Source organism: Ochlerotatus camptorhynchus, unplaced genomic scaffold, assembly GCF_037179485.1.
Source record: "Ochlerotatus camptorhynchus isolate MF236.1 unplaced genomic scaffold, CSIRO-AGI_Acam_v1.1 ptg000290l, whole genome shotgun sequence".
In the NCBI taxonomy this organism is placed as follows: Eukaryota; Metazoa; Arthropoda; class Insecta; order Diptera; family Culicidae; genus Ochlerotatus; species Ochlerotatus camptorhynchus.
The window spans coordinates 581,723-653,811 of NW_027040779.1; the positions used below are offsets into that span (position 1 = coordinate 581,723).

Below are 72,089 nucleotides of genomic sequence, written 5' to 3' on the forward strand. Positions count from 1 at the left end.
TGTTGACAGCAATCTCTTATGGTGCGATAACATTAGCAACATCGATAGAGAGTGAGAGCCTGGCAGAAGGATTGGGTGCTTGAAGTCTTCGTGTTGTGTTGATTGCCCAAGATGACCGATGATCCGGATGATTTTGTCATTGGCAGAAAGCATTAGATGGAACCATTTAAGGCGAGAGCTTTCCGAAACTGGCTGTCCGAACTCCAACCGTTTCCATTCGTCTGGAAAGCATTGTTGCTGCAGTCGAATAAGCGCATGTTCAGCAGTTTTGAGATCATCGGTCGTGAGGAAGGTGAATCGACGATCTCCCTTTGGAACGAGAAGAAGCGACGCCAGTAAGCAGTAGTTTGTACCACCTTCGTGTAGTTGAAGAATTCGGCTACATAATTGTCGATGAATGAAGGTGTGGTGGTAAATAGCAGTAGCAGAAACTGTCGCAATCTTCCGTGGTTCCGCAGTGCTGTTCAGGAACAGGCCAATATTCCTTCTCCTTCTGCAACCATTCTGGTCCTCTCCACCAGAGTTTACTATGGATGAGACCCGATGCCAAACAACCGCGAGTGATGACGTCAGCTGGGTTCTCCAGACCTGCGATGGGGTTCCAAACACTATGGCTGACTCGCATGCGGAATCCTGGAAACCCTGTTGGCAACAAACGTAGTCCAAGTAGATGGAGTAGCCTTGAGCCAATTGATGACTGTTGTGGAATCAGCCCAGAAGAACGTTTCGTTGGTACCATTCGGTGGAGAGTAGAGCACCAAACAGTTCGTGCCTAGGAGTTCTTTGCTTCTTCAGCGGGGCGATTCTGGACTTGGACGTTAGAAGAGAAATTTTGATTTGTCCACGGTTGTCGATTGACGAATATCGGATGCATCCGAGAACAGGTGAAGTTCAGTCTGGACCGAGTTCGGGAGAAGAACGATGCGATCTATCCTCAATTCGTTTAGCGAAGGAAGATTGGAGTGGTAGTTGATCCATTGATCTCGTAGGCTGGTTGGAAGTTCCCAAACCGTTCCGTTCTCGTCCCGGAGAGTCCAGAGAGTTTGCATGAACGCCTTGGCCGTAACGAAGACTGGACCGACAAGCCCCAACGGATCGAAGAGCTGGGAAATGTACGACAGCGTTAGACGTTTCGTGAGTACGGCGTTTGGTGGTAGAAGTAGATCGATTGTGTACTCGAGACGATCGGATGCTGGTTCCCAGTGCAACCCGAGCGTTTTAATCATTTGATCACGATCGATATCGATGGAATGCTGAAGAGCGCGGTTTTCAGGCAAGATGCCCTCTAGAACGGCCTCACAGTTTGATGCCCACTTTCTAAGCTGGAAGCCTCCCCTGGAAAGCATGGCGTCGAGTTGCCACCAAAGCTTGATAGCCTCTGCTACGGTTGTTGCTCCTGGAAATAAGTAATCGACGTAAGAATGCTTTTCGACGACCTTCGCTGCTGCTGGAAAATTATCGGCCACGTCACTCGCTAGCTGCTTTTTGGACCCGTGTCGCCAAATAAGGAGCCGATGCAGTCCCATACGTGACGGTCTTGAGAACGAACGTTTGTAGTGATTGGTCCGGAGAGATGATCGCCAGAAGATGCAAAGGTATGCATAGTCGTCGATGAAGTGTAGTACTTGGCGATACATTTTTCGTGGGAACGCATAGCGATCGATCGCAAATCGTCCTGTACGATTGGACCGACAAGAATTCCTGAGCTCGTCTTGCTAGACGCATCGCCAACGACGCGTAGCTTCGTAGTTGGACTGCTTTCTTTAATCACTGGATGATGTGGTAGATAGTACTTCAAATGGAACTCTTCTTCGAAGTCACTGAGTGGTGCCATGTAGCGCAGTTGCACATACTCATCCATGAAGTCCTGATACTGCTAAGCGATCGAAGCCTTACGAGACAGCCGATTCTCCAACAAGCGAAAACGTTGAATTCAATTGACTTGAAAAGTTGAGCCTGGTTCAACTTTTTTCAATTCAAGTGAGTTGATCAAGTCAGTTGAATAGCATGGTTTACACGTTCAATTCGCGTTCAAGCCAGTTGAATTCAACTGACTTGATCAATTGACTTGCCCTGTCTAAACCCAGCTTTCCAGTTTCCTTGAAAGGAAGTTTTATCATGTATCGACCCGACAAATCACGTGCAACAGTACGCTGAAAGATTTCATCGCAGGCAGTTTTGTCCGGGGAGTAATTCGTAGCAGATGGATCTACCTCAATTTTCCAGAACTTTTCCATGCCATTGGGTAGTTCGGCTACCGTTGCAACGTTGCAGCGAACGTATGATTCCGGGTAACCCTGAGTAGTTTTTCCTGATACCACCCACCCAAAGACCGAGTTGGTGAGCGACGGAAGTGAATCTTCAAGCGAAATGCGTCCTGGAACGGAGATCAGGTCGAAGAATATTTTTGCCCCCAACACGATATCGATAGCTCTCTATTTGAAAAAGGCAGGATCGGCAAGATCGGCAAGAATGCTCCAATGATCGATGTTCAAGTTGATGGCAGATGGCAGAGGACCTTCCGATTCCAGCTATCGGCACATCGACTCTCGTTCGTGTCATCGTCTGAGACAACTGTGTGGTGGTGAAGCAACATTCGCTCCCAGAATCCAGTAGAGCTCGTGCGAAATGTTCCTTCCCAGCACCGTCAACAATAACCACCACGGCAGTGGCTACAGGAAACTTGGATCTCGCAGACAGTTGTGAGTTACGACGAGGATGACGCTTGCGGATCTGGGGGCAGTAGCGGCAGGGTTTGGTGTTGCTGATGTATCGTTTGATAACCTCCCAGCGTTCGATGTGATGGTGCACAGTTGAGTGTGGTGACGGGATCTGTACTAAGGTTTGTACTCGAAAAAAATGCACCATTTTTATCCGTGGGTAAAATTTGATGAAAATCTGGGTATAACTAGTTTGGAGTGAATTGTTTACATGTGCAAAATTTCATAACAATCGGTTCAGTGGTTATTGAGATGTCATCGAAACAAGAAGAAAATCGCCGGAGAATTTTGCGCGTCGTCATGGAAAATCCGACTGCGACCATGAGATGGATCGGAAGACAACTGGGAATCACCCATACAACTGTGTCTCGGGTGGTAAAATCGTTTAAGGAGTACCAGACGATCGAGCGGCGGACTGAAAGTGGAAGAAAATCGAATGCAGCTGACCCTGTGAAGGCCCGGAAGGTGTTGGATTATTTCAAGCGTAATCCGAACCTTTCGATTCGCGACGCGGCTCTGAAGGCAAAGTGTTCCGCCTGCTTCGTTCAGCCAACCATGAAACGAGCTGGGCCTCGTGTATTCAAGGTCCGGAAGGCACCGAACCGGCGGGATCAACAAAACAAGGCGGCCAAATCCCGCGCAAGGAAGTGGTTAACGAAACCGATGTGTGTGGTTATGGATGACGAAACCTACATCAAGGCAGACGCAAAGCAAATGTCGGGGCTGGAGTTCTTCGTTGCCAAATCACGGTTTGATATTCCGGAAGACATAAGGAAGCAGAAAGTGGACAAATTCGCCAAAAAATACTTGCTCTGGCAGGCCATATGCCAATGCGGTAAACTGAGTAAACCGTACATCACAATGGGAACCATCAACAGCGAAATTTACCGCACCGAGTGCCTCCAGAAGCGTCTGTTGCCCTTCCTGCGGTCCCACGGAGGCGAGACATTATTTTGGCCACTACGCGCGATCGACGTTGGATTGGTACAGAGACAATAACGTTGTTTTTGTACCAAAAACCGCCAACCCCCCAAATTCACCAGAGATTCATCCGGTGGAAAGATTTTGGGCCATAATGAAGGCCAAAGTTCGAAAATCGTCCAAGGTGCTTAAGAACGAGCTGGAGTTGCAGTAAGAATGGATGAAAGTGACCAAAAAGGTCGGCTCCACTATTGCACAAAATGTAATGAGGGGTCTTAAGGGAAAGGTGCGGGCTTTCAGCGATGGAAAGGAAATTGAATAAAGTAATTATGCCGAAACATATGTATTAGTTCATTCCATGAAAGTTTCAAGAAAATCCGACTTAAAATAAATTTTTGGCGAACATTTTTGTCTGGTGCATTTTTTTCGAGTACAGGCCTTATCTGCAACAATTCCTAATATCGCTTGATGAGTTTCTCCTTTGCCTCAATCGGCATGCGACTACAAATGTTGCACTGGTAGATTGGATGTTCTTCCGGGCAGAAGTAGCACTTTCGTCGATTCTACTGGAAGGCTCCCTGGCTATCAACACGAGGGTTCGGTGGTTTGCGAAGTGGCTGAGTTTGTGAAGGATCAGCTTGTTTGGAGCACACTTGAAGCATGCCACATAGTCTCTAGGTTGGAGAGTCCGTGAGATCCTCGAAGGCAACGTTTTCACTAGTGACATAATATTCTTCCCAATCACGTCGAGTCACATGATCAAGTCGGCTTGCGATGAAAAAATGTTTGGATTACTCATAGAAACTTCCATATCGTTTGTGCCAAGTCAGTTTCGTACCAAAAGAGTTCAAATTTTGGGAGAATAATCAGGACCAGATTTGGAACCGTTTGAGCACTGTGGAGCGAAAATTTCAAAATTGGCATCGGTGTCATGGGCATCAGTACTAGACATCTGGCAGATTACCGAGTTGGAGGAATTTTGAAACGTTTAACCGCACATTGTCCAACTGAAGTACGTGTCGATACCTAGAATGGGTTTCCTACCGGTGTGTTGAGCCCAATACGCTTCACCATCGACGACTAAGTCAATGTTGTTGGGAATGTCAAACTCAGGATCACCTACTTGTACATTCGGGAGGATCCACGATGAAAAATGCACGTACATGGTGGGTAGATCCGCAGCCGGATGATGGATCACAAGGAATTGGAACTTAGTACGGAACGATTCGACTATGGATCAAAGCTAGTAAATATCACGGCCGTCATGGGACAATGAGAAAACAGGTCCTCTCACTATCAGTAGACGAAACTACATATAATTAGCATTCTTGTCATTTTCCAATGATCAAACACTCATGAGAATAATTCTTATGCGGTTTTGACATCAAAATATCTAACTGATTTAGATGAATTTAAGCAAGCAACCATATGGAATCGATTGAGTGAATATATTATTAAGATTTCCGCGGTATAAGTAACTTTAATAAAGGGTGTCCACGATGAAATTGCCACACTATGAAATTGCTCTAACTTTTTAACCGTTGGGTAGAATTTAATGAAAATTTGGGTGGATTTAGTTCATAGTGCATTATTTACATCCTGCAAGTTTTAAAGTCCTGTGAACAAAACTCGCGGAAATGGAGTCGAAAGAACAGCTCGTGCGTGATAAAATCTTGCGCATTCATCACGAGAACAAGGATCTCTCGCATCGTTCTATCGCTAAAACGTTGGGAATCGCGAATTCCACGGTGTTGCGAGTGATTAAGCGGTTCGAGGAACGGTTGACCACCGATCGGAAGCCCAGAAGTGAAGGAAAAAGTATTCCGTACAACACCAAAAATCACAACCGCGTAGTTGGGGCCTTCAACCGAAATCCGAACGCCTCCGTTAGGGATGTGGCTAAGAAGCTGCACCTAAGCCGAAGTTTTGTCCAGAAGGCCAAAACTAAGGCTGGACTTCGAACGTTCAAGGTACAAAAGGCCCCTAATCGCGACGAGAAGCAGAACAAGTCCGCCAAAACCCGTGCCAGGAAGTTGTACCTCAACATGCTGACGAAAGTTGAATGCTGCATCATGGACGACGAAACATATGTGAAGGCCGACTTCAAACAGATCCCCGGCAACCTGTTTTTCACGGCCAAGGATAAGTTCAGCGTTCCGGAGCATGTCCGCACTCAGAAGATGTCCAAATTTGCGAAGAAATTCCTGGTTTGGCAAGCCATCTGCACGTGCGGGAAGCGGAGTGCACCTTTCGTGACCCATGACACGATGAACGGACAGGTGTACATAAAAGAGTGCCTCCAGAAGCGACTGCTTCCTCTCCTGAAGGCCCACAACGTCCCAACAATCTTCTGGCCGGATTTGGCCTCATGCCACTACTCCAAGGACGTGCTGAAGTGGTATGCGGACAATAAGATCAATTTCGTGCCGAAAATGTTCAACCCTCCCAACAATCCGGAGCTCCGCCCCATCGAGAAGTACTGGGCGATTATGAAGCAGCACCTTCTTAAACGACCTAAGGTAGTGAAGACAGTCGAGGAACTGAAGAAAGTATGGGTTTACATGCAAAAAACGGTTGATTCACAGGTTGTGCAGAATCTTATGGCCGGGGTTAAGGCCAAGGTGCGGGCATTTGCGTATGGACTGTAAATAAAATACGAGTAAAATGGTAAAATGAAGTTTAATAGTTATTTCTCAATCCCTGAAAATTTGATGGCAATCGGATGAAAACTCGAATTTTGCGAATCAATTTTGTGTGTGGCAATTTCATCGTGGACACCCTTTAGCAATAAATCATCTAGTAATAACGATGATCACAACACTGTTACGTTCTGTCATGACAAAAAAATTGATGAGATTTTGAAGAAAATCTCCATCATTGTTTTCTCATCCGATGATAGTGACAGAAGTATCTCTGTAAATATCGCGTGAGATCTTTCATTGAAAATGACATTTGCCAGCCCTGCTCTGGATTGTATTGTGGCGGTTACGGAACGCTTTAATTTTCCGTGGGGATTTTTCGATTCCAGCTACGAACACATCAACCTTAGATCGGGAGCTGGACTGCAGATCTTTTGACATGAAATGTGACATCGGAGAGTGTATAGATCGGGCTTGGAAGACATTTCCGTGATAGTCAATGACTCGGAAAACGACTGGGATCATACTTCATGTTGTATCACAATATTGTATCTAGCAATGTTTGATTATCAACAAAATATGAGAACGCAACACAACTGCTATGAATCCCAACTTCTACTAGACCTAAAGCTTGCTTCAGATAGAATTGGAACAAAAACAATTGCCTGTATTTCAGTTATTTATTATTGAATTCAAGATCTTTTTTTTCATACAAATGTAGCGTTTTCTTCATACTTTTAAGAAGAAAATACGGATAAAATTATTCGTCACGGTTTCGCAGAAATTCTCGAATTTTCCTATAACACGGCTCATTCGGCGGCGCACACCTTCTTCGTCCATTGTTTTCTATCTTATTCCACCAGGTCTTCATCTGATTGATGTCTTTGACAACCTTTCCCTTTGCCTTGAGTCTCCTCTTCATGATTGCCCAGTATTTCTCAATAGGGCGGAACTGGGGGCAGTTGGGTGGGTTAAGGTTTTTCGGAACAAACTGGACCCCTTTCTCTGCATACCATTCTTGAACGACTTTGCTGTAATGACAGCTTGCCAAATCTGGCCAAAACATTACGGGATGGTCGTGGGATCGAATGAACGGCAAAATTCGTTTTTGGAGACACTCTTTTTGGTATAGTTCCGACGTCATTGTCTTATTTGTAACGAAAACTCGGCAAAAACAAATTTAAATTTGGCTGGAACATCCCCCCGAGCCGTTGCCAAGTAAAATTTTTGACCTGGGATTTGCCCGAAGTCAGCCTTGACATAGGTTTCATCGTCCATCAGAAGACACCCGTCGAACTTGGTCAGCACCTGGTCGTATAGCTTCCGCGCACGGATTTTGGCCACACTATTCTGTTGATTCCTTCCCGGAGTTGAGTTCTCCTCACGGTACTATGGGCAGCACCGAAATTTCTGGCCAAATCACGGTCCGACAGATTGGGATTCCTCTTAATCGTCTTCAAAATCTTACCACGCAGTTTCCGGTCGACAGTTCCACTCCGACGATTGGCTTGAGGCTTCCGAATCGTCGTCAATGTTTCCTTATACCGTTTGATAACGCGCCATACGGTATTTCTGGGCAATTTCAGCTGTTTAGCTAGCCTAGATGCAGACCACAATGGATTTTCCAAATAACTGTGCACAATTTTTTCCCTTCTTTCGGCTTCTATGGTGATTGTTTTCAAAATACAGTCGATTTGCGGAATGTCAAAAATACATACGTGAAGCTGACAAAATTCCCGACACGTGGGCGCCAAGAACTTCCAAATCCGTCCACCAGGAGCACCACAATATGAGCAAAAGTTTGTTCCAATTCTAAATGAAGCAAGCTTTAGAATTAAGTGAATTTTGGAACACACAAACACCCAGTTAGCTCCGTAAAGCTAACCCGATTGAGCATGCCAAATAAACGAACTAGATAAAAACAAACTAATATGATTATCTTTAGCACAATTCTGTCCCCTATAGTTTAAAACTTCACATTGACGAGAGATGTGCACATTTTGGCTCTGTCAGAAACAAAATTGACAGCACAAAAAGTCTACATGCTCTATTGATTATATATATAGTATCCTCACTCCAGCACCCGTATTCGACATTGATTGGCGTCCGGCAAGAACGAGCGACCGGACAAGGTCCATTGGCTGCCACAATGGGTGATTTAGTTGCTTGCATTCTCTCCATCCACAATGTTTCATCATCGGAATGGCACCATTTCAAATTACGGAAATCACATTGTAAAAATCTGCTCCCATTCATTCGTGATAAGATCCCCTGACAATGAAAAATCAAAACAGCTTAATTTTGTTCCTCCCTCGTTCTCTCTGTGTGTGTTTTCAGGTACCGCGCACAGTGCAATATCCCATTCGGTTGTGTAATGAAGCGATAAAGGAACGGAAACGTGCTCAATTTTTGAACCGCAGTTGACAGCGCTGCGGCGAATCCCCACCTGTTTTCCCCCACTTAGTGTAAAGCAGCAAACGGCGAGCAATCAAATCGTTTAATTTTAATGACTTGTCTGATAAGAAGTGGCTTCCTCCCACCCATCAGTCGCCTTCCGCAGAGATTTGAAATATTTGAGGCACAGAAGGAAATCAAATAGACAGATAATTTACGCGAAAATGATGGTCTGTGGCGCCCACCGATTTCCCTAACAGGGCCTGACTGACTGTTGGTCACAATTCATTTCGCTGTGCGATTCGGTTATTTGGCTCTCGTTAATGATTTGTTTGCTAGGAACTTTGAAGAACTGTTGATGATCCCTTGGGAAAGATGTCATAAATTTGTGCTGATGGATGATGGCACACACAGTTGGCAATCAAAGATCCTATCCAGGCTATTTTCGTTTCTTTAAAACGGCCTATAATGCTCTTTATCAGCATCTTAGGATTCCCCCGCCTCCAGAAGGAACTCATCTTACCGAAGTAATCCCCACTTAACATACATTAAAGGCGTCATTTACATACGGATCCCATCCCTCCGGAGTTCGTACTGTTGAAAGTCACGTCACATTCCGACTCCATCGTGAAGACAAGGCGCCTCTTATGTATGCTAATACTTTTATCACACCGCTCTGGCTGGTTATCGCTCCACTTGGTTATCCATCCCTCTTCGCTAGTCCTGCCGGCACTCCGCAGATTCTTACGCCTGCTCGCTCTTAGTCATTTTCAAGATCTTCACCTAAATGCTTTCATTACACTCGAGCCGAGAATATGTTCGCCATTCACTTTCACTTTTCATCCGTACTTATGTACTCGTGGCTACATGGAGGGTGCCGGAATTGCCTCCTTTTGTCTCGTCTCCTCGCATATTACGACATCGCTGATGGCACTCTCATTGTCACTCTAGCAATATGGGTATTAGGGTGAGTCAACTTTACAACCCCCATTTGTTCCCCAGTGCTCTTTCAATGCGTTTTGAGATCCCCAACAACTGCGCAACAAATTTTAACGAATTTGGTTATAGTCTCGATTTGCGGGACAATTTATTTGTATGGAAAAACGGAACGTTCCTATTCCAATCCTTACCAAAAATCCAAATATTGCTAAAATATCACCAAATATCGGACTTGGACTAGAGTGCGAATACTATTCAAAACAACTTGAGCAAACCGATTTGATCCTGGTACAGAAAGTTACTAATCTTTAACTTTAGACCGAGTGTTCCGTATCTAAAAGCAAATCTATGCGTCAATTTCCGAGATTTGTTGGCCAATGGATCTAAGATTGGGCCCATCGCTAAAAATCTGCTATTCAAAAATTAACGCGTCATTATTGGGACGGTACTAATGGATATTTTTGGTCGCTATTGAAAATTTAGTCGATTACTGAATTTATGTGTGTGCCCAAATTAGGGGCATTTAGGCCGACATTATATCCATTTCCCCTATTTCAATGTTTTGCGAGCAAATAAATAGGTTTTTTTCGATTCCCATACATTTCCATTACACAAAAGGCAGTCCACGAGACAGTTGCGATCAGCTGACTTTTGACCGATCACAGTAGAACTGGCAGTTAATTCTCATATGAATTTCTGCTTTGTTTATGTTTACATTCAGCACCATTAACACCAGATCTCTCACACTTTCTAGATTTCTGTCAGTTCCACTGAGAAACGTCTCTTGGATCACCTTATTTAAAATTGTGCAAATTCCGATCATAACCAAATTCGTTCAAATTTGACAACATTGTTGGGGTCCACAATACACATTGCAAGAGCAGTGGGGAACAGAGGGATGTGATCCACCATACAAACTTGACCCACCCTAATAGGCATACGCATATTGGGTAATATGCTGTGTCAAGGAAGGTTCAGCCGAATTTTAGACCAAAAGTGATGTTAGAAAAAACATGTAACATGTGACACCTGACGCACAGAAGCTATTCTGGCACTTGTAGAATATTAAACGTAAACGAGGGCTACGTATCAACAAAAACACTTTGCAACTGTTTATTCCGTATCTGCTTTTGTAAACTTAGATTCAAACGACAATTGGTCGAAACTCATAGCTCACCCACGCAAACGAACACCAGCATTACGTTGTGGAAACTTTACGCTGTTGACCAATTGCATTGACCAAATGTTAGGAGAGGAAAGGGGAAGGATGGACCTCGGCTTATTTTTTTAATATCCTTTCTGGCTGAGCACAATCTGGGAGAGAGCGATTCTTGTTTGCAAAATCGTCATTTCTGAGATCCACCACGGATTGGATGATTTTGTGTAAACGGTTGCAATTGGTCTTCAGGTTAAGGTACGTTTAGACTATCTGATTTGTTGGTCTGATTCGAGTTGACTGCTCGATAATTTTATCGGATGCAATGTTCGAATGCGTTCACACTTTTTCGAGATGATGATCAGATTTGACGTTTGATTTGTCAAACGTAATAGCAACAATCAATACGAAACTAACGATTTTAAATTGGCTCACTACCTGACTAGCCTATTGGTCCCAAGCAAACGATTAACGTACCCTATTCTAGTCGAAATTCTACTACTACACAATGTTTGTTTTGATCAAGGGGGAAGGTGGCTGTCAATACGAACAATCGTCGCCTACCTTGCATAACTGGGATAACTGGTTCCAAACGTAAACAAGCCATAAGAAACCTACAGCGTTTGTTTACGTTTCGAACCAGTTTCATACAAGAATGATCAGTAGGCTGATTTGATTCTAGCCGGCGCCGGTGGTGTTGTGGTAAGCGTGACTGCGTTCTAACACCCTAATGGGTCTGGGTTCAATCCCAGCCGAGGTCGGTGGGATTTTTCTGAGGCATAAAAATCTCTGGGCACGTCTTCCTTCGGAAGGGAAGTAAAGCCGTTGGTCCCGGCCCATGTGTGTTTGAATGGGTGCGATATCCTACGCAGGTGTTGAAGCTGCCTTCCTGCACATTCGATTGCCGTCAATGGATGGCAATCGATGTCCGTCGGTGATTGGCACTAGATTGCGGAACAGAGACCGACGTTAAATAAAGGACAATTTTAAGTAGGTTGATTTGACAGCACGTCCCCCCCCCAGGTTTTGATTCGCTATGAAAGTTTGACAGATATAATGAGGGGTTAGTGGATTTGGATATGTTTCGAGGGATGAATCGATTAGATATTAGATATTTCAGGACCTTCTAGTCTTAGAGTTACCTCTATGGTAATAGGTTTGTGTTTAATTTTCATTCGACTCATTCAGCAAAATAGCCGCAAGTGAAATGAAAATATTGATTTTTTTTTTCTAAAATTTCATGGATTTGATTTGTGTTTTTATGGTATCCAGCAGCAAGGTAAACCGATTTCACTATACAATGTGTATAATTTGACTGATTTTTATTTTCTAGTGTGTTTGGCCGTCAACAAAACAGTGTTTATATATTACGAAATATGTAATATATAATAATAGGCATGCCAGACAGCAGATCTGAAAGCCTACTAAGAATTTTTAAGAGCTTCAGAAAGATTTGGAGATCTACTGACTACAGAACTACAAAACTTCAAGAAATTTTACAGAAATAAAAAAAAAATCACAAGAGAACTTTCTAGATCTTAAAAAAAACGAATAATGTTGTTCAAATGAATTTTCAAAACTTCAAGAAAGCTGAACTATTTTCAGGTCAATTTGTAAAACTATAAAGGAAATTTTGGTAAATATTCAGGGAACTTCGCAGAACTTCAGTGAAATGTAAAGAATTTCACAAAAGTTTGGAGATCTACTGAAAAATTATTGAACATCAGTAAAGTTCGTAGATTTTTAGAACAAAGCTACAGAACTTTGGAAAAATCACAAAAATGGTCATAGATCTTCAGATAAATGTTCAGACCTTTAAGAAAGAGTGCAGATTTTCTGATGTATTTTTAGAATGTCAGAAATTATAATGGATCCTCAGTGAAATTTGCAGAACTTCAGGGAAGTTCGGCGGTTGAAAAAAATATTTACGATTTCAGGGAAATTTGTAGATCTTGAGAGAAACATTTAAAACTTCAAGGAAGCTCAACTATTTTCAGATAAATTTTGAGAACTTTAGGTAATTTAGAAGATCTGCAAGGACATTTGCAGATGTTCAGGGTAGCCTGAGAGCCTACGGAGGAATATACAAAACTTCAGACAAGTTTTCAGATCTACTGAGAAATGTATTGAGCCTCAAGGTAATTCGTAGATCTTGAGAATAAAACTACGGAGCTTCAGACAACTTTACAGAACTTTAAAGGTATTTTCACAACTTCAGGAGAGTAGATATTTAGAGAAATCTGTAGAACTGCAACGAATTTTGCAGATCTTCAGAGACATTCAGTGATTCAGTGTTTCGGAAAAGTACTTCAATTTCAAAAACAAATCTCACCGAAGTACAAAAGTTCAAGGTTTGCAGAAATTCAGAACTCCATGGAAGTTGGATATATATAGATCTGAAGAACTTCAGAAAAGTCCGTAGACCCTAAGAGAAGTCTGTAGAACTTCAGGAAATTCGTTCATTTTTAGAAAAAAATTGCAAAACTTCAGCAATACTCACAGAACTTTTGGAAAGTTCGTCGGTCTCTAAATGTATTTACAAAACTTCAGAGAAATTCAAATATTTTCAGATAATTTGTAAAGCTTTCGTTAATTTCAAAGAATGTCTGATAAATCTGCAGAACTTTATGGAAGGCCAAGAATACACAAAGAAATGTACAGAACTTTAAAGAAGATCTACTGAAAAAATTGCAGAATTTTATTGAGGTTCTTGGACTTTAAGTGAAATTTACAGAACTTCTGAAAAGTTCGCTGATCTTTATTGAAATTTGCACAACTTCAGAAAAATTAGTAGAACTTCAGAGAACTTCCTTAAATTTCCGGGAAGCTCAAAAAATTTCTAGATAATTTTTTTATACTTAAGGGAATTGCATAGATTTTGTTTTGTTTTTGTTTTTTTCCTTTGATTTGTTTTCTGTCGATCTTGTTCCGTGCTGAGCACTAATGCTACCGACCCCAGGGAGGCAGCTTCCACACCTGGAGCCTACCTATCGACCCATCAACTCATGAACCGGGGACCAACGGCTTTACTTTCCTTCCGAAGGAAGGCGTGATCAGAGATGTTATGCCTCAGAACAGAATTACGGAGATGTTCAGAGATATTTGCAGATATTAATTGAATCATGATAATCTACAGAGAAAATTGTGTAACTTTCGAGAAGTTCGTTGATTATTAGACATTTAGTGAACATCAGAGATAATTGTTGATATTTAAGGATCTTAAATCTGTATGGATTGTGGAACTTTGTAAATTTTTAGAGGAATTTGCAGAACTTCTAAAGAACACACAAAACTTCTAAGAAATTTGTAGAACTACCGAGAAATTTTCAGGTCTTCAGGAAAGTTTGTTGATCTTCAAAGATATTTTACCAGAGAACAGAAATAAAACTTCAGGTATGTCCGCACGTCTTCAGAGAAATATGCAGAATTGAGATCTTAACAGAAATTTTTCAGAACCGAAGGAATCATGTAGATCTATAGATAACTTTTCCCACTAGCTTGTCGAAAGTTGGTATCGACATCCTGGCGAAGTTTTTAAATCCTTTTTCGTCTTAATATCGCAGTTCTAGGAGGACAAGATGAGCCAGATCCCTGCCGGTGCTCCTCCTGAGCAACCATTTCCTACTCCACAAAGTTCACCTTCTCCTTCTCATTTTATTTAAAATAATAAAAGCAAATACGCCTGCGAAAGCTAGAGCAATTTCCCAGTAATTCATTATGGAAGCATTTACTTTTGATTCCAGAAACAAATGTTGTTTTGAAATCTGAATTGGCAATTCTTTCGACATGTGCAAGCAGTGTAAACACCAGCAAACAGGGGAGTTCGACAAAGTGTGTCAAAAGTAAAATCGAGCAGATTTTGCATTATGGCGGCGGTCTAAACGGTTAGTCAAAACGGACCTTTAGGCAGCCAAGTTCGCTGGCACTCTCTATGAATTGTGCTGCGGAGTCTAATGAGGTCTTTAGTCAAGGGTTAGAGTATTACTCGCCTGTCCGGATACTGGCGCATGTTGCTCCCTTGCTGGAGAAATCGCTTCACCGGTCGATTTCGTCGATAGTTTCCGGCTGGACTTCATAGTCGATACTGGTGTCAACGCAGTGTTGGAACTGCGTCCAATCTACCCGATGGTAGTTTGGCCGCGAGGCTTGGAACCTGTTGACTGAGTAACCAACTTCAGCCACCAGTGGTCCGAGCTGAGTTCCTGATAGACGACAGGTTGTTGTTGCCCATGTTGCTGATGTAGATATCGATGGTGGCGTGAGCACTGGACCTACTCAACCCGGTGGGAGTGTCTGGACTCAAGATGTTGTACTGCACTTCCTGCAGGTCATTGTATAGGACGGTGCCATTTTGATTGCCCCAGGCTTGATGTTTGGCGTTCAGGTCGCCAGCGATGATGAAGCTTTCCCGCCGTCGTGTTAGCTTGATAATATCTCTTCTTAGGCCTGCTGCCGACTCGTACATGATGTTGACTTGTTTGTGGCAGTAAGCCGCAACGGTAATGTTGTGGCCGACAGGAGGCCATGTGGCAGTTTCTCATTCCATGTCCGAACAGCATGCAGTTCACGCATTGGGTGACATCACGGTGGACTGGCTTGTACTGTTCCCACGATGTGGAAAAGGGCCCGAATACTCTGGAGGTCCTTCAAGTATGTTGAATTCCTGACTGACTGTGTGACTGTTTCCATGTCGGGAAGGTCACGCTTGAGCGGCTGAGAGCAATACTCCACGTTTTTCTGCTTCAGCAACGCCTCGACGGCCTTGTAGTTGTTTATCGATGGAACCATCACTTGGTGCACTTGAAATATTTACTAATGTAAAAGTTTTTCCCACAAGCCTTCTGGGAATCCTTTCACGAAGAACCTTCGGTTCATCGTCGTTTACCAGGCTGGCGTAACGATTGTTCGCCAACAGTGGTGGTGTCCGATCGGGACTGTTTCCCGGCCAGAATAGCTGTCGCGTCAACATGCGGCGGTTTCCACATGCTGGGGTCGGGCGATGCTTCACCAAACACCGCGAAAAAAGATGCGGGAACACTATCGCAATGAACTAGCGAACAACTCGAGAGAGCGAGTAAAAACCAAACTGTACTGCTTGACGGTCAAGCGTAAAATCGAAGACAACAAATCAAGAAGACTGGCAACTTTGCCAGAATCCAAGCGACAGATACAGTAGCGCTGCGTTTGAGTGAAGGTGGAAGCAACGCATAGAAAAATGAGCAAATTCACAAACCCTTCGTCTGAGGATGTAATCTTTGCTATCAAATTCGTTCGAAACATTGACCTTTGGGCGGCAGATGACGCGATTTTACCTGTCTCATAGCGTTCGTATGAGAAAATAGAAGAGTTGCCAGTCTTCTTGATTTGTTGTCTTCGGTAAAATCCTGACCACAAGTTGCTGTAGCGTAGATGCGAATTTCATGTTCAGTCTGATCTAGGCTTTTACCAGATGATTCTCCTTAAAAGAACTCTCCAGAGACTCCACTTTCTTAAATCTCATTCACTTCCGGTGCGGTGTCGTCCGGGTTTCCGTCGTATGGGGTTTCTGCTGAACGAATGTATAGTTTGCTACTACTTGCTGCTTCGGAAGATAGCACAGAATCACAAACTAATCCGGTAAGTCGCAAACGATGCCCTGGATAAAACGACGTGCACAAACTAATTATTTTGCATGTTTATTAAAAAGAGTTTTTGTTTCTTTTAGCGGTTCATGTGCTAACAGTTTATCAAGAATTTTACTTACGGAAATTAACTGGAATAGTAAATAGTACTTCCAAGTAATTTTTACTGGTCGTAAACACTTTTGAATCTGGTCGGTTGTTATGGTCAGTACATTAAAAAAGTCCACTCCGCATTCTGTCCAAAAGAGAGAAAAAATCCAAAATACATAATTTTTGCATAATTGTAATTGTCGATAATTGTCAGTATCGGCAGAATGGTGTTCCCAAGGTACGTGATTTTCACGTACCAGGTTAACAAAGTAGATATGAAATGTGTTCCAGATGAAAATCAGATGCTAACAACTAGATTCTACTTGTGTCAGGGAACCTCACAAGAAGCAATATTTTTTTAGATCTGTTAAATATGCATATTATTGAATCAGAAAAACAAAACATTTCGAACCGTTGCATTTTTTATTATATTTTATTTGTTACTGAATAATGTTTATAAAGTGCATTGCATTCTTAAAAAATATTCTTAGTAGGAGAATTTGAAAATAATCTGTGCAATGATGAGATTACAGGAAATTCCAGGTATTTTTATGAAACATAAATTTCCCTGTGAATTCTAGTGTTCGGATCAAAGAAAAACAAAACCGTTTTTTTTTTGTAAATCAACCGTAAATAAAGTTGTTGTTCCTCCTTCAAACAACCTTTCTTCTACCTTGACAGCTCTGAAATGTTCTTTCGCCTATCTGTGAGTCGTCTGCTTGCTGTTCCGTGTTTTGTAACCTCCACTGACCTAAATGTGTCCACAAACTTTCTACAAATTTCCAAAGCACAGAATACTAAAAAACTCACATTTAAGTACTTTCTAAACGATTCTGCACAGAAATTCAAAACAACCCAAAATTAAGTTCTTTTCACTCATCTCCCATGTTCCGTACGATAAGCCAAATTTGGGTAAACCGGCTCAAAGTAGTTTGCATTTAAGGACGGCAAAAAAAATTACCCATCGCTAAGTTATTTTCAATTTTTTCTACCCAAAATTAAGTTCAATTAACTCAAATTTGGGTATATCACATATTACTCAATTTTGGCTTCTCGTACGGAACTAGACGGTTGAGTCGAATCTTTCGTTCTATTTTTGACAACAATAGCGAGAGGAAATGAAACGGGCAGAGGTCAAATAACTCAAATTTGAGTTTAAAAAACCCAAGCGGTGGGTAGTTTTGTTTTTCTGTGTGTACCTTCCGTTCTTTGACAGATTATCTTCTATCTATCTATCTAAAGAGCCTGAATTTAGACTCTTTATATCTATCTATCCTCCTCTCTTCAATCCGTCACTTCATCTGTCATACTTACTACCTCATCGTCCAAATTCACTGCAGCGATGGAGGAGGGCAACGGCCAGTGTTGCCAGAACATCTAGGTTCTCCAGGTTTTTTTTTTCATAAACCAGACACACGGTCATATCACCTAGCAATGAGCTGGATTACCGAGGTGGAGCAATCGGTTAAGTTGTGTGAGTAAAACCCCTGTACGATACAAGCAATTAGTGACGTCACTACTTGCATTTACGCTGATTTTTTGGTTTACTAATACAACAATATTTCACGATCTGCTTCACCTCTCTCTGTACCTCATTGATCACCTAGTACCAGTTGAATTACACTGAACTAACGAGAAACGTAAATTTCACCTGAAAAATCAGGTAACCTTTCAAAAATATAAATCCAATAAGAATTACATGCTGCACATAAATATCAATGGCATGGTCATGAATTCCACTTGATTGACTGATGGAGTTCAAGTGCTATACAGATAAATGTTAAGTGAAGTTCACGTAAATTTTTAGTGACCTCATGATGTGAAAACTGTCTGCGTATTTGTTAGTTCAAAATGGCGGCAGATGAAAATATGCGATTTTTGTTTCTAGGAGATTGGGATTTTTAATGTTTGTGAGCGTAAGTTTGATTAATATCAATATATGAATCCTAATTTTCAATACCCAAAATAAATTGAAGAGTGTAAAATCGGATTGAGCAGTCCTCACAAGCTTAATGGCCGAACTACAGGAGTGCTTACAACAAAAAGACGTCTATTGGAGACATGATGTCCTTTTCGAAGTTATCGGTTGTTGGAGGAAAATAAATGTAAGGATCAAACTTAATGTTTTAAATAAACCAATAACCAACTTTAGCTTTATTCAGGAGCAGCAATTTTTATAGAGCATTATGGAGCAAACAAATTCAAAACAATCAACTTAACAACAACCAGTGCAACAGGATATAGAATTAAGAATACGTTTAATACACATGATATTTACTAAAAAAAACAGTTTTATGTTAATTATAATAAAGTAAAAATTGAACAAATAAGTTAAATTTTATTTAAAAAAATCCGGATGAAATAATGCAATACCACTGTATTAAAACACATGAAACATACCACAAATTCACATAAATATTACTACAAAATCCAGTGACGATTACTAAACAATTCACGTAACTTTTAAGTAAATCTAATTTGACGATCATCGGAACAACCGATAAAATTTACGTGAAAATCACTTGATTTTCATATGAATCACTTGAAACAGCATTTCATTCCCAAAACACGTAATATTCACCTGAAAAGTATGATGGAAAATATCTACGTACCTTGTCAGGTGAATATTACGTGAATTGTATTTGCAGTGTATCAAGCTATGTCACGCATTATACTTTTAGTAATGTACGAAAATAAAACATCAGTTTCTAGAAGCCACGATTTTGATCGAGTTAGCGCCATTTCTATCTTGTATATATGAAGACAAATGAAAAAAAAAAAAAATTTGATTACTTAGCGCGAAAATGACGAAAACAACACTGCGTATATTCGTTATGAATTAGGTAACACCGTAAATTTCCAAAATATATAAATGTTAATAGTATAGAGGCTTAGATAGCTCTCAAATAGAAACTATGGAAGTGCTCAAAGAACACTCCGCCGAGTGCAATAAATTAATCGTTCATGTTTGCTGCGTTGAGATCCGCAAAGTGAGTCTTAATTAATTATCAATGCTACTTCTCGCCGTAGATATTTGAAAATGTCTACACTAACTCAGGCCGCAGTCAGAGTGAAGAGGTACTGACTGATAAGGTCTACCAACCCTATCAGCCTCCCTGAACTGTGACCTACAGGACTCCGGAATACTATCCGCTCTGCCATACCTGGCGATGTCCATCATTCTTAAGCACATCCTGATATCTGGCTGGTTGGCTGCAGATCCACGGCTACCTCAGCAACACCCAGGTCCAGAAGTACTTCACTTGCTTGTATGCATGTTGATCTGGGCTTTGACCTTAAGTCCTGCTCCTACGGTTATCTGTGTTACTCTGGTCGTTGGCTTTGGCAGAGTCGCATGGTGCGATTACCTGCTGAGCCCCTTAGATATTTCTCCGAAAAGTGTAGCTGTTCTGAAGGGGATTACCAACGGATTCGGTACCATCTCCGGAGTCATAATACCCATCGTTACGGGACATAGTACAACCAACAACAGTGAAGACGAGTTGCGACTTGTGTTCTACACATAATGGGAACCTTAGTCTACTGCTTCTGAACCTCCGCTGAACTACGACCCTTGGAATATGAAGTTACAGAGCTGCAAGCCCTACACTGAATCTGGTTTCATCAACAACTGAGTAGAAAATAAATAAGTTTGATATTCATTGACATCGAATTTGTCGGTGTAAACTATTTTAATCAACATTCCAGAAAATTTCAGCACAAATCACACCCTTCACACTCTTGTTCGTTAAACATTGATGTGACTTCCAGCCTCAATGTGATTGATGTTGTCGAAGAAACACGCACATCCCACTGAACTGCCAGCCTTATGACCTTGGGCGATCCGGTTCTCGAAGAACTTGACATCGTCCTCACACTCGTACTTGGAACAGGTTTGCGCTTGACTCAGAATTGACTGACCCTTTCCAGCTAGTCGGACAGATTCTTTTCCGTCGTAAATACTTCGTACTTCCTTCACTCGATTCTTGTGGTGCACATCCCAGCAGAAAATTTTCCTGTTGAGAACATCAATTTCCTCCAATTCCAGATTCCGTTCGATTAATCTTTTGGCGATGATCTTCCAAGCACCGATTTCGATTTTCACCGTTGGATTGGGCTTGATGATCTTGGCTTCATCTGGTGATGTTGTTGGTGACATCCTGAAACAAGAAGAAAAACATTGTAAAATTTTATTCGTTCTGATTTACATCCGGAATCTCATTGAAAATTTTCGGCGAAACTTTTTATTCAAACGTGAAATCTGTGTTGTTAGGTATGCACGTCTTCATCAACCGATGCCTGCGGTGTATAATTTGTATCTTGTGGCCTCTCAACTGGACCACGAAAGATGAGCACCACCGTAGATATATTCAGAAATTCGTGAAAATGGGTCGGCAACACACAACGAAGGGGCGGAAACCACATTTGAACTTGAAACCCGGACGAACATCGCAGCAGAAGCAGACCCACGGCGGAGCCTCATCAAGGAAATAAACGAAGCCGCTAGGAATCTAACCTGGGCCCAGCTGCCGAAGCGCACCAACATCCGGAATGACTACGAATCCATCACATTTTAACCGCTAGGAAATCCGGATTCACCCGCACACTTCTGGCTAAAAAAATCACCTAACTCAGTCGCACAATAAAAACCTCAACCATCCTATCACACTCTGTTGAAAAAATTTCGGTTGTTAATGTGTCGCGAAAAAAAATGACACTTCAATGAAGAAGAAAACACGCACGCCTACGTTGATCCAAAAGTCCGATTTTCACGACTTTCACCCACTGCGCATCATCTTCCAGTCGCTACCATAGCAACACCATCGTAACCAAATTTTCACATGCCGAGAGTCTATATAAGGAAGACTGCTGCTAACAATCGACAAGAGGCTTTTGAGGTAGTTACCAAGCGGACGTCTTTTTGATCGCTCTTCCCTGTTTTTCAAGATTCGACAGATTTTCATCATGTTTGCTAGCAAGGCGAAACACGGTCGCGATGCTCGGAAGACCCGGTCCAGTCGGAATGTTAGACCGGTGTCTTTGCCAGATTTTATGAGAACCGACCCTGATGGCACACTTACGGCCATTTACCAGCGCATAAAGGCGGCTTCTTCAAAGCCGAAGTTGCCAAAAGCGCAGGATCGTTGGGAGGTTCTCAGAAAATTGCCGGTGACCGATGAATACGATGATGTAAGGTCACCGGTCGGAAAGTACATCCGACGGCCGTTTAAGGCTTCTACTAGTAAACAGTTGATTGGTGTGGGAATTGGAAGCGACGTTCCAGATTATCGTCTTGGAACTACCCCGGATGCCTCAAAGGCGGATTGTGGTAAGGATAATTTTGATTTAGAATTAGATATTAATATGAATTTAGGAGATAGGGAGGGTTTTCAAGGTCATTCCCAAATTTTATGTCAGGCATTTAGGTATAACCGAGCCGATGTAGATTCGGTTCTATTAGAAGGTATATCCAAGGTACAGGAATGCGAAACGACATTAGCAGTATTCGAAACATACGCCAAGATACACCATGATATTTTGGAACGAGTGACGTATGTTTCGACCACTGCTGATGTATCTACGCAAACTACTGTCCCAAAATTACAGCGAACACAGCTGAACTATATATATGCTGGATTTTGGGAGAGGTGTACCTTGAGAGAAAATCAAGGTATGCAAACCGAAGATCAAAATTTGACGTCTCCGAAGCAGCCTACTGTGGTGATTCAGAAAGATGCTAGTGGCCCAAATTCTAATTTGATAAAAAATCTTTTTGGTTGGAAATCTGTTGGATTGACCTTTTTTGTTTCGGCCCTGGTCCTCGGTTTGCTGGAAATTCCAAATTACATCTAGCAGATTGGCATTGATTTTTGTTATTTGGATCGAGCTCACTGGTGGTCCAACGAATTTCATCAAAATTAATTAGCTTCTCCGAGGTCTTCTGGCGAGTAAAGATGTTGTAGCCGGGTACAAACGAATACTTCGAGCTACCATCTTTTCTACGAGAATTCCTCGGAACCCATTAACACCGGATAGGGACCTTTTGGTGAAAAAAAAAATCGTTTAGGGACCGTGCTTGGATGGCTAAACCCATTGGGAATGGCTTCCAAGCAAACCAATCGATGTAGCAGAATGCTTCAATCGAAGATCTTTTTGTTTATGAAGTTTGAAGGACCACTATCGTGAGCTCGATCATCGCATTTCAGAGTATTTAGCAGTGTTAGGGTTTAGATGTAGTATTTATGTAGAAAAAGAATTAGGTAGATTGATAGGAGCTAGGGCAGGAGCACATATGTGATTGGCAGGGAATGTGGTGGGAGTTTAAATGTACTGAAAAGTCATCCCTTTTGATAATTTTGATCGAAACTGGTTGAAAATCGGTTTGGATCGAAATTTGGAATAGAGAGGTGACTTTTCAATACATTTAACGGGGCCTATCACATATGTGCTCCTTTTATCTTGTTAGTTAGGTACTTCCAAATTTACAGTTCACTTATAGTAGCTAGTTAGTTAAAAGAGTGGTATCACATTTCCCGGATTTTATTTTCAGAATGAGCTATTTAGTAACGTACTGTTTTCGGCAATATTTTCGTAACCAAATTTGATTGAAATGGGAATATTTCCTTCTTTGAGTGTTCATTACGTTGTTTGATTATTTTTGTTTTTCGTTTTCTTTTCGTTTGATTATTGTTATTTCTGTTATTTGATATTTGAATAAAGAAGGAAACATTCCCATTAGCAAAATTTTGAATATAGAAATAACTTTTTTTTCCGTTTTGATTGCACGTGATTTCCTACTTTCACGTAAATGGTCCATTTTGGAAACGAAACTCCGGGAAATGTGATACCACCCTTAGAAGCGTTTTTAATCAGTTAGGAGCTAGGGCAGGAGCACATATGTGATTGGCAGGGAATGTGGTGGGAGTTTAAGGGTACTGAATTCTTTGTTCAGTACTTTTAACGGGGCTTCTCACATATGTGCTCCTTTATTATTAAAACACAGGATAGAGTCGACTTCAGGTCAGAGAAAGTTGGTAGTTTGAATGAAAGTGTATTATGTAGAAGAGCTAGAGCCGAAACGAGAATTTAATGAACAGGAAATGTAGTCCCACATTTGAAATGATCTGTAATTTTTTTCTTTGTCAATTAAAATTGTAATTGTAGGTTAATATTTTCATCCCATCTTTTGTATGAATTAAAATGTTCAATTCAGTGTATCAATTAAGTGGTGTTGCTTAATTTGGTTCAATTAAGTGTTTAAGGCTTCAAAAGATCCTGTTGACCAATGAATTCTTCAAATAGTATTGCCAAACTAAAGCTAACCAAGACACCATTATGGAATGCTCTTCGGCAGGGGAACTATGCCATTAGCGCGAAGCATTTTTAAACCACTGATGCTGGCGCCAACTAGTATTGTGTTTACTATTTGTTCATCACTTGATTCAATAGGATCAGATCCACCGTTAGGACAAGATGGGTAAGTGTGACAGTTTTTGATCTTAGTGTTCCTCTAATTGACCCTGTCTTGTTGAGGAGGTACGTTTGGTTCATTGTTTGATCTCATGCTTGCAGGATAAAATTATAAACATGGTTTGCAGCTATATCTCGTGCAGGTTTTATACCAATCTGATGCTTTACATTAGTTTTAGACAATCCAAGAAATTTGAATGTTTATTTCAAGTTATAAAAATAAAATTCAGATGAGGACCTTTCGTTTGAGCTTATTGTCAAAACTGTCAACCCAATAACAAAAGTTTAACGTAAAAAAAACACGGTGCACAAAGGCAATTCATTACTCTGCGAGTAGCTTAGCTCTTACATACACAAAAAGAAGGACGAGCTTTTCCTAGCACTAGAGAGGGTCTAGGATAAGAGATGAGTGGACTGGTTGATTTTAAGTCAACCGAACTGTCAAAGCCAGAGCTAATCGAGAAACGCATATCTTGAAATGGCAGTGTTGCTAGAAACCACCTACGCATATGTTGCCAAAGTCGTTTGTTTATGTTGGAGTACGAGTTAATACGCTGTGCTTTATCTATACATTTATCTGTGCTGGCTAACTGATTATTAGCCTATTCTCGAAAATATTTCGCAGTGTTTTAAACGTGTTTTTAAGAGTTGATAATAGAATAGTAACGCAGAGTGAAGCTTGCAATTATGATGTCGATCATTTTTTTTTTTTGGCAACCTTGTGTGTACACTTGGGATGACTTCACAAGGGTTGTGAATGTTTCCTCTGTTATCCTGATTGGTGCAAACCTAGGGGCATCCCACTCTAAACTTTGTATTTCTCTTGGTAGTTCATACTGATATCAACGATACCTATAAATATTTTCAAATACTTAAAAATACTTAAGAAATATTTAGCATTAATTTGTTTGCTTGGTTGCTACACAAACTTCCTTTGTTTTTTTTTAGCTGATGTCAGAGGTTTTGTGTGGATATTTACAGTGATTTCAGATATTACATATTAGCGAAAACACGCTTTTACATTCGCATATCCGGCTGCCCATCAGTGAAACGTAAAATGTACTGAAATATGCATTGCATCCTACTAGTGCAGTACCTACATCAGTACCGTGCCCACTTATACGCCATCTAGAGCCCAGTCTAGAACTGTCAATTGTGTGCAAGTACTGGTCTAAATTAAACAGGAACAATAACAGTTGGACATTCCTGGTAAACCCCTTGGTCGTTTTACCAGTTGTGAACCAGAGATCTGATACAGCGTGTTTTTTTTTTTAATAATTGGAAACTGAGTACTAAGACACACGACGGATAATACATAATACATCAGCTTTTAATTTTCAGTATCCAAGATATCCCCCAGGAAGCCCCTCTGCACTTACTTGAACCATGGCCTGATTTCTGTTTCTCATCATCATCGAGGAACTCTTTCTGTGGCTACCTCGTGCTGACGTTGACAAAATGGACAGTATTTGCGGGCCGTCCACCCGGAACTATGTAGAAACTTCAAACATAGCCTTGAGCGACTAAAGCCTGCCAATAAAGACGTCACACTGCACTTGAGTGATTCGTCAGGTATTAAACGACAATATCCTAATAGCAGGTCAGTTTCATCAAAGAAACGCCGTTAGGTTGTTTATCTTGGCTGTTCCTGGTTTAAGGAACTAATAGTGATCGAGATGGAAGAGAATGCATCCAAAAGAGTAACCGAATACGAATGCAAAGTTTCGGACAAAATTCAGCAGAAGCAAGATCAATCATCGAAATCGAACATACCAATGCAAGAACAAAGCCGCTGATACCCCACGAAACATTTTGTGTTAGGATGCCGTATTCTAATAAGAACAAATTTAAATTTAAATTTTATTATTTAATAACGTTAGCTTTGACGTCCGCCAAAACAAACGAAAATATATAATACAGTTAGAATAAATTTAACGAACAAAAACAACTTGTTGCAATATTTTTGTGAGAAGATGGAGTACCCTTTCATTTCCTAGATATCGGATAACGGTTGGTCCTAAATTCGTACCCAACGAGGAATCATTCACGGAATCATATTTCTGCCACTATCGAAAGCTTTCCATAATTTCGTTATTTTCGGCAATCTCCACTATTTATTCCACCTAGTCAGCAACTCCAGTGTTCTATCTTTCTATGTTATCTGACCAGAAACGTTTAGGATTTTGTTTTAGATCATTTTGCTTTCGCAGAACATATCTCGAATAGCTGGCCCTACAAAAATCGTGTTTAGTGAGCACATCCCGCGCATGGGAGTATTTTTTCAACGCAGCAAATCTCTTACGTTTAAGTCGACGGAGCCGAACATTTAACCAGGTTGGCTTCTGCTTCGGTCTCGGTTGAGGAACATATTTGCAAAGAAGCGACAAATACATCCAGCATAATCAGCGCGGTGAAAATCAAACTCACTTTTATCAGGTTTATCATTGTATCCTCCAAGAGGCGGACAGCTAAGCTTGACAAAGACTGAAGGATGAAACGGATGATCAGCATCAATGAGAGCTTCAATCAGGTGTTTGAATTACGTCCCACTGATTGACTGCGCCGGCATTAGCAAATATCAAATCCAAGATTCGGTTAACATAATTAATCTGCTTCATGTCGTGTCGAGTAATGCCATTCCATCGACGGGCGCAAGTGAATGTAGAGCTGACAGAATTGATGTAAACTTGTCCAGAAGCTGATGATTTCCAGCAGAGACCAGATTGATTATAATCACCAAACAGTAGGTGAGGTCCAAGTTTCTCGGATATGACCAACGTAGATCCCTAGATGTCTTTCAACACAAGTCGTGGAAGTAGAAGAATCGGGAGGGATGTATACGTTACACCACGACCGACCATTCAAACCCATGCTTGAGGCTACCAATCAGCGAAGACGTCAGCAAAACCCAACCGACACCCGTAGCAACAAATCGATGACGTGCGCAAAACCAGTCAAACTACGCGAACCAAGATTGCATCAGAATCAAACCACCCGGAGGAATGGCGAATCAGCAGATTTAGTTTATAAAAGTGTTCTAAATTTATTTCGAGCTTCAGTCTTTAAGTGCGTATGTACCTACGTAAACGGTCGGTTAAGAATAATAAATTGTCACTCTGGACTTAATTGTTATAATTTATACAACGCCAAGACAAATTGTTCGACAGCCTCTATTCAAATTAACCCATAGATGTTCTATGCCACCGTCATCAACGATTGTTGATTCCGACGAACTGTAGCGTTTTGAGATGGCAATCAACACACTTCCTCCTCTTATTTGTCCCGTAGTAATCATAACGTCCATATCCGAATCGCTAACCGAGATGAAGAGGTCGTCAACTTTAGTGCAAAGACATCTGACGTTCTGGTAGCATATGCGGATGCAGTCAACGTTCAAACAGAGTTGTCTGCATTATCGGTAATAGTCGTGGAAATAGTAATCTCTTAGCGGTTCATGGATGGCAGTATTCGGAATACCAACGGTGTCAGTCTCAGTCAGCCTTGCGTAGTCACCTCGATAACAGATATTTCCGTTTAGGTTGTGTCAGTAACAGGCTGAAGTAGGTAGTTACCATACCGGCTTCGGCGAGATATAAATCACTGTTGAACTAACCTGACAAAGCAGGAAGAGCATCCGAGTGGTAGGTATGCTCCGAAATCTTCATCTGATGGTAGTTGGTGGCCATGGGTAGCGGATTGGACGATCCCTACACCGAAGGACGACTGTTGATCCATGACGGGCAGGAATATCAGGGGAATAGAAGATAGTTGATGGATCGGCGTAGCGCTGGAACTGAAGAACGAATTAAGTGTTGATCTCGTCTGAAAATATTCGTACTTACCTGCAGTTTCAGGTTGGAAGGCCCCTTCTCCAATCGCACATACAGAGCCAGGACGACTGTTGAACAACGGCTACAGTGTCAGGATTGTGGTGGGAGGATCGGTTGCCTCCATAGAATCAACATCGTTGCATCCCAGAGTCGATCCAGGAATATATCAGTTGATTGAGTAACTAACCATTTGTCTGGCATTATGCAGGCGCTTCTGAAAAATTGGGCAGAAATCACTTCAAGCTGAGTGGTCGATGCTGAGTTCTTTGTCCTTTGCATGGTTACGCAGTTTGTTCACCAGTTCACAATTAACACACTTTACGAAAGTAGATTCACATTCTTTTGCTTCGTGATCACCAGGCACATTTTGGGGCAGCAAGTAGAGTTGTTTCAGGCAGATGCTGTATGGCAAACTGCGAAAATTTGATGCAGTGCAAAATATTGATTTCTTTAACCACTCTACATCGATTCCAGCACAGGTAGACGCGTTACAGCTTGATCAAAGTTTCAAATGTCTGCGGCTCGGTTTCCAAGACAGAAGTAAGTGGATTGTAGGTTCAATTTTCAATTCTGCGACTAACACTGATGTCCGAGGAGAACGGAAGATTGTTTTACTTTTTCAGTTTTAGAACAATTTCACCAGCACTTAAATGATTTATATCCATGAGCATGATCACTTGTTTCGCACCGTACGGCAACATTCCATCGAACATCTTTGATCGAACAAGCAAGCAGCAGGATATAACTTCGAGCGAATATCATTAAATTCAATTCAGCTCGTTGATTTCCCTTTAGCTTGATAATTACAGTTAGTTCACTCTTGTTGGATATCGCTGCGACTCTTCTGCCAAACCCCAAGAGAGACTGGCCTGTCGGACTCTTTCCACTTCAATAATTTCAGTAACCAGGCTTGGGTCCGCTGATTGATCCGTTCCCTGAAAATAAAACAAAAATGGTTAGCAATCAACTTAAGCAATAGCAATAGCAATAACATCAAGGAAATAAAAGCAGTCGACAGGAATCTAACCTGGGCCCAGCAAGCAGGCGTCCAGGATGAATATCTTTCACAATGGCCCTTTGTACCACTAGGTCGCACATTCAAGACCTCAACCATCCTAACACTATTCGTTACAATTTCTTCAGTTGATATTGCGTCGTGAAAAAAAATGACACTTCAATGAAGAAAAAAACACGCACGCCTACGTTGATCCAAAAGTCCGATTTTCACGACTTTCACCCACTGCGCATCATCTTCCAGTCGCTACCATAGCAACACCATCGTAACCAAATTTTCACATGCCGAGAGTCTATATAAGGAAGACTGCTGCTAACAATCGACAAGAGGCTTTTGAGGTAGTTACCAAGCGGACGTCTTTTTGATCGCTCTTCCCTGTTTTTCAAGATTCGACAGATTTTCATCATGTTTGCTAGCAAGGCGAAACACGGTCGCGATGCTCGGCAGACCCGGTCCAGTCGGAATGTTAGACCGGTGTCTTTGCCAGATTTTATGAGAACCGACCCTGATGGCACACTTACGGCCATTTACCAGCGCATAAAGGCGGCTTCTTCAAAGCCGAAGTTGCCAAAAGCGCAGGATCGTTGGGAGGTTCTCAGAAAATTGCCGGTGACCGATGAATACGATGATGTAAGGTCACCGGTCGGAGAGTACATCCGACGGCCGTTTAAGGCTTCTTCTAGCAAACAGTTGATTGGTGTGGGAATTGGAAGCGACGTTCCAGATTATCGTCTTGGAACTACCCCGGATGCCTCAAAGGCGGATTGTGGTAAGGATAATTTTGATTTAGAATTAGATATTAATATGAATTTAGGAGATAGGGAAGGTTTTCAAGGTCATTCCCAAATTTTATGTGAGGCATTTAGGTATAACAGAGCCGATGTAGATTCGGTTCTGGTAGAAGGTATATCCAAGGTACAGGAATGCGAAACGACATTAGCAGTATTCGAAACATACGCCAAGATACACCATGATATTTTGGAACGAGTGACGTATGTTCCGACCACTGCTGATGTATCTACGCAAACTACTGTCCCAAAATTACAGCGAACACAGCTGAACTATATATATGCTGGATTTTGGGAGAGGTGTACCTTGAGAGAAAATCAAGGTATGCAAACCGAAGATCAAAATTTGACGTCTCCGAAGCAGCCTACTGTGGTGCTTCAGAAAAATACTAGTGGCCCAAATTCTAATTTGATAAAAAATCTTTTTGGTTGGAAATCTGTTGGATTGACCTTTTTTGTTTCGGCCCTGGTCCTCGGTTTGCTGGAAATTCCAAATTACATCTAGCAGATTGGCATTGATTTTTGTTATTTGGATCGAGCTCACTGGTGGTCCAACGAATTTCATCAAAATTAATTAGCTTCTCCGAGGTCTTCTGGCGAGTAAAGATGTTGTAGCCGGGTACAAACGAATACTTCGAGCTACCATCTTTTCTACGAGAATTCCTCGGAACCCATTAACACCGGATAGGGACCTTTTGGTGAAAAAAAAAATCGTTTAGGGACCGTGCTTGGATGGCTAAACCCATTGGGAATGGCTTCCAAGCAAACCAATCGATGTAGCAGAATGCTTCAATCGAAGATCTTTTTGTTTATGAAGTTCGAAGGACCACTATCGTGAGCTCGATCATCGCATTTCAGAGTATTTAGCAGTGTTAGGGTTTAGATGTAGTATTTATGTAGAAAAAGAATTAGGTAGATTGATAGGAGCTAGGGCAGGAGCACATATGTGATTGGCAGGGAATGTGGTGGGAGTTTAAATGTACTGAAAAGTCATCCCTTTTGATAATTTTGATCGAAACTGGTTGAAAATCGGTTTGGATCGAAATTTGGAATAGAGAGGTGACTTTTCAATACATTTAACGGGGCCTATCACATATGTGCTCCTTTTATCTTGTTAGTTAGGTACTTCCAAATTTACTGTTCACTTATAGTAGCTAGTTAGTTAAAAGAGTGGTATCACATTTCCCGGATTTTATTTTCAGAATGAGCTATTTAGTAACATACTGTTTTCGGCAATATTTTCGTAACCAAATTTGATTGAAATGGGAATATTTCCTTCTTTGAGTGTTCATTACGTTGTTTGATTATTTTTGTTTTTCGTTTTCTTTTCGTTTGATTATTGTTATTTCTGTTATTTGATATTTGAATAAAGAAGGAAACATTCCCATTAGCAAAATTTTGAATATAGAAATAACTTTTTTTTCCGTTTTGATTGCACGTGATTTCCTACTTTCACGTAAATGGTCCATTTTGGAAACGAAACTCCGGGAAATGTGATACCACCCTTAGAAGCGTTTTTAATCAGTTAGGAGCTAGGGCAGGAGCACATATGTGATTGGCAGGGAATGTGGTGGGAGTTTAAGGGTACTGAATTCTTTGTTCAGTACTTTTAACGGGGCTTCTCACATATGTGCTCCTTTATTATTAAAACACAGGATAGAGTCGACTTCAGGTCAGAGAAAGTTGGTAGTTTGAATGAAAGTGTATTATGTAGAAGAGCTAGAGCCGAAACGAGAATTTAATGAACAGGAAATGTAGTCCCACATTTGAAATGATCTGCAATTTTTTTCTTTGTCAATTAAAATTGTAATTGTAGGTTAATATTTTCATCCCATCTTTTGTATGAATTAAAATGTTCAATTCAGTGTGTCAATTAAGTGGTGTTGCTTAATTTGGTTCAATTAAGTGTTTAAGGCTTCAAAAGATCCTGTTGACCAATGAATTCTTCAAATAGTATTGCCAAACTAAAGCTAACCAATACACCATTATGGAATGCTCTTCGGCAGGGGAACTATGCCATTAGCGCGAAGCATTTTTAAACCACTGATGCTGGCGCCAACTAGTATTGTGTTTACTATTTGTTCATCACTTGATTCAATAGGATCAGATCCACCGTTAGGACAAGATGGGTAAGTGTGACAGTTTTTGATCTTAGTGTTCCTCTAATTGACCCTGTCTTGTTGAGGAGGTACGTTTGGTTCATTGTTCGATCTCATGCTTGCAGGATAAAATTATAAACATGGTTTGCCGCTATATCTAGTGCAGGTTTTATACCAATCTGATGCTTTACATTAGTTTTAGACAATCCAAGAAATTTGAATGTTTATTTCAAGTTATAAAAATAAAATTCAGATGAGGACCTTTCGTTTGAGCTTATTGTCAAAACCGTCAACCCAATAACAAAAGTTTAACGTTAAAACACGGTGCACAAAGGCAATTCATTACTCTGCGAGTAAATAACGTAGCTCTTACATACACAAAAAGAAGGACGAGCTTTCCGTAGCACTAGAGAGGGTCTAGGATAAGAGATGAGTGGACTGGTTGATTTTAAGTCAACCGAACTGTCAAAGCCAGAGCTAATCGAGAAACGCATATCTTGATTGAAATGGCAGTGTTGCTAGAAACCACCTACGCATATGTTGCCAAAGTCGTTTGTTTATGTTGGAGTACGAGTTAATACGCTGTGCTTTATCTATACATTTATCTGTGCTGGCTAACTGATTATTAGCCTATTCTCGAAAATATTTCGCAGTGTTTTAAACGTGTTTTTAAGAGTTGATAATGGAATAGTTACGCAGAGTGAAGCTTGCAATTTTGATGTCGATCAATGGTCATTTTATTTTTTTATTTTTGGCAACCTTGTGTTTACACTTCGGATGACTACACAAGGGTTGTGAATGTTTCCTCTGTTATCCTGATTGGTGCAAACAATACTCCCCACGCAGTTGGTCTACTATGCTCGATAGGTAGATTTTGGTATCATTCTGCGTAGCTCTTCTATTATCAACTATGGTGTTTTTTACTTGGAAATATAGCAAAGGTTACTCACGCAAACCAAATACCAAATAGAGGAAAATTTCCCCTACACGATGATGGTTTGCGTGGTTGGCTTCCGCTGTGTGAGGAAAGGGCTAAATAACAGTTTGTTTGTAGAAAGATGTTTTTGTTTCTTCTGCGCGTTTATCTCTTCTTAATAGGTTATAGGCCTATTCGCAGCTGTTCTATCGAAGAGAAAAGGTTTTCTCCGGTCGTTTTCTCACGGAATTCGCGTAATAATTATGACGAACGGTAATGCAAGCGGTAGCGGTGGGGTAGTCCACAACTTTTCGAACCTACGTGGAAGTTTGTGGTGGTAGCCTTGCTGGAGTTGGAAGAACTGTGGTGCGCGGTGAAACCGGAAAGGAAAGCGGACGGAACCTTCGAAGCTTCTGGACCCCAATAATTATGTGCATGTTAACGAGGCACAAACGTCGGAAGATGTTTGGGCGAAGTAAGAGTATGCATTCTAGGACACAGGATTGACACGAAGAGTCGGACTATTACACAAACTAGCTGTCAGCCTGCACGTCGATGGATGATTATGTGAATCGAATTGTATCTACCGAACACTAGCTGAACGGAATTGACTTCCCGATATCCGACAAGTGGGTGGGAACACTGTTGAAGAATATCGCCCGATGGTTATGGCGCACTGTCGGAGGAGCCTCCATGTTTCAAAAGGTCGGAACAACGAAAGCTGGTGTGTCGTCTGAACAAAGCTCTCTGTGGGTTGAAACAGTCCAGTCGTGTCTGGTATTCGAAGCTTCGGAATGACCCCATCGAAGTACGATCCATGCCTGTACTATCGAATCGAAGGCAATCGAACCACCGGCACGTCGCGATCTACGTTGATGACGTGGTCATCTTCTCTAACGACAGAGCACTGACCAACGAATTCAAGCAACACGTTCCGCATGAAGGGCTTGGGAAAAGCAAGTAGCTGGCTCGGAATCCGGATCACATGTGGAAGGGACACCGTATAATTGGAACAGGAGGCGGTGCTGTCACGGTTCACTGCAAAGGCTGCGTCTACTTCGATGAATCCAAGTCTGATCCAAGTCAAAGCTGAACAAGGACATGTGTGTGTGTGTGTGTGTACAATCTAACCCCCACTGTCCGGCAGTGTTATTATGGAAGAAAACTGCTTTTTATTACCCTTAAATTAAAGCAGGTTTAGTCCGGGAGTTAGAAGGTGTTAGCTCTATTGCAGCTCCAGTGACCCATTTCAGAATGCCTGGTAATTCACGACCACTCCGAGGTCACTTTTACTTACAATAAGCCCCGCATGTTTACTCTACCTTTATCAAATTGATAATGGTATCACAAACACACTTCCAGATTCAAAAAATATTATTTCCAAATCTGGCACGTATATAGTTTTGAAATTTGTTCAACTGTATTAAATCGATTTGAATGGAAGTCAAAGCTGAACAAGGACATGGCTCCATAAACCGCAGATGAGGCTGAAAAGATGAAAAGGGTACCTTACCAAGAAGCGGTGGGCAGTCTTATGTACCTTGCCCAATGCACTAGACCCGATGTTCTCTTTGCTGTCAACCAACTGAGTCGCTTCAATACGAATCCTGGACCCAAGCACTGCAAGAAGCAGCCGACGGTAGCTCTCTCTACATGTGAGGCTGAATATATGGCCTTGTCTGTCACAGTTCCGGAGGCCATGTGGTATGTGCATTGCTAAGAATGTGGGATACACACCACGAACAATGCATATTGACATCCGGCACCACTTTATCCAGGACGCTTTGGAATAGAACTATGTAAGCACCGATCAACAAATTGCGGATGGCCTGACAAAGTCGCTTGAACAGATTAAGGAGATAAAAACAACAACTTAAGAGGGGGAGGGGGAGGGGGGGTATGGAGTACGAGTTAATATAAGCTGTGCTTTATCTATACGTCCTAAAAACCTCTCTACGTAGCACGTTTGTTGTCTGTTGCGCTATAATCTCGGCTATAATAGTAAAGAAAGTCGTACCTTCGTTAGTCACGATGCTGTTTAAACGAGTGGTGCTCTGGTTGTTCTGGTGACTTCGTAATTACTCATGTCCCCGATATCAGAGCCAACACTACTCGTATTGCTATTGAAAAATACATCGAAAAAATAAATCATCAGTAAATTTATAGTGAAAAAAAAAAAACATAAAAGGTTGATTTTTTCAAAACACTACCCCTAGGATTTTTATATTTTTGTTTGTATAGAAAGCTAATGGTCTAAAATTTGTTGAAGAATTTAAGCTGGTTACTTGTTTCAAAAAATTCTTCCTATTGCGATAAAGCCTTTCAAATATACGAACGATATAAAAAAAGTCAGTCTGAAATAATTAACATTATAAAACATAATTATTTGCCGAATTATGATTTAGCCGTTAGAGTGCTTACCTCCGTAAATGAACTACTAGAAGTACTAGTTTCACACTGTTAGACTTACCATTCTCACTAAAAACTTATCGAAATCTAACCCCCTCAAGTACTAATCCTATAGGTAAAAATGTCAAGATCACAGGTATAAAAATGAAACTACTACGGGTAGAATCGGAACCTCATAACTAATAACCAAAAATTTAGGTAAAGCTTTTTCTCCTTTACGCGACTAGCTAAAAATACTGCTGTTGTGAGGATTGTGAGTCCTGTATCCAATAAAACTCCAAGATCCTTGACAACTCTGTCAAGCTGAACTTTCTGGCAGTTTATGGAATAACAGTATTGCTTTGGGGTTTTACTTCTGTTGAAACTGATAACTGAGCATGTTGCAATTGAGTTAATTACATGCACACCAGTCGTAGAACACGTCGATCAATGTTTGAAGTTCAATGCAATTGGCGACTGAGCGAACCACAAGGTATGATTTTGAAATCATCAGCGTACACGATTCTGCATCCTGGAGGGAGTATTAAGTAGACTTCGTTGTAATAAAGCGGGAAGAGCAACGTGGTAATCTAGCGACCAGGAAAGCAGCCGTGTTGAAATATAGTGCGCTACAGTTCTCTGCAACGAGTCACCAATTAAGATCTCAAATAGTTTCGAGCCAGCACAAAGCGAAGTAATCCCACGATAATTTGAATACAGGAATGATGTAGGGTCTTTTCCAGCACTCGGGAAATGTTTCGTGGGGAAGCGACTGATTGATGATCATCTGCAGCGGCTTCGATAGGAAATAGCACACTCATTCAACACACTCGAGGGTATTCTATTCGGCCCAGGAGAATTTCAGGGCATCTTGCAACTTCTGTGTTGATGCACTGCCGATGGCGAAGACACTTGAGAACTGCTGGGCAAAGAGATTACATGTATCCTCAGAAGTGCTGGATGATTGTTCACCATGAAAAATTGGTGCCGGAAGACCAGTTTCGTTGTTTTTCGTTGACGAATGACCAGAAACGTTTAGGATTTTGTTTTAGATCATTTTGCTCTCGCAGAACATATCTCGAATAGCTGGCCCTACAAAAATCGTGTTTAGTGAGCACATCCCGCGCATGGGAGTATTTCTTCAACGCAGCAAATCTCTTACGTTTAAGTCGACGGAGCCGAACATTTAACCAGGTTGGCTTCTGCTTCGGTCTCGGTTGAGGAACATATTTGCAAAGAAGCGACAAATACATCCCGTTGAACAGAGTTAAAAAAAAAGCTGTACTCAGTTGTCCGTAAAGCTTCATTCAGACCAGCATAATCAGCGCGGTGAAAATCAAACTCACTTTTATCAGGTTTATCATTGTATCAAAGAAAGGAAGCTCATCTCTGCTTCGAAAAGTGAAAAAAATCAATGTACTTTAGAAAGCCACCTAGCGGTGGAAAGTACGCTTTTTACACGGAAAATATAGTTAGCATTATACCAGTTTTAATGACAGGTATAAGTACAGCTTGACTGCTTTAAAGCGGTTTTATAACAAACGAAATATTTTTCTACCAATACAATTCATTCATATAGTAACGTATACGGCAAAGTAGAAAACCCAAAATTCCAACACGGGCCAATTAACCACTTTATTCGAGCAGTTAAAATGACGTTTACTACCACTTGAACTTCGTAATAGAAGAATAAAAAAAAAAATTTCTTCTAGAATAACGAGAAAAGTAGCCGAAATTTGTGTGTTTCATAAAAAGATAGTAATTTGTTGGTCCTGTTTTGTGAAATTGCTGGTAGAAAGTCACACCAAAACTGCTTGACAAAGTGGTCAATTGATTTTACTCTCGATTTGTATGTAAAACATAACGTCGGACAAAATGCGCTGTATTCGCACAACGTTGTATTTGTACAATCTGTCGAATTGAAATATGCTTATGGCGGTAACCCTCAACGAGTATTGTCATTCCACTTGGAAGCTGTAAGATAAGACTCGCGAAAAAAAAATTATTTCTTTTGTTTTATACGTTAAACGCATCATTGGGTGATTACAAACAAGAAAAAAACAAATCGATTTTCACAAGTCTGATTTTCCCGAAGGGCTATTCCCTGCTCTTGATTATTGAATCGAAAATACGAAAGTGAAAAAAAAAACACAAAAATTCATCATTACTCATTACAAAATAAATAAAAAAACAATAAAAATGTAAAATTCGAAAAAAATACATAAATATTTGACGAATAAAATAAATACACAAATATTCGCTACTGACAGAAAAATACTAAAAATGCGATAAAACTGCCAAACACAGACAAATGCGAGCTCAAATCACAAAAAAAAGCATTAAAATATATTATTGACGTTCTTTCACTGCCTGGTAACTTTATAGTACCCATTCATGTGTAGGATTTCTCCCATTTTGTGAAAAACACAATTATGACGGTAAGCTCCAACTCGGATTAACTTTTAATACCGTCCCTGTTTGGATGATTTGCAATTTTTTTTCTTCTAAGAGTCGTGTTGATCAACTCTGATGTCAACATCAAAGCAGCCAGACATTCTTGATCGGGATTTAATCCGAGGATAATAACGGTTGGAGCTCACCACCATAAATGATTAATAAATTGCCTATTAACCAGTAACTGTAATCCACAAATGAGTAAAAATTATTCATCGATGGATAACCGAGTGCATAACACATACTAATTCATGAGCTCGTTCACGAGCTTATTAATGGAATATGTGTGATACAAGAATTTATCAAACTGCATGTAATTTTACTCATCACTGAGTATTTTATAGTAAGCGTGTGATTAATGCATTTGTCAAACAGAACGCGAGACAAAACGTCAAATAATATCAAAACAACAACATATTTGAGTTGTTGTCCTCGGTTCCAGTATATGTTTCGGATTAACTTTTAATATCGTCCCTGTTTGGAAGATCTGTCAAATTTTGGTTTAAGATAGAACTGATCAACACCGACGTCAACACCAAATCAACCTTACACTCTGGATCGGGATTTAATCCGAGGATAGTACCGGTTGGAGCTTACCGCCATAACTGATTTCAATACATTCATTCAAGAAAAATACACTTTTGTTTTTTTAATGTAGACAAAATAACTTTTCCAATTAAAATACAATATAATACATTATTACACAAAATTAATCCAAAATACACAAGTGAATCGCCTTTCGGATTTAACAGCTTTCAAGTGGTCAACGTCAGTTTGATTTGGTATCGACATTGGTGTAAATCAATACAATCATAAGCAAACATTTAGCAGATTTTCCTAACAGGGCCGGTATTAAAAGTTAATACGAGTTGGAGTTTGCCACCATTAATGTAGAATTGGGATCTGCTCTCGCTTCTGCTCATACCAAGTTTGAGATCATGGTTACCAATTTGGAATCTGTTAGCTAGCTTTGAAGAAAATATATTTGTTCCAAAAGTCTGACGGTATCTTTATTTCCAGTTTATGGAAAAATATTCATGGAAACATTTTTTACAATGCGATAAAATTTAATTATTACGTTTGAAAAAGAACATTATTTATGTTCAAATTTTAAGGAGGAGGGAGGGGGGTCTGGAAACTGTGACGATCCATACAAAATTTTCTGGCTTGACAACTTCCCACTTCCGTGTGAAATTTTTAATGGATCTTACCGAGGGGAAGTCAGCTTTCCTTAGAGTACCTCTTGTATTCAGATTTCTCATAGTTACTCTGGATTAATCTGGTTTGCTGCGAGAACACAAATAACTGAGCATATTGTTTTGGATCCTGACCCTGCAGTTGACAGTCCATCGACGAAAAGAAAGCACTATGAAAACAAAAGTCTACTACACAAAGAAAACGATCCTATTTCTAGTCTCGGTTCTAAAAGTTTATTATTTTCTCTTGTAAATAACAAAAACAAGATGCAACATAATTCTTAGTTTGAGTGGTGGTAGTAAGAAGATATTTCTAATTAATAATAATAAATTGAAAAGTTAGCAAACGTCTTATAAAATGCTCTACAACCTAGTCTACAACATTAACTGAAGGGTAATTTTTCACAGCGATGAATGTGCTTATATGTATATTAAAAAATATCAAACGTCGCTTCGACGAAACTCTCAGTACTCCCACGTAAACTAACACCACTTCTCTGATGGTGGTGTTGGTTTGCGTGGAAGGAAGTGGTGAGCGTTTCACCGAATTTTTGTTTGGGTTTTAGTTTAAAAAAGCGGTGGTGATGGAAAAGCATTGGAAAAGCATTCTTTGTATTCGAATCAATTTGAAATTGCTTTCAGTGTAGAACTGGTTCGACTTTTAAATTTTAAATTGTTTCCAGTGTAAAACTGGTTTGACAGCTGCTGTTCCTGCTGCGCTAGCGGGTATTTTTGTATTTGCATCAGTTATTTTTTTACGAAATGGGACGAAAAATTTGCGCCATTCCCCGCTGTTATAATTCCGTAGCTCAGAATGATATTTCTTTTTATTCTGTCGCAAAACGGTAAGTAATCCGGTAATCCGTTTGCGCAGGCAGCATATTCATATTGCTTAACTGTTTTCTAGCAACATTGAAAATCGTGAAAAATGGCTGAAAATTATTAGCAGAGCAGAAATCAGCGAATTGAATTTGTTTGTCTGCTCGGATCATTTCGCCGACGTTTTGTCAATGCATCGATGAAATCACATGGGTAAGTGAAAATAATATAAAGTGAAAATACCACGGATTAATCAAAAGAAATTGCACGCACTATCGGAAACAACTTGATATGCCATAGAGATTGCTGACGTTTATCGTACACACACTAGGTAGCGTATACGTATACGAGAAATGTTTTCATCGGGGAAAAATCTTTCAGAGCTAAAAATTTTCCCGATGAAAACAAATTACTAACACAATCATACTTTAGCAATCTCTATGTTGATTTATTAGTGATGACAGGTGGAATCTGGTATAATTTATTTTATTCAAGATAAATACAGATCGTTCCATTTATTCCGATCAAAGTGAAATCAATGTATGCTGTGCAGTGTGTGTGTTGAACGCGCAGTTGTTAAACAATAAACATTAAAAGTTTATCTCATTCTCAACTTTATAAGGCGGCGTCCATTTATAACATAACGCTAAAAATAAAAATATTCTACCTCCTCCTCCTAGAAAATTAACATCGCTCATAAGCTTCTTCAGTGGTCTTATTGCACCTAACCTGCATAAACGCGAACCATACCTTGACCTTACCGAAAATGGTTACAAATTGTTTATAATCCCTGCTAAACTTTAACTGAAATGGTTATGGAACTTAACATGAACGTTTGTGTGATAAAGTTTTAACCTTATGTATTATGGTTTTTTGGAAGTGAACCTTACAAATAATGGGTTGTTAAGAACCATTACCATTCAAAATTCTTGTTTTCTCCATACATTTTCTGAAAGAATACTATATTAGAACCTTTTTACTTATGGTTTGAGAATTTTAATGGTAATGGTTATGGTAGTCAGTAAGGTCCATGGATGGTTTTGTATTGTCGGTCAACTTTACATATTCCATCGCGAATTGGTAATCATTAATTTACAGGCAACCTATTCGCGATATATTCCACGTAAAGTTGACCGACAATACAAAACCATCCATGGACCTTACTGACTACCATAACCATTACCATTAAAATTCTCAAAGCATAAGTAAAAAGGTTCTAATATAGTTTTCTTTCAGAAAATGTATGGCGAAAACAAGAATTTCCCAACAACTGTTACCTTATTCACAAATGGTGTCGAAAATCGATTTCTGATCACTTTATGTTGTTCTTGTTGCAGAAATATTCAAACTGAAATCATAATTTTTTTTAAATAATTTTCAAAATAGATCTAACGGAAGAACTTATATGTCTAACACCTGGAAGGTCATGGTCATGAGAACAACTTTATTGAAGACACTGATTTGAGATATGGTCAATATTACAAGATATTGCACAATAACGAAACTCACACATAGCAACGTGTAGTGTAAAAATTCAGCTACCAATAATTCAATAATGGTGACAATGATTCAATAATTCAACAATATATATATATACATATATCAATTTTATCACCTCCCTTCCCTCGGTCTATGATTTAGTGAGCTACTTGGACGAATGCAGTATCTTTGTATAAAACATTTCAATACGATCGATTTTCTTCACAATTTTTTTATATCGTTGCAAAAACATTCACTGTTGTGATTGTTATTATATGTGGTAGATATGTAATACATTACATCTTTTAGAACCTCCCTTAGATGTATTCATGCTATTTCTGCTACATAGTTTGATAAAGGAGCTTATGGAGAATAGCAACCGCATCAAGTAATATGTTTGCCACTGAATTATTAACGAAAGACGAAGTCGATGAAGAGAATAACTCAAAATCACTTGCACCCCGTTGCCTCTAATCCCCTCATTTGAGAGCAAGCGTAAACTTCTAGTTGGGGCATAATAGCCAAAGAAGAAAAAGAAGAAGATTACATTTTTTTTCTTTAAACCATTTGGCACAAATAGCATGAAGCATGTTTGCAAAACTGTGGTTACTCATACAAAAACTTGTTTGTAGAAATTTTTGTGAGCTTTAAAACAACAGTTCGTATTAAGCAGGATGAACTGTTACGCTAACGGTCATTTCAAAACGTAGTCAGAAATTATACCGTTGTATGTCAGATTAAGCTGGCATAAACGAACACGCTAAATATAAAATGATTGAAGGAAGAAAAAATCGATGTTGATTTTTCAATCGTCAGAGTAAACACTTTCTGAATCAGCGTTTGTATGAAGTTGCTATTCCTTTCTTTGATTGTATCCTCCAAGAGGCGGACAGCTAAGCTTGACAAAGACTGAAGGATGAAACGGATCCCGCATAAGCACGAACCATAAATTGACCTTACCTAAAATGGTTAAAAAAAATTATAATCCCTGCTAAACTTCAACTGAAATGGTTATGGAACTTTACATGAACGTTTAATGATAAAGTTTTAACCTTAAGTATTATAATTTTTTGGAAGTGGACCTTACAAATAATGGGTTGTTAAGAACCATTACCATTCAAAATTCTTGTTTTCTCCATACATTTTCGGAGAGAAAACTATACTAAAACCTTTTATCTTATGGTTTGAGAACATTAATGGTAATGGTTATGGTAACCAGTAAGGTCCATGAATGGTTTTGTAACATCGATCAACTTTATGTGGAATATATCGCGAATTGGTTGCCTGTAAATTACTGATTACCAATTCACGATATATTTCACGTAAAGTTGAGCAGAACCATTAATGGACCTTACTGGTTACCATAACCATTACCATTAATGTTCTCAAACCATAAGTAAAAACGTTCTTATATAGTTCTCTTTCTGAAAATGTATGGAGAAAACAAGAATTTGCAATGGTAATGGTTCTTAACAACCCATTATTTGTAAGGTCCGCTTCCAAAAAACCATAATACATAAGGTTAAAACTTTATCACACAAACGTTCATGTAAAGTTCCATAACCATTTCAGTTGAAGTTTAGCAAGGATTATAAACAATTTATAACCATTATCGGAAAGGTCATGTGATGGTCCGCGTTTATGCGGGATGATCAGCATCAATGAGAGCTTCAATCAGGTGTTTGAATTACGTCCCACTGATTGACTGCGCCGGCATTAGCAAATATCAAGTCCAAGGTTCGGTTAACATAATTAATCTGCTTCATGTCGTGTCGAGTAATGCCATTCCATCGACGGGCGCAAGTGAATGTAGAGCTGACAGAATTGATGTAAACTTGTCCAGAAGCTGATGATTTCCAGCAGAGACCAGATTGATTATAATCACCAAACAGTAGGTGAGGTCCAAGTTTCTCGGATATGACCAACGTAGATCCCTAGATGTCTTTCAATACAAGTCGTGGAAGTAGAAGAATCGGGAGGGATGTATACGTTACACCACGACCGACCATTCAAACCCATGCTTGAGGCTACCAATCAGCGAAGACGTCAGCAAAACCCAACCGACACCCGTAGCAACAAATCGATGATGTGCGCAAAACCAGTCGAATTACGCGAACCAAGATTGCATCAGAATCAAACCACCCGGAGGAATGGCGAATCAGCAGATTTAGTTTATAAAAGTGTTCTAAATTTATTTCGAGCTTCAGTCTTTAAGTGCGTATGTACCTACGTAAACGGTCGGTTAAGAATAATAAATTGTCACTCTGGACTTAATTGTTATAATTTATACAACGCCAAGACAAATTGTTCGACAGCCTCTATTCACATTAACCCATGGATGTTCTATGCCACCGTCATCAACGATTGTTGATTCCGACGAACTGTAGCGTTTTGAGATGGCAATCAACACACTCCCTCCTCTTGTTTGTCCCGTAGTAATCATAACGTCCATATCCGAATCGCTAACCGAGATGAAGAGGTCGTCAACTTTAGTGCAAAGACATCTGACGTTCTGGTAGCATATGCGGATGCAGTCAACGTTCAAACAGAGTTGTCTGCATTATCGGTAATAGTCGTGGAAATAGTAATCTCTTAGCGGTTCATGGATGGCAGTATTCGGAATACCAACGGTGTCAGTCTCAGTCAGCCTTGCGTAGTCACCTCGATAACAGATATTTCCGTTTAGGTTGTGTCAGTAACAGGCTGAAGTAGGTAGTTACCATACCGGCTTCGGCGAGATATAAATCACTGTTGAACTAACCTGACAAAGCAGGAAGAGCATCCGAGTGGTAGGTATGCTCCGAAATCTTCATCTGATGGTAGTTGGTGGCCATGGGTAGCGGATTGGACGATCCCTACACCGAAGGACGACTGTTGATCCATGACGGGCAGGAATATCAGGGGAATAGAAGATAGTTGATGGATCGGCGTAGCGCTGGAACTGAAAAACGAATTAAGTGTTGATCTCGTCAGAAAATATTCGTACTTACCTGCAGTTTCAGGTTGGAAGGCCCCTTCTCCAATCCCACATACAGAGCCAGGACGACTGTTGAACAACGGCTACAGTGTCAGGATTGTGGTGGGAGGATCGGTTGCCTCCATAGAATCAACATCGTTGCATCCCAGAGTCGATCCAGGAATATATCAGTTGATTGAGTAACTAACCATTTGTCTGGCATTATGCAGGCGCTTCTGAAAAATTGGGCAGAAATCACTTCAAGCTGAGTGGTCGATGCTGAGTTCTTTGTCCTTTGCATGGTTACGCAGTTTGTTCACCAGTTCACAATTAACACACTTTACGAAAGTAGATTCACATTCTTTTGCTTCGTGATCACCAGGCACATTTTGGGGCAGCAAGTAGAGTTGTTTCAGGCAGATGCTGTATGGCAAACTGCGAAAATTTGATGCAGTGCAAAATATTGATTTCTTCAACCACTCTACATCGATTCCAGCACAGGTAGACGCGTTACAGCTTGATCAAAGTTTCAAATGTCTGCGGCTCGGTTTCCAAGACAGAAGTAAGTGGATTGTAGGTTCAATTTTCAATTCTGCGACTAACACTGATGTCCGAGGAGAACGGAAGATTGTTTTACTTTTTCAGTTTTAGAACAATTTCACCAGCACTTAAATGATTTATATCCATGAGCATGATCACTTGTTTCGCACCGTACGGCAACATTCCATCGAACATCTTTGATCGAACAAGCAAGCAGCAGGATATAACTTCGAGCGAATATCATTAAATTCAATTCAGCTCGTTGATTTCCCTTTAGCTTGATAATTACAGTTAGTTCACTCTTGTTGGATATCGCTGCGACTCTTCTGCCAAACCCCAAGAGAGACTGGCCTGTCGGACTCTTTCCACTTCAATAATTTCAGTAACCAGGCTTGGGTCCGCTGATTGATCCGTTCCCTGAAAATAAAACAAAAATGGTTAGCAATCAACTTAAGCAATAGCAATAGCAATAACATCAAGGAAATAAAAGCAGTCGACAGGAATCTAACCTGGGCCCAGCAAGCAGGCGTCCAGGATGAATATCTTTCACAATGGCCCTTTGTACCACTAGGTCGCACATTCAAGACCTCAACCATCCTAACACTATTCGTTACAATTTCTTCAGTTGTTAATGCGTCGCGAAAAAAAATGACACTTCAATGAAGAAAAAAACACGCACGCCTACGTTGATCCAAAAGTCCGATTTTCACGACTTTCACCCACTGCGCATCATCTTCCAGTCGCTACCATAGCAACACCATCGTAACCAAATTTTCACATGCCGAGAGTCTATATAAGGAAGACTGCTGCTAACAATCGACAAGAGGCTTTTGAGGTAGTTACCAAGCGGACGTCTTTTTGATCGCTCTTCCTTGTTTTTCAAGATTCGACAGATTTTCAATATGTTTGCTAGCAAGGCGAAACACGGTCGTGATGCTCGGAAGACCCGGTCCAGTCGGAATGTTAGACCGGTGTCTTTGCCAGATTTTATGAGAACCGACCCTGATGGCACACTTACGGCCATTTACCAGCGCATAAAGGCGGCTTCTTCAAAGCCGAAGTTGCCAAAAGCGCAGGATCGTTGGAAGGTTCTCAGAAAATTGCCGGTGACCGATGAATACGATGATGTAAGGTCGCCGGTCGGAGAGTACATCCGACGGCCGTTTAAGGCTTCTACTAGCAAACAGTTGATTGGTGTGGGAATTGGAAGCGACGTTCCAGATTATCGTCTTGGAACTACCCCGGATGCCTCAAAGGCGGATTGTGGTAAGGATAATTTTGATTTAGAATTAGATATTAATATGAATTTAGGAGATAGGGAGGGTTTTCAAGGTCATTCCCAAATTTTATGTCAGGCATTTAGGTATAACAGAGCCGATGTAGATTCGGTTCTGGTAGAAGGTATAACCAAGGTACAGGAATGCGAGACGACATTAGCAGTATTCGAAACATACGCCAAGATACACCATGATATTTTGGAACGAGTGACGTATGTTCCGACCACTGCTGATGTATCTACGCAAACTACTGTCCCAAAATTACAGCGAACACAGCTGAACTATATATATGCTGGATTTTGGGAGAGGTGTACCTTGAGAGAAAATCAAGGTATGCAAACCGAAGATCAAAATTTGACGTCTCCGAAGCAGCCTACTGTGGTGCTTCAGAAAAATACTAGTGGCCCAAATTCTAATTTGATAAAAAATCTTTTTGGTTGGAAATCTGTTGGATTGACCTTTTTTGTTTCGGCCCTGGTCCTCGGTTTGCTGGAAATTCCAAATTACATCTAGCAGATTGGCATTGATTTTTGTTATTTGGATCGAGCTCACTGGTGGTCCAACGAATTTCATCAAAATTAATTAGCTTCTCCGAGGTCTTCTGGCGAGTAAAGATGTTGTAGCCGGGTACAAACGAATACTTCGAGCTACCATCTTTTCTACGAGAATTCCTCGGAACCCATTAACACCGGATAGGGACCTTTTGGTGAAAAAAAAAATCGTTTAGGGACCGTGCTTGGATGGCTAAACCCATTGGGAATGGCTTCCAAGCAAACCAATCGATGTAGCAGAATGCTTCAATCGAAGATCTTTTTGTTTATGAAGTTCGAAGGACCACTATCGTGAGCTCGATCATCGCATTTCAGAGTATTTAGCAGTGTTAGGGTTTAGATGTAGTATTTATGTAGAAAAAGAATTAGGTAGATTGATAGGAGCTAGGGCAGGAGCACATATGTTATTGGCAGGGAATGTGGTGGGAGTTTAAATGTACTGAAAAGTCATCCCTTTTGATAATTTTGATCGAAACTGGTTGAAAATCGGTTTGGATCGAAATTAGGAATAGAGAGGTGACTTTTCAATACATTTAACGGGGCCTATCACATATGTGCTCCTTTTATCTTGTTAGTTAGGTACTTCCAAATTTACTGTTCACTTATAGTAGCTAGTTAGTTAAAAGAGTGGTATCACATTTCCCGGATTTTATTTTCAGAATGAGCTATTTAGTAACATACTGTTTTCGGCAATATTTTCGTAACCAAATTTGATTGAAATGGGAATATTTCCTTCTTTGAGTGTTCATTACGTTGTTTGATTATTTTTGTTTTTCGTTTTCTTTTCGTTTGATTATTGTTATTTCTGTTATTTGATATTTGAATAAAGAAGGAAACATTCCCATTAGCAAAATTTTGAATATAGAAATAACTTTTTTTTCCGTTTTGATTGCACGTGATTTCCTACTTTCACGTAAATGGTCCATTTTGGAAACGAAACTCCGGGAAATGTGATACCACCCTTAGAAGCGTTTTTAATCAGTTAGGAGCTAGGGCAGGAGCACATATGTGATTGGCAGGGAATGTGGTGGGAGTTTAAGGGTACTGAATTCTTTGTTCAGTACTTTTAACGGGGCTTCTCACATATGTGCTCCTTTATTATTAAAACACAGGATAGAGTCGACTTCAGGTCAGAGAAAGTTGGTAGTTTGAATGAAAGTGTATTATGTAGAAGAGCTAGAGCCGAAACGAGAATTTAATGAACAGGAAATGTAGTCCCACATTTGAAATGATCTGCAATTTTTTTCTTTGTCAATTAAAATTGTAATTGTAGGTTAATATTTTCATCCCATCTTTTGTATGAATTAAAATGTTCAATTCAGTGTATCAATTAAGTGGTGTTGCTTAATTTGGTTCAATTAAGTGTTTAAGGCTTCAAAAGATCCTGTTGACCAATGAATTCTTCAAATAGTATTGCCAAACTAAAGCTAACCAAGACACCATTATGGAATACTCTTCGGCAGGGGAACTATGCCATTAGCGCGAAGCATTTTTAAACCACTGATGCTGGCGCCAACTAGTATTGTGTTTACTATTTGTTCATCACTTGATTCAATAGGATCAGATCCACCGTTAGGACAAGATGGGTAAGTGTGACAGTTTTTGATCTTAGTGTTCCTCTAATTGACCCTGTCTTGTTGAGGAGGTACGTTTGGTTCATTGTTCGATCTCATGCTTGCAGGATAAAATTATAAACATGGTTTGCCGCTATATCTAGTGCAGGTTTTATACCAATCTGATGCTTTACATTAGTTTTAGACAATCCAAGAAATTTGAATGTTTATTTCAAGTTATAAAAATAAAATTCAGATGAGGACCTTTCGTTTGAGCTTATTGTCAAAACCGTCAACCCAATTACAAAAGTTTAACGTTAAAACACGGTGCACAAAGGCAATTCATTACTCTGCGAGTAAATAACGTAGCTCTTACATACACAAAAAGAAGGACGAGCTTTCCGTAGCACTAGAGAAGGTCTAGGATAAGAGATGAGTGGACTGGTTGATTTTAAGTCAACCGAACTGTCAAAGCCAGAGCTAATCGAGAAACGCATATCTTGATTGAAATTGCAGTGTTGCTAGAAACCACCTACACATATGTTGCCAAAGTCGGTTTGTTTATGTTGGAGTACGAGTTAATACGCTGTGCTTTATCTATACATTTATCTGTGCTGGCTAACTGATTATTAGCCTATTCTCGAAAATATTTCGCAGTGTTTTAACCGTGTTTTTAAGAGTTGATAATAGAATAGTTACGCAGAGTGAAGCTTGCAATTTTGATGTCGATCAATGGTCATTTTATTTTTTATTTTTGGCAACCTTGTGTTTACACTTGGGATGACTTCACAAGGATTGTGAATGTTTCCTCTGTTATCCTGATTGGTGCAAACAATACTCCCCACGCAGTTGGTCTACTATGCTCGATAGGTAGATTTTGGTTTCATTCTGCGTAGCTCTTCTATTATCAACTATGGTGTTTTTTACTTGGAAATATAGCAAAGGTCACTCACGCAAACCAAATACCATCATCGGATAGAGGAAAATTTCCCCTACACGATGATGGTTTGCGTGGTTGGCTTCCGCTGTGTGAGGAAAGGGCTAAATAACAGTTTGTTTGTAGAAAGATGTTTTTGTTTCTTCTGCGCGTTTATCTCTTCTTAATAGGTTATAGGCCTATTCGCAGCTGTTCTATCGAAGAGAAAAGGTTTTCTCCGGTCGTTTTCTCACGGAATTCGCGTAATAATTATGACGAACGGTAATGCAAGCGGTAGCGGTGGGGTAGTCCACAACTTTTCGAACCTACGTGGAAGTTTGTGGTGGTAGCCTTGCTGGAGTTGGAAGAACTGTGGTGCGCGGTGAAACCGGAAAGGAAAGCGGACGGAACCTTCGAAGCTTCTGGACCCCAATAATTATGTGCATGTTAACGAGGCACAAACGTCGGAAGATGTTTGGGCGAAGTTAGAGTATGCATTCTAGGACACAGGATTGACACGAAGAGTCGGACTATTACACAAACTAGCTGTCAGCCTGCACGTCGATGGATGATTATGTGAATCGAATTGTATCTACCGAACACTAGCTGAACGGAATTGACTTCCCGATATCCGACAAGTGGGTGGGAACACTGTTGAAGAATATCGCCCGATGGTTATGGCGCACTGTCGGAGGAGCCTCCATGTTTCAAAAGGTCGGAACAACGAAAGCTGGTGTGTCGTCTGTGGGCTGAAACAGTCCAGTCGTGTCTGGTATTCGAAGCTTCGGAATGACCCCATCGAAGTACGATCCATGCCTGTACTATCGAATCGAAGGCAATCGAACCACCGGCACGTCGCGATCTACGTTGATGACGTGGTCATCTTCTCTAACGACAGAGCACTGACCAACGAATTCAAGCAACACGTTCCGCATGAAGGGCTTGGGAAAAGCAAGTAGCTGTCTCGGAATCCGGATCACATGTGGAAGGGACACCGTATAATTGGAACAGGAGGCGGTGCTGTCACGGTTCACTGCAAAGGCTGCGTCTACTTCGATGAATCCAAGTCTGATCCAAGTCAAAGCTGAACAAGGACATGGCTCCATAAACCGCAGATGAGACTGAAAAGATGAAAAGGGTACCTTACCAAGAAGCGGCGGGCAGTCTTATGTACCTTGCCCAATGCACCGACGTTCTCTTTGCTGTCAACCAACTGAGTCGTTTCAATACGAATCCTGGACCCAAGCACTGCAAGAAGCAGCCGACGGTAGCTCTCTCTACATGTGAGGCTGAATATATGGCCTTGTCTGTCACAGTTCCAGAGGCTATGTGGTATGTGCATTGCTAAGAATGTGGGATACACACCACTTTATCCAGGACGCTTTGGAATAGAACATCGTTCATCAGAACTATGTAAGCACCGATCAACAAATTGCGGATGGCCTGACAAAGTTGTTGAACGGATTAAGGAGATAAAAACAACAACTTGAGAGGGTGAGGGGGGAGGTATGGAGTACGAGTTCATAAGCTGTGCTTTATCTATACGTCCTAAAAACCTCTCTACGTAACACGTTTGGCTGTTGCGCTATAATCTCGGCTATAATAGTAAAGAAAGTCGTACCTTCGTTAGTCACGATGCTGTTTAAACGAGTGGTGCTCTGGTTGTTCTGGTGACTTCGTAATAACTCATGTCTCCGATATCAGAGCCAAAACTACTTGTATTGCTATTGAAAAATACATCGAAAAAATAAATCATCAAAAAAAAAATGGTAAGTGTTCTCGTGTGTTCCACATGAGATGCACTACACTTACTAGGAGTACGGCAAAGGTTGTCATGGAGAATGTTAATCTCCTATACAAGTGTGACGATTGTCTGTCTAGTTGTGACGAGCTGAGTGATTCGATCTCGCATGTTAGAAATATTGAGGAAGAAGTGAAAAGAATATCTTCTATTTCGGCCTCGATCACAAACATGCGAGATCAGATTGCTGCTCAAATTGATAACGCGTTGAAGACCGGTATGGAAGCTATCCGTTTAAATGTAAATGGTACCCTGAAGGAAGCCGTTGGCGGACTTGAAATATTATTAAATGAAAAATTGGAAAATATGACTAGTTCATTTTCGAGAATTATTGCGGACAAAAATTTAGTTACAATGAATAAAAGCAGTGGATCTGGGCCGATTCCCTCTGAAGCGGGTCAAATCCCCGATGGTAATAGTAATAGTCATGACGAAGAGAATTCTACTAATGATAAAGTTAAATGTAGTTTCGCGGATGCTTTGAAAAACGGACAAGGGGACGGTAAAAGTAAGAATATCAGTAAAAATAAAGTTGAAAATGATAAAAGTAAGTTTGAAAGTAAAAAACTGAACAACCGTAAGGCTCGCCCGGTCATTGTGATTAAACCTAAAGAGTCCAAACAAGATTGCGAGGAAACTCGCAAGTTTTTGAAAACAAACCTGGATCCAAAAACACACAAAATTAGTAACTTTAGAAACGGGAAAGATGGCTCCATTATTGTTGAGTGTGCAACAGGATACAATGTAAATGAGGTGAAAAAGGGCATTGAAAGCAATTTGGGTGAAAACTACAACGCTGTTGTTCCCACATCGGTGCCAATGTTAAAAGTGGTGGGCATGAGCGATCAGTATTCCTCCGATGTCTTCATTGACTTCTTAAAAAGTCAAAATGAAGACATCGCAATTAATGATGTAAAAGTAGTTAACATGTTTGAAAATCCACGCTTCACTTACAACAAGTTTAGTGTTGTGATTGAAGTCGATATCGAGACGTATAAATGTTTGTTATGTGCGAAAAAAGTAAATGTAGGGTTTGATCGGTGCTCGATAGTTCCCGCGATTAATGTTTTGCGATGCTTCAGATGTGGAGAATTTGGGCACAAAAGCACGGATTGCAAAAATTGCGAACGATGCTCTAGATACAGCAAACAACATAGCACCTCTAAGTGTACGTCAACTGTATTGAAATGCGTTAATTGTTTAAAAACTAATAAGGAGCGTAAATTAAATCTGGACGTCAACCACGCAGCATTTAGTTCTAATTGTTTTGTGTATAAAAAACTATATGATCAGAAAAAAAGCAGCTTACATTTCAATAAATAGCAACCAAGTTCCAGTAGTAATGTGAGTAAATTAGAGATTTTATATTTGAATATTGCGGGGTTATCTACAAACTACGTAACATTACGTCAGATTGTAGAAGAAAATCGTCCACTTTTGGTTTTGTTAGCAGAAACACATATTGTAGAAATTGAATCTTTTGATCAGTATAGCATTCCGGGATATAAAACTGCTGCTTGTTTGTCACATTCTAGACACACTGGCGGTGTTGCTATTTATGTCAAAGAATCAGTTCAATTCAATATTCGCCAAAACGAAGTTATTGATGGCAATTGGTTCTTAGGCATTACAGTTGAACGTGGCATGAAGATGGGTAATTATGGTGTTTTGTATCATTCTCCCAGTTCAAGTAATCAGCGTTTTATTGAAATTTTAGAGAACTGGTTCGAGACATTTTTAGATTCTAGTAAATTAAATATACTTGCGGGTGATTTTAACATTAATTGGCATGATACTAGCAATTCGAACCATCTGAAGCAATTAGCTGATTTCTTTAATTTAAAACAATTAGTAAGTGAATGTACGCGTATTTCCCGGCACAGTAGAACTTTGATTGACCATGTTTATTCTAATTTTGATTCTGTCAGTTCAGTTACTCAAGCTGATTTGAAAATAACCGATCATGAAACTTTAGTAATTAATGTCTCAGACAGTGTTAACGATAACGATAATTTTGTAAAATTGAAGTGCTGGAGGAAATATTCGAAGCAAGCTGTTTCGAATCTTGTTGAGAGAAGCATGGATTTTCCATTAGTTACCGGAACTTTAGATGAAGATGCAGCTGTTCTTACTAACGTTTTGAAAACTTGTACCAATAAATTAGTTGAACAAAAGTTTGTTTCATTGAAAAACTCAAACAGCTGGTACAATTTAGATCTTTTGCGTCTTAAACGTAAGAGGGACAAATCGTACAAAAAGTTTTGTAGATCTAATAGTGATAATCATTGGAATAGGTACACGGTCGTGCGTAATAAATATTCACAATCGATTAAGAAAACTCGATGTGAATATATTCAGAGGAAAATTGATCAGCATCAAAACAACAGCAAAGAGTTATGGAAAATTTTGAAATCTTTGATGAAGCCTAGTAATTGTAAATCGCGGACCATAACTTTTGATGGCATATTAGAACAGTCAGAACCAGTAATTGCTTCTAAGTTTAATGACTATTTCGTCAAGAGCGTTTCACTGATCAATCAATCTATTGAACTGATCAATGAACCGGACGAAATAAAACAGCCGATTAATAGTAATTGTAGATTTAATGGTTTTCACCCAATTACATTAGATGAACTTAAAAATATTTGCTTTTCATTAGGAAAAACGGCTGGAGTAGATAATGTTAATGCTAGAGTTATTCAAGATTGCTTTCATGTCATTCGACACACTCTGCGGGACCTTATTAATCAATCATTGCAATCTGGGCACGTGCCGCATATTTGGAAAGAATCTTTAGTTGTTCCTATACAAAAAGTTGCTGGGACGATTAAAGCCGAAGAGTTTCGTCCCATCAACATGTTGCACACATTAGAGAAAATTTTGGAACTTGTTGTAAAAGGCCAGCTGTTAGAATATTTAAATAGTAACTGTTTGTTGATACCGGAACAATCGGGATACCGGGAAGGCCATTCTTGTGAAACCGCGTTAAACTTAGTGTTAGCTAAATGGAAAGAAAATTTTAAGTTTAAAGATACGATTGTTGCTGTGTTTTTGGATCTAAAACGCGCTTTTGAGACAATTTCTAGGCCCTTATTGTTGAGAACAATCAAGCGCTTTGGAATTTCGGGTTCTGCATACAAATGGTTTGAAAGCTATTTATCTGACAGAACACAAAGGACTGTTTTTAATGATTTTGTATCTTGTCCCGTTGACAATGACCTTGGAGTGCCTCAGGGAAGTGTATTAGGGCCCCTTTTATTTATTATGTATATTAATGACATGCGACGAGTTTTACGGTTTTGTGATATTAATCTTTTTGCTGACGATACTGTGTTATTCATTGCAGCTAAAGATTTAGAAGAAGCCGTTTCACGCTTGAATGAAGATTTGCGTTCTCTAAGTAGATGGTTGAAGTATAAACAATTGAAATTGAATATAAGTAAAACTAAATTCATGGTAATTTCGCGGAATCGTGTAGATGATGATGTCTCTGTTGTTATTGATGATGAGACACTTGATCGCGTTCAGGAAATTAAATATCTTGGCGTGATTATTGATGACAAACTCAAGTTCAATTCTCATATTGACAATGTCATCAAGAAAATTGCCAAGAAGTATGGAATCCTATGTCGCTTGAAAAACGATTTAACTATTGGTAGTAAAATACAGTTATACAAATCAATCATCTCCCCTCATCTAGACTTTTGCCCTTCCATTTTATTTTTGGCCAATGAAACACAAATATCGAGATTACAGCGTTTGCAGAATAAAGTAATGCGTTTGATTTTAAGATGTAATAGATTCACTTCCTCAACTTTTATGCTGGACGCTTTGCAATGGCTGTCAGTGAAGCAAAGAATTGTGTTTTTGACTATGGTGTTCATTTTTAAAGTAGTTAACGGTTTGCTGCCTCGATATTTGTGTGATCGGATTGAAAGAGGAAGTGATTTTCATAGATATAACACTAGAAACGCGGATGAAGTAAGAACACCACATCTTTTGAATAATGCTTCACAAAATTCATTATTTTTCAAAGGTATAAATGTTTTCAATTCGATGCCTAGACACATCAAGCGTGCAACTACACTTACAGAATTCAAGAGACGCTGCATTTCACATGTAAAAGCTGTTTATTGAGCAGTTAAATTTTTATGAATGGATAAATCATGTATCTTGACAAAGTTATCTCTAACGGATTATTTTGTATGGAGACTGTCATATAGACATTTTAGTAATTGGTGTAGCATATACAAAAAACTACATTGTTTGCCTCGATGGTGATGATGGATTTTTAGTTTTTTGATTTTGTAGTAGTAATAGTAAAAATAGCTTTGAGTAGTCTACGATGGTTTGAGCCTCGCGCGCGGAATACAGGTATAAATGACTAATACGTGGAAATTGTGGCAAAAGCCTTGAATTAGTAAAGGGTTGGCTGGAAGTCGTTTCCTTCGATATAGTCCTGGCACTGCGGAAGCTTAAACGTGTAAATCCCAGGTCACGTGTAAATGGAAGTATTGTCGAGGACTATACTTGGACTTTTGATAACTAGTTACACCTTTGAATGTTTTTGGTTGATGCCTATAGAATATTTAACAGGACATTTATATCTGTAATTGTAACCAGCTCGATTTTGTTTGCAAACCTGGTTAAAATGTTTATATTTAATTATCTTAAAGATAACTCGTCCAGCTCAAACCTTTGTAGGGGTAAGAGGTGGGACCATCATCATCATCATCAGTAAATTTATAGTGAAAAAAAAACATAAAATGTGGATTTTTTCAAAACACTACCCCTAGGATTTTTATATTTTTGTTTGTATAGAAAGCTAATGGCCTAACATTTGGTGAAGAGTTTAAGCTGGTTACTTGTTTCAAAAAATTCTTCCTATTGCGATAAAGCCTTTCAAATATACGAACGATATAAAAAAAGTCAGTCTGAAATAATTAACATTATAAAACATAATTATTTGCCGAATTATGATTTAGCCGTTAGAGTGCTTACCTCCGTAAATGAACTACTAGAAGTACTAGTTTCACACTGTTAGACTTACCATTCTCACTAAAAACTTATCGAAATCTAACCCCCTCAAGTACTAATCCTATAGGTAAAAATGTCAAGATCACAGGTATAAAAATGAAACTACTACGGGTAGAATCGGAACCTCATAACTAATAACCAAAAATTTAGGTAAAGCTTTTTCTCCTTTACGCGACTAGCTAAAAATACTGCTGTTGTGAGGATTGTGAGTCCTGTATCCAATAAAACTCCAAGATCCTTGACAACTCTGTCAAGCTGAACTTTCTGGCAGTTTATGGAATAACAGTATTGCTTTGGGGTTTTACTTCTGTTGAAACTGATAACTGAGCATGTTGCAATTGAGTTAATTACATGCACACCAGTCGTAGAACACGTCGATCAATGTTTGAAGTTCAATGCAATTGGCGACTGAGCGAACCACAAGGTATGATTTTGAAATCATCAGCGTACACGATTCTGCATCCTGGAGGGAGTATTAAGTAGACTTCGTTGTAATAAAGCGGGAAGAGCAACGTGGTAATCTAGCGACCAGGAAAGCAGCCGTGTTTAAATATAGTGCGCTACAGTTCTCTGCAACGAGTTACCAATTAAGATCTCAAATAGTTTCGAGCCAGCACAAAGCGAAGTAATCCCACGATAATTTGAATACAGGAATGATGTAGGGTCTTTTCCAGCACTCGGGAAATGTTTCCTGGGGAAGCGACTGATTGATGATCATCTGCAGCGGCTTCGATAGGAAATAGCACACTCATTCAACACACTCGAGGGTATTCTATTCGGCCCAGGAGAATTTCAAGGCATCTTGCAACTTCTGTGTTGATGTGTTGATGCAATGGCGAAGACACTTAAAACTGCTGGGCACTCAGAAGTGCTGGATGATTGTTCACCATGAAAAATTTGTGCCGGAAGACCAGTTTCGATGTTTTTCGTTGACGAGTGACCAGAAACGTTTAGGATTTTGTTTTAGATCATTTTGCTCTCGCAGAACATATCTCGTATAGCTGGCCCTACAAAAATCGTGTTTAGTGAGCACATCCCGCGCATGGGAGTATTTCTTCAACGCAGCAGATCTCTTACGTTTAAGTCGACGGAGCCGAACATTTAACCAGGTTGGCTTCTGCTTCGGTCTCGGTTGAGGAACATATTTGCAAAGAAGCGACAAATACATCCCGTTGAACAGAGTTAAAAAAAAAAAGCTGTACTCAGTTGTCCGTAAAGTTTCATTCAGACCAGCATAATCAGCGCGGTGAAAATCAAACTCACTTTTATCAGGTTTATCATTGTATCCTCCAAGAGGCGGACAGCTAAGCTTGACAAAGACTGAAGGATGAAACGGATGATCAGCATCAATGAGAGCTTCAATCAGGTGTTTGAATTACGTCCCACTGATTGACTGCGCCGGCATTAGCAAATATCAAGTCCAAGGTTCGGTTAACATAATTAAACTGCTTCATGTCGTGTCGAGTAATGCCATTCCATCGACGGGCGCAAGTGAATGTAGAGCTGACAGAATTGATGTAAACTTGTCCAGAAGCTGATGATTTCCAGCAGAGACCAGATTGATTATAATCACCAAACAGTAGGTGAGGTCCAAGTTTCTCGGATATGACCAACGTAGATCCCTAGATGTCTTTCAACACAAGTCGTGGAAGTAAAAGAATCGGGAGGGATGTTGTGCTGTACCCAAGTTGTCTAGAACATCTCTCACCGTAAAACATATTAAATTATATTTACATTTGCCTAAACAGCCGGGATGAATCACCAATTCAGATAAAGTAGAGAAGGTAGGTCAGTTACGAACGAATAGTATTGCAAAAGTGCATACGGTATGTTTTGCTGACTTTCCTCTTTTACCTACTGGCGGTCGTTCGTTCCACGGCGAGTAAAGAATCATATTTCAAAACAACGTTGCGTACCGAAGGTAGTTTATTATTATCGTTTAATATTATCAAATATTGTCACCGCCGTCCCAGGCGTTTCTATCCATCATAGAGAATCGATTTTGTAAAATTACAAACATCATCATTAATTAGCTATAAAGAGTATCTGAACAATGAATTAAACGAAGTCTTTCGACAACCATCGAGGCGTGACTTTCAATGTGCTCCGAAAGGACACCACATTCCGAAACCTCAAAGATTCCCAGTGCTCTGGCCCGGACTCGTTCCGGCACCCAGATACCACTTACTCAATGACAACCAAGTCCGTTAAAATTATGCAAACCGGACATAGTTTATGGCGACCGTTTGGCCAGTTGTGTGAAAATTTTTCCCAACTGTGAACCTGAGTAGCCCGCGAGTCAGACCGCGTACAAAGTCAAAAAAGTGCCGCGTAAAAGTATATGTGAATTTCGATCATCGTGCGACGAATGGAAGCAAGCGCAAATAAACTGGAAGTGCTACGAACAGTAATCGGTGTGATTGAGGAAAAGTAAATTTAACAGTTTGCAAAGAAGAAACATGGATTTTTACGCTACCAAAGTGACAGTGGTGTGTGCCAATACAGGGGCCATAGTCACCTACTACACACTAGAGTATGTGCAAAACTAATGATAGAAGAAAATCGGCTGAGAGAAATTCACCACGAATAAAGAACTAGAGAAACCAACTTTTTTTTGCGTGTGTGACATAACAACAATGTGTAAAGGTGGAAAAATGGCCACGGTGAACAACTTAAAATTGACGTTGAAAACTTTAAAAAACCGCGAAAAATAACAATAAAACAGCTACAGTTAACAATTTGAAGCCAGCGAAGAGGCTCATAAATGTGCTTAAAGAAATCAATGCCATAAAAGTGATCAAAGAAGACAATGAAGTTATCACCATCATGATAAGCAGAGAAACGGTGGAAATTAGTGAAATACCTGGCATCGTGTCAGCTAAGAAGAATGATATACTAAAATGGGCTTCTTTACTTTTGCCCACAGTGACCGGTAGTTTGATCATGGTAACAAGAATGGGAATACAAACCCACCACTCGGCACTAAAAAGCAATATAGGTGGACAGATTGTTGGCCTTGTGTACTAACACCTAAAAATAATAAACCATATTTAATAAAATATCGTAATAGTAAAGAAATAAGTGATACAAAAATGGGTAACGAACAGACAACACCGAAGCCGCCGACAGTGCATGAAGACGTTGTGCGCATTATTAACGCGAACGTGCAACAAATAGCTCACGTTCAAAAAACAGCAAGTGCAATAACAGTTCTCGCATACGTAGGTGTTATTTTCTTAATCGCTGCTCTGTTATACGCAGCTCATCGTATAATAACTAAATACGAACGGATGAGAACAGCGGAGCTGATAAGAAGGAACACAGTACTAAATTCAGTAGTGAGCACGACCGTTTAAGCTGCAACCAGTGAAGTTTGAAATGGTAAAAGTCATCAAGAGTTTCTACAGAGGAGAAATAATACGATTGATCCATCAAGCATCAACAGCAATTCCGAGAGACAACGAAGACGACGAAAGCAACCATACTGCCTGCCTGGTGAAAAAGGTAATGCCTTATGAAATTACTAAATAGTTTTTATTTGAAACATTAGAAAAAAACAACTCATAAAAAGTTATTATTATACAAAAAGAGAGAATTTACACAATGATGAAACCATTTTTCATAAATAATTACACCAAAAATTATATCAGAATTATGCTCTATACACACTAAAAATATTATATATTCATGTCGAAACAACTATTAGAACTAGCTGAAATAATAACCAAAGAATACACCAATTTATATAAAAATAAAAATAGAGCAAGATCTTTGGATAATATTCTCATAAAAACAAAAACACTAGATGAATCTATAAAAAAATATAAAGAAATTCTGAGGAACCTAGAATTTAGACTCAGTACACAGAATTGGAATTACGAATGTGAAACTTACGAGATTGTAAAAATAAAATATAAAGCAGCAATTAATATTCTGGAAAATTCAATTATCCTGGAGCCAAAAAGGCCTATAATTAAGTTTAGAACTCTCGCAAAAACAACAATACTTTGCAAACGACTTTCTTCATCAATTATTACAAAAATGCCTAAGGTTGATATAAAACTTGGCCAGCACTTGTGCAAGCCTATGATGGCAAACCAGAAAATTTGAACACATTCTTGGATGCTGTAGCACTCTTCAAGGATAATGTGGAAGGAGAATTTGATGGAGCAACTCCAGCACAAAAGGCAGCTGCCAATACTACAATGTTTAAATTTATTAAGACACGGCTGACGGGAATAGCCCGCCAAGCCATTACAGGAGCGCAAAATCTAGAGGAAATATTGGAAAAATTGAAAACAAATTGTTCCTCTAAAATAAATTCTGGCAACTTAGAGTCTAAGCTTAAAGCTTTAAAGCAGAAAAACTCAAATTTAGACGAATTTTGCAACGAAGTAGAACAATTGACTCTACGACTTGCAACAACCTACATAGAAGAAACTATACCAGTTGATAAAGCTAATCAAATGGCAACTAAAACTGGCGTTGATACTCTAATTAATGGTATCAATAATAACGATACAAAAATTATTCTTCGAGCTGGAAAGTTCGACAAGATAACTGATGCAACACAAAAGGTTCAAGAATGTAACCAAGATAGAACTACGAACAACTTACAAGCACAAATATTTATGACCAGAAAAAATTATCGTGGTCGTGGAAAATTTAATGGCGTGCGTGGACACTATAACCAGCACATAAGGAAAGATTGGAGAAACAACCAATCTCAAGGATATCAAAACTTCAACTACAGACAACAGAATAGATTTCAAGATCAGAGAGGATCAGGAAATCGAACAGGAGGGTATGGAACACCCAGACCTTTCAACCCTCAACAAAGACAAGCGTCATACTACGCTCAAAGTAACCCACAGACAATACAACCAATCCAACAATTTCAACCACAACAACAACAAACAGTACAACCAATCCAACAATTTCAACCACAACAAACAGTACAACCACAACGAGTTAATCAAAAAATTTTAGGTTAAAGCCATGGACCGCATTTACGATAAATGCGTCCATATCCAATTTTGTAAACTTGGATGTAGATCTGTCGGACTCAAAAAGTACTTTTATAGTAGACACAGGGTCAGACATATCTATTATCAAAATAAATAAAGTAAAGGGCTCACAATTGTATTACCCTAATGAAAAATGCATTATTACAGGAATCGGGCACGAGGGAATACACTCCCAAGGCACCACAATAACAAATATTAACATTGAAAATATAGCAATAGAACACAAATTTCACATAGTAGATTACGATTTCCCAATTCCCACAGATGGAATATTGGGAAGAGATTTCTTTACAAAATTTAAATGCAAAATTGATTACGAACCATGGTTACTAACGTTTGTAGTAAACCAAAATGAAATTTCAATACCCATAGAAGACAACTTTCAACAAACTTTATTTTTACCAGCTAGACACGAGGTAACTCGTTATGTACCATACTTAACATTAAACGAAGATATGGTGGTGCAATCTCAAGAGATCCAACCAGGAATCTTTTGTGGGAACACCATCATATCAGCAAATCAACCAATTTTGAAATTTATTAACACGACAAACAAACATGTTTATCTGGCATATTCGGAATTTAAACCGAAAATGGAACCACTTCAAAACTTTCAAGTTTTTTCTCCAAAAGGTAACCACAAGACTAATATAGAAAGAAGGAAAAATTTTTTAAAACAAATAGATACGAAAAATATGTCACCTCATGCACGCAAAGAACTTGAAAACTTAATCATAAAATTTGAAGATATTTTTAACCTAGAAAATGAAAAATTGACCACTAATAACTTTTATACACAAAATATTTCCCTAAACGACAACGTTCCAGTATACATACCCAACTACAAGACGATCCATTCGCAAGGTGATGAAATAGAAAGACAAGTGCAAAATATGCTCAAAGAAAAAATTATCGAACCTTCAATTTCATCATACAACTCACCAATACTTTTAGTTCCAAAAAAATCCGCCAATTCCGAGAAAAAATGGCGTTTAGTTGACAGATTTTCGACAACTAAATAAGAAAATTTTACCCGACAAATTCCCCTTACCGAGAATTGATAGTATTTTAGACCAACTCGGTAGAGCAAAATATTTTACCACCCTGGATTTGATGTCCGGATTTCATCAAATCCCGTTAGAAGAACACTCTCGAAAATTCACAGCATTTTCGACAAATTCAGGCCATTATCAATTTAAAAGATTACCATTTGGATTGAACGTTAGTCCAAATAGTTTCCAAAGAATGATGACAATTGCTATGGCAGGATTAACACCAGAAAAAGCATTTATTTACATCGACGATATAGTCGTAATTGGATGTTCCTTGAAACATCATTTGAATAATCTGAACACAGTTTTTGAACGTTTAAGGAGATATAATCTAAAATTGAATTTATCAAAATGTAAATTTTTTAGAACAGAGGTTACGTACCTTGGACATAAAATAACGGACAAGGGAATATTACCTGATGACTCTAAATTTGAAACAATCAAGAATTACCCGGTACCGAAAAATGCCGATGAAGTACGGAGATTCGTTGCTTTCTGCAACTATTACCGTAAATCCGTTGAAAACTTTGCAATTATTGCACATCCTTTGAATCAACTTCTAAAGAAAAATGTTACTTTTCGTTGGACAACAGAATGCCAACGCGCTTTCGATTGCTTACGTCTAAATTTAATGTCACCCCGACTATTACAATACCCTGACTTCACAAACAAATTTATCCTGACTACAGACGCATCAGATATTGGATGCGGTGCTGTATTGTCTCAGGTCACCAACGAAGGTGATCGACCTGTTGCGTTTGCAAGTAAAACTTTCAATCCAGCAGAGAAAAACAAACCGACCATACTCAAAGAATTAACTGCCATACACTGGGCAATAAATTATTTTAAGCCGTATTTGTATGGTAGACGATTCACAGTAAGAACCGATCATAGACCACTTGTATATCTTTTTGGGATGAAAAATCCTACATCTAAACTAACCAGAATACGGATAGATTTAGAGGAATTTGATTACGATGTTGTATATATTAAAGGTAAGGAGAATGTAGCAGCTGACGCGTTATCGCGAATAGTTACTACTTCAGATAATTTAAAGCAAATAAGCATTTTATTAGTTAATACGAGGTCAATGACCCGGAAAAATGCACAAAGACACAAAGAAAAAATAAAAGATAATAATGAAAAACCAGAGATTGATCACCTCTCAGCTTATGAAACGAATAATCCTACGGAAACAAATAAATTAATGAAACTGTCGACAGCCGTAGAGAACAATAAAAGGAAATTTATGATTTTAAAGAAAAACAATAAAACGCTTGTTGCACAAGTGCATCAAGACGTTAGTAATGGATGTCAAGCTCTAGAACTTGCTCTTCCAGAAATTGAAATGATTACAAAAAGATATAATACAAAGCAATTGGCAATATCTGCAGACGATAATATTTTCAAAATAATGCCAATAAATTTATTCAAGATGATTGCAAATGATGCATTGAAAACACTAAAAATTGTAATTTATAAAGAACCAATTTTTATAAGTAATATTAACGATATTCAAACCATACTAATCAATCATCATAATACACCCACCGGAGGTCACGTTGGTCAACATCGATTGTACCTAAGACTCCGAGAAAAATATAGATGGCGAGATATGAAAAGTACTATTGCAAAATTCGTAAAGGCCTGCGAATTGTGCAAAAGAAACAAGATTATCAAGCATACAAAAGAACCGATGGTGATAACAACAACACCGTCGAAAGCATTAGAAATTATTTCCATAGACACAGTAGGTCCATTACCTAGAACGCATAATAATAATCGCTATTGCATTACGATACAGTGCGATTTAACAAAATATATAACAATAATCCCGATACAAAACAAAGAAGCAAACACCATTGCAAGAGCACTAGTTGAGAATTTTATTTTGATTTATGGACACTTTTTGGAAATGAGATCTGATCAAGGAACTGAATATAACAACGAAGTACTTGAACAGATATGTAAATTATTACAAATAAAACAAACATTTTCAACACCATATCACCAACAGTCAATTGGTTCATTGGAGAGAAATCACAGGTGTCTTAACGAATACCTGAGATCTTTCACTAACGAACATCAAGTAGACTGGGATGATTGGATAAAATATTATGAATTTTCGTATAATACTACTCCACATTCAGATCACAGTTTCACTCCATTCGAATTAGTTTTCGGTAGGAAAGCAAATCTTCCGCAAGATGCTATCAGTAATAACAACGAACCAATCTACAATTTCGATAGTTACAAAAATGAACTTAAATATAAACTACAAAGATCCCATGAAATAGTTAAACAAAAATTGCTAGAACACAAGTTACAGAGAAAGGAACAATTTGATAACAATATAAACCAATTTCCATAAAGTTCAAAGATATTGTATAACTTAAAAACGAAAACAGTAAAAAACTAGACTCATACTACATTGGACCATATGAAATAGTGTCAATTAACAACCCAAATTGTGAAATCAAGCATCTAAATTCAGGAAAAACAATCATTGTACACAAAAATAGACTGATAAAAGCATAAAACATGTATGCAAAATAACGAAAAACCTTTATAAAAAAGATATTTGGAAGAAAACAGTGTTAATTTAAGAAAAGCCACCGAGCCTAAACCTCAAAAAAAAATAATAAATTCAAAAAATAGTAAAACTTGAGGTAGGTGAAATTTCCCAGCCTTGAGCTGAGGAGTGAATAATTCGGTTACCCTAGATTTAAATCAATTTGATCGCATAGATTTTAGAAACCAAAATTTTAATTTTTATGTAAAAGCATCTGGGACAGGCAATAGGTGAATGATTTCATTCTATTACATCATTCAAAAAAAAGGGGGGAGGTGTGCTGTACCCAAGTTGTCTAGAACATCTCTCACCGTAAAACATATTAAATTATATTTACATTTGCCTAAACAGCCGGGATGAATCACCAATTCAGATAAAGTAGAGAAGGTAGGTCAGTTACGAACGAATAGTATTGCAAAAGTGCATACGGTATGTTTTGCTGACTTTCCTCTTTTACCTACTGGCGGTCGTTCGTTCCACGGCGAGTAAAGAATCATATTTCAAAACAACGTTGCGTACCGAAGGTAGTTTATTATCGTTTAATATTATCAAATATTGTCACCGCCGTCCCAGGCGTTTCTATCCATCATAGAGAATCGATTTTGTAAAATTACAAACATCATCATTAATTAGCTATAAAGAGTATCTGAACAATGAATTAAACGAAGTCTTTCGACAACCATCGAGGCGTGACTTTCAATGTGCTCCGAAAGGACACCACATTCCGAAACCTCAAAGATTCCCAGTGCTCTGGCCCGGACTTGTTCCGGCACCCAGATACCACTTACTCAATGACAACCAAGTCCGTTAAAATTATGCAAACCGGACATAGTTTAATGTATACGTTACACCACGACCGACCATTCAAACCCATGCTTGAGGCTACCAATCAGTGAAGACGTCAGCAAAACCCAACCGACACCCGTAGCAACAAATCGATGACGTGCGCAAAACCAGTCAAACTACGCGAACCAAGATTGCATCAGAATCAAACCACCCGGAGGAATGGCGAATCAGCAGATTTAGTTTATAAAAGTGTTCTAAATTTATTTCGAGCTTCAGTCTTTAAGTGCGTATGTACCTACGTAAACGGTCGGTTAAGAATAATAAATTGTCACTCTGGACTTAATTGTTATAATTTATACAACGCCAAGACAAATTGTTCGACAGCCTCTATTCACATTAACCCATGGATGTTCTATGCCACCGTCATCAACGATTGTTGATTCCGACGAACTGTAGCGTTTTGAGATGGCAATCAACACACTCCCTCCTCTTGTTTGTCCCGTAGTAATCATAACGTCCATATCCGAATCGCTAACCGAGATGAAGAGGTCGTCAACTTTAGTGCAAAGACATCTGACGTTCTGGTAGCATATGCGGATGCAGTCAACGTTCAAACAGAGTTGTCTGCATTATCGGTAATAGTCGTGGAAATAGTAATCTCTTAGCGGTTCATGGATGGCAGTATTCGGAATACCAACGGTGTCAGTCTCAGTCAGCCTTGCGTAGTCACCTCGATAACAGATATTTCCGTTTAGGTTGTGTCAGTAACAGGCTGAAGTAAGTAGTTACCATACCGGCTTCGGCGAGATATAAATCACTGTTGAACTAACCTGACAAAGCAGGAAGAGCATCCGAGTGGTAGGTATGCTCCGAAATCTTCATCTGATGGTAGTTGGTGGCCATGGGTAGCGGATTGGACGATCCCTACACCGAAGGACGACTGTTGATCCATGACGGGCAGGAATATCAGGGGAATAGAAGATAGTTGATGGATCGGCGTAGCGCTGGAACTGAAAAACGAATTAAGTGTTGATCTCGTCAGAAAATATTCGTACTTACCTGCAGTTTCAGGTTGGAAGGCCCCTTCTCCAATCCCACATACAGAGCCAGGACGACTGTTGAACAACGGCTACAGTGTCAGGATTGTGGTGGGAGGATCGGTTGCCTCCATAGAATCAACATCGTTGCATCCCAGAGTCGATCCAGGAATATATCAGTTGATTGAGTAACTAACCATTTGTCTGGCATTATGCAGGCGCTTCTGAAAAATTGGGCAGAAATCACTTCAAGCTGAGTGGTCGATGCTGAGTTCTTTGTCCTTTGCATGGTTACGCAGTTTGTTCACCAGTTCACAATTAACACACTTTACGAAAGTAGATTCACATTCTTTTGCTGCGTGATCACCAGGCACATTTTGGGGCAGCAAGTAGAGTTGTTTCAGGCAGATGCTGTATGGCAAACTGCGAAAATTTGATGCAGTGCAAAATATTGATTTCTTTAACCACTCTACATCGATTCCAGCACAGGTAGACGCGTTACAGCTTGATCAAAGTTTCAAATGTCTGCGGCTCGGTTTCCAAGACAGAAGTAAGTGGATTGTAGGTTCAATTTTCAATTCTGCGACTAACACTGATGTCCGAGGAGAACGGAAGATTGTTTTACTTTTTCAGTTTTAGAACAATTTCACCAGCACTTAAATGATTTATATCCATGAGCATGATCACTTGTTTCGCACCGTACGGCAACATTCCATCGAACGTCTTTGATCGAACAAGCAAGCAGCAGGATATAACTTCGAGCGAATATCATTAAATTCAATTCAGCTCGTTGATTTCCCTTTAGCTTGATAATTACAGTTAGTTCACTCTTGTTGGATATCGCTGCGACTCTTCTGCCAAACCCCAAGAGAGACTGGCCTGTCGGACTCTTTCCACTTCAATAATTTCAGTAACCAGGCTTGGGTCCGCTGATTGATCCGTTCCCTGAAAATAAAACAAAAATGGTTAGCAATCAACTTAAGCAATAGCAATAGCAATAACATCAAGGAAATAAAAGCAGTCGACAGGAATCTAACCTGGGCCCAGCAAGCAGGCGTCCAGGATGAATATCTTTCACAATGGCCCTTTGTACCACTAGGTCGCACATTCAAGACCTCAACCATCCTAACACTATTCGTTACAATTTCTTCAGTTGATATTGCGTCGTGAAAAAAAATGACACTTCAATGAAGAAAAAAACACGCACGCCTACGTTGATCCAAAAGTCCGATTTTCACGACTTTCACCCACTGCGCATCATCTTCCAGTCGCTACCATAGCAACACCATCGTAACCAAATTTTCACATGCCGAGAGTCTATATAAGGAAGACTGCTGCTAACAATCGACAAGAGGCTTTTGAGGTAGTTACCAAGCGGACGTCTTTTTGATCGCTCTTCCCTGTTTTTCAAGATTCGACAGATTTTCATCATGTTTGCTAGCAAGGCGAAACACGGTCGCGATGCTCGGAAGACCCGGTCCAGTCGGAATGTTAGACCGGTGTCTTTGCCAGATTTTATGAGAACCGACCCTGATGGCACACTTACGGCCATTTACCAGCGCATAAAGGCGGCTTCTTCAAAGCCGAAGTTGCCAAAAGCGCAGGATCGTTGGGAGGTTCTCAGAAAATTGCCGGTGACCGATGAATACGATGATGTAAGGTCACCGATCGGAGAGTACATCCGACGGCCGTTTAAGGCTTCTACTAGCAAACAGTTGATTGGTGTGGGAATTGGAAGCGACGTTCCAGATTATCGTCTTGGAACTACCCCGGATGCCTCAAAGGCGGATTGTGGTAAGGATAATTTTGATTTAGAATTAGATATTAATATGAATTTAGGAGATAGGGAAGGTTTTCAAGGTCATTCCCAAATTTTATGTGAGGCATTTAGGTATAACAGAGCCGATGTAGATTCGGTTCTGGTAGAAGGTATATCCAAGGTACAGGAATGCGAAACGACATTAGCAGTATTCGAAACATACGCCAAGATACACCATGATATTTTGGAACGAGTGACGTATGTTCCGACCACTGCTGATGTATCTACGCAAACTACTGTCCCAAAATTACAGCGAACACAGCTGAACTATATATATGCTGGATTTTGGGAGAGGTGTACCTTGAGAGAAAATCAAGGTATGCAAACCGAAGATCAAAATTTGACGTCTCCGAAGCAGCCTACTGTGGTGCTTCAGAAAAATACTAGTGGCCCAAATTCTAATTTGATAAAAAATCTTTTTGGTTGGAAATCTGTTGGATTGACCTTTTTTGTTTCGGCCCTGGTCCTCGGTTTGCTGGAAATTCCAAATTACATCTAGCAGATTGGCATTGATTTTTGTTATTTGGATCGAGCTCACTGGTGGTCCAACGAATTTCATCAAAATTAATTAGCTTCTCCGAGGTCTTCTGGCGAGTAAAGATGTTGTAGCCGGGTACAAACGAATACTTCGAGCTACCATCTTTTCTACGAGAATTCCTCGGAACCCATTAACACCGGATAGGGACCTTTTGGTGAAAAAAAAATTCGTTTAGGGACCGTGCTTGGATGGCTAAACCCATTGGGAATGGCTTCCAAGCAAACCAATCGATGTAGCAGAATGCTTCAATCGAAGATCTTTTTGTTTATGAAGTTCGAAGGACCACTATCGTGAGCTCGATCATCGCATTTCAGAGTATTTAGCAGTGTTAGGGTTTAGATGTAGTATTTATGTAGAAAAAGAATTAGGTAGATTGATAGGAGCTAGGGCAGGAGCACATATGTGATTGGCAGGGAATGTGGTGGGAGTTTAAATGTACTGAAAAGTCATCCCTTTTGATAATTTTGATCGAAACTGGTTGAAAATCGGTTTGGATCGAAATTTGGAATAGAGAGGTGACTTTTCAATACATTTAACGGGGCCTATCACATATGTGCTCCTTTTATCTTGTTAGTTAGGTACTTCCAAATTTACTGTTCACTTATAGTAGCTAGTTAGTTAAAAGAGTGGTATCACATTTCCCGGATTTTATTTTCAGAATGAGCTATTTAGTAACATACTGTTTTCGGCAATATTTTCGTAACCAAATTTGATTGAAATGGGAATATTTCCTTCTTTGAGTGTTCATTACGTTGTTTGATTATTTTTGTTTTTCGTTTTCTTTTCGTTTGATTATTGTTATTTCTGTTATTTGATATTTGAATAAAGAAGGAAACATTCCCATTAGCAAAATTTTGAATATAGAAATAACTTTTTTTCCGTTTTGATTGCACGTGATTTCCTACTTTCACGTAAATGGTCCATTTTGGAAACGAAACTCCGGGAAATGTGATACCACCCTTAGAAGCGTTTTTAATCAGTTAGGAGCTAGGGCAGGAGCACATATGTGATTGGCAGGGAATGTGGTGGGAGTTTAAGGGTACTGAATTCTTTGTTCAGTACTTTTAACGGGGCTTCTCACATATGTGCTCCTTTATTATTAAAACACAGGATAGAGTCGACTTCAGGTCAGAGAAAGTTGGTAGTTTGAGTGAAAGTGTATTATGTAGAAGAGCTAGGGCCGAAACGAGAATTTAATGAACAGGAAATGTATTCCCACATTTGAAATGATCTGCAATTTTTTTCTTTGTCAATTAAAATTTGTAATTGTAGGTTAATATTTTCATCCCATCTTTTGTATGAATTAAAATGTTCAATTCAGTGTATCAATTAAGTGGTGTTGCTTAATTTGGTTCAATTAAGTGTTTAAGGCTTCAAAAGATCCTGTTGACCAATGAATTCTTCAAATAGTATTGCCAAACTAAAGCTAACCAAGACACCATTATGGAATGCTCTTCGGCAGGGGAACTATGCCATTAGCGCGAAGCATTTTTAAACCACTGATGCTGGCGCCAACTAGTATTGTGTTTACTATTTGTTCATCACTTGATTCAATAGGATCAGATCCACCGTTAGGACAAGATGGGTAAGTGTGACAGTTTTTGATCTTAGTGTTCCTCTAATTGACCCTGTCTTGTTGAGGAGGTACGTTTGGTTCATTGTTCGATCTCATGCTTGCAGGATAAAATTATAAACATGGTTTGCCGCTATATCTAGTGCAGGTTTTATACCAATCTGATGCTTTACATTAGTTTTAGACAATCCAAGAAATTTGAATGTTTATTTCAAGTTATAAAAATAAAATTCAGATGAGGACCTTTCGTTTGAGCTTATTGTCAAAACCGTCAACCCAATAACAAAAGTTTAACGTAAAAAAAACACGGTGCACAAAGGCAATTCATTACTCTGCGAGTAGCTTAGCTCTTACATACACAAAAAGAAGGACGAGCTTTTCCTAGCACTAGAGAGGGTCTAGGATAAGAGATGAGTGGACTGGTTGATTTTAAGTCAACCGAACTGTCAAAGCCAGAGCTAATCGAGAAACGCATATCTTGATTGAAATGGCAGTGTTGCTAGAAACCACCTACGCATATGTTGCCAAAGTCGTTTGTTTATGTTGGAGTACGAGTTAATACGCTGTGCTTTATCTATACATTTATCTGTGCTGGCTAACTGATTATTAGCCTATTCTCGAAAATATTTCGCAGTGTTTTAAACGTGTTTTAAGAGTTGATAATAGAATAGTTACGCAGAGTGAAGCTTGCAATTTTGATGTCGATCAATGGTCATTTTATTTTTTTATTTTTGGCAACCTTGTGTTTACACTTCGGATGACTACACAAGGGTTGTGAATGTTTCCTCTGTTATCCTGATTGGTGCAAACAATACTCCCCACGCAGTTGGTCTACTATGCTCGATAGGTAGATTTTGGTTTCATTCTGCGTAGCTCTTCTATTATCAACTATGGTGTTTTTTACTTGGAAATATAGCAAAGGTCACTCACGCAAACCAAATACAAAATAGAGGAAAATTTCCCCTACACGATGATGGTTTGCGTGGTTGGCTTCCGCTGTGTGAGGAAAGGGCTATATAACAGTTTGTTTGTAGAAAGATGTTTTTGTTTATTCTGCGTTAATAGGTTATAGGCCTATTCGCAAATGTTCTATCGAAGAGAAAAGGTTTTCTCCGGTCGTTTTCTCACGGAATTCGCGTAATAATTATGACGAACGGTAATGCAAGCGGTAGCGGTGGGGTAGTCCACAACTTTTCGAACCTACGTGGAAGTTTGTGGTGGTAGCCTTGCTGGAGTTGGAAGAACTGTGGTGCGCGGTGAAACCGGAAAGGAAAGCGGACGGAACCTTCGAAGCTTCTGGACCCCAATAATTATGTGCATGTTAACGAGGCACAAACGCCGGAAGATGTTTGGGCGAAGTTAGAGTATGCATTCTAGGACACAGGATTGACACGAAGAGTCGGACTATTACACAAACTAGCTGACAGCCTGCACGTCGATGGATGATTATGTGAATCGAATTGTATCTACCGAACACTAGCTGAACGGAATTGACTTCCCGATATCCGACAAGTGGGTGGGAACACTGTTGAAGAATATCGCCCGATGGTTATGGCGCACTGTCGGAGGAGCCTCCATGTTTCAAAAGGTCGGAACAACGAAAGCTGGTGTGTCGTCTGTGGGCTGAAACAGTCCAGTCGTGTCTGGTATTCGAAGCTTCGGAATGACCCCATCGAAGTACGATCCATGCCTGTACTATCGAATCGAAGGCAATCGAACCACCGGCACGTCGCGATCTACGTTGATGACGTGGTCATCTTCTCTAACGACAGAGCACTGACCAACGAATTCAAGCAACACGTTCCGCATGAAGGGCTTGGGAAAAGCAAGTAGCTGTCTCGGAATCCGGATCACATGTGGAAGGGACACCGTATAATTGGAACAGGAGGCGGTGCTGTCACGGTTTACTGCAAAGGCTGCGTCTACTTCGATGAATCCAAGTCTGATCCAAGTCAAAGCTGAACAAGGACATGGCTCCATAAACCGCAGATGAGGCTGAAAAGATGAAAAGGGTACCTTACCAAGAAGCGGTGGGCAGTCTTATGTACCTTGCCCAATGCACTAGACCCGAAGTTCTCTTTGCTGTCAACCAACTGAGTCGCTTCAATACGAATCCTGGA

The 72,089-nt window shown here is 39.7% G+C and overlaps 1 protein-coding gene and 2 long non-coding RNA genes across 3 annotated transcripts in view; all 3 read right to left on the minus strand.

Moving 5' to 3' along the window:
* Nucleotides 1-20,228: 20,228 nt before the first annotated feature.
* LOC135706753 (uncharacterized) lies at nucleotides 20,229-28,221 on the minus strand. The gene is made up of 3 exons (XM_065228405.1): nucleotides 27,793-28,221; nucleotides 27,564-27,743; nucleotides 20,229-20,640 (listed from the first exon to the last, which is right to left on the minus strand). Exons 2-3 carry the CDS (start codon nucleotides 27,683-27,685, stop codon nucleotides 20,229-20,231), a joined length of 534 nt encoding a protein of 177 aa, XP_065084477.1. The 5' UTR covers nucleotides 27,686-27,743; nucleotides 27,793-28,221.
* Nucleotides 28,222-28,260: 39 nt separating this feature from the next.
* On the minus strand, nucleotides 28,261-44,938 carry LOC135706738 (uncharacterized). Its single transcript, XR_010518186.1, has 3 exons — nucleotides 43,925-44,938; nucleotides 43,696-43,875; nucleotides 28,261-28,715 (listed from the first exon to the last, which is right to left on the minus strand). It is a non-coding gene; the product is annotated as an uncharacterized LOC135706738 (long non-coding RNA).
* Nucleotides 44,939-66,838: 21,900 nt separating this feature from the next.
* Nucleotides 66,839-72,089, minus strand: part of LOC135706763 (uncharacterized) — a 17,780-nt gene continuing 12,529 nt past the window's right edge. The window contains exon 5 of the long non-coding RNA XR_010518187.1: nucleotides 66,839-66,984. This is a non-coding gene — a long non-coding RNA (uncharacterized LOC135706763). The remainder of the gene's footprint in view (nucleotides 66,985-72,089) is intronic.

Excerpts from the sequence above, each read along its gene's own strand:
- LOC135706753 (XM_065228405.1), bottom strand. The coding sequence starts at position 27,685 with ATGGATCAACAGTCGTCCTTCGGTGTAGGGATCGTCCAATCCGCTACC. Across the intron at positions 20,641-27,563 it reads TGCTCTTCCTGCTTTGTCAG|GATGTCACCAACAACATCAC; the intron begins GTTAGTTCAACA and ends TTCTTGTTTCAG.